This window comes from Chlorocebus sabaeus, chromosome 28, assembly GCF_047675955.1.
Source record: "Chlorocebus sabaeus isolate Y175 chromosome 28, mChlSab1.0.hap1, whole genome shotgun sequence".
Lineage (NCBI taxonomy): Eukaryota > Metazoa > Chordata > Mammalia > Primates > Cercopithecidae > Chlorocebus > Chlorocebus sabaeus.
The window spans coordinates 11,668,646-11,728,682 of record NC_132931.1 but is presented as its reverse complement, the minus strand read 5'-3'; the positions used below and the strand labels follow the sequence as shown (position 1 = coordinate 11,728,682).

At 51.2% G+C, this 60,037-nt stretch overlaps 2 protein-coding genes across 2 annotated transcripts; both read left to right on the top strand.

Annotated features, from left to right (window-relative positions):
- Positions 1 to 6,253: 6,253 nt before the first annotated feature.
- MUC12 (mucin 12, cell surface associated) lies at positions 6,254 to 40,912 on the top strand. Its single transcript, XM_073012618.1, has 2 exons — positions 6,254 to 6,292; positions 21,386 to 40,912. Exons 1-2 carry the CDS (start codon positions 6,254 to 6,256, stop codon positions 40,853 to 40,855), a joined length of 19,509 nt encoding a protein of 6,502 aa, XP_072868719.1. The 3' UTR covers positions 40,856 to 40,912.
- Positions 40,913 to 43,747: 2,835 nt separating this feature from the next.
- Positions 43,748 to 53,093, top strand: LOC140710608 (mucin-12-like). The gene is made up of 9 exons (XM_073012728.1): positions 43,748 to 43,884; positions 44,014 to 44,078; positions 47,238 to 47,386; positions 47,758 to 47,832; positions 47,922 to 48,084; positions 48,821 to 48,982; positions 50,516 to 50,592; positions 52,447 to 52,535; positions 52,742 to 53,093. The coding sequence occupies exons 1-9, from the start codon at positions 43,852 to 43,854 to the stop codon at positions 52,781 to 52,783; spliced, it is 855 nt and encodes a 284-aa protein (XP_072868829.1). The 5' UTR covers positions 43,748 to 43,851; the 3' UTR covers positions 52,784 to 53,093.
- Positions 53,094 to 60,037: the final 6,944 nt, after the last annotated feature.

Below are 60,037 nucleotides of genomic sequence, written 5' to 3'. Positions count from 1 at the left end.
GTGCGGGCTTGGGAGAGGTCCCTGTGATGTTTGCCCTGGGCAGGGACAGGCCATGGCCTTTCGTCACCTCTGTGTCTGGCCAGGGGTGGAGACCAGGACCATAAAGTCTCAGGTGTGAGTGGGCACCCCGCCCAGGAGAAGGGCTGCAAGCTGGGGACCCCAGGGAAAGCCCTGGACATTTGGAAGGGACCATGTCGAGGCGGGGAATGGGGAGGGATGGCTGGAAGAGAGAGGGGCTTCTCGGGGGTGGGAGTCGAGGGTCCTTCACTTGCTCTGGCCTGTTGCAGGCTGCCCCTTCCACGGTTCTGAACTTCTCCCTCCACAGTCACCCACCCTCTGGCGCTTCTTGGCCCCCACCTCTTGGCACCCGTGGTGTGCTCACACCTCTAGCTTCTGTCCCTCCCTCCTTCGCTGCCCCACCCACAATGGCTCCCGTCTCAGGGCGTTCACTGCTCCAGGACTTATAAGGGAGGAGGGTGGACAGGCTGCCTTTTGTCCAACTCCCTGTGATCACCACGCGCCACCCACCCAACAGCATCACCTCACCTCTACCCTGGGACAGGCACTGCTCTTCTTCAAGGCAAAGGTCTCTGAGGTCCTTTTTATAGCTGATCCCTTCCTGGGAGGCTTTCATTTCTCGGTCCCTCTTGACGGGGGAAGGCGGGCAGCCAGAGGCCCGTTCCCCGGGAAATGCTGGTGATCTGGATTCCGACACTGGCTCTCTGGCTCTCCGCGTCCTTTCCTGCTACATTGACACAGGGTGAGTGCCCCTGGGCTGATGCTCCGGGTCCAGTGCTCCTGGGTGGTCATAGTACACGCCCCTGCCTCAGGCAGCAGGGTTGCAGGTGGCCTCCTCCCCTTTGCATGGCAAGGGGCTGCCACAGGGCTGGAGACCCCTGCTGTGACCTCATCTTGCCTTGGGGCTGCTGAAGGGGTCACTGTGGAGACGTGTGGGTGCCTGTGGTGTGCAGGGGATGGTCTGCACACAGCCCCTGGCAGTGGGGTGGCTGAAATCCACAGCCTCTGCCCTCCAGGCTCCCCCCAGGAGGATGAGGGGTCTTTTGTCACAGACAGTGGGTTCTGCCTGCCCTTCTCCTGGGGGCTTTATCTGTTGGAGGGATGGGTCTTTCCAAGCCTCACAGGGGCACTGCACATGCTGCCAGCCCTGATCGGGAGAGAGGGAATCCAGAGGGGTGTCTGACAGTGTCCTCTCTTGACTTGGAGCAGCCTCAGGTGCACCCGGGGAATCTCCTCCAGTTAGAAATGGCTGATGGGGCCAGGTGTGGTGGCTCATGCCTGTAATCCCAGCACTTTGGGAGGCCCAGGTGGGTGGATCACCTGAAGTTGGGAGTTTGAGTCCAGCATGGCTAACATGGTGAAACCCCGTCTCCATTAAAAATATAAAAATTAACCAGGCATGGTGGCTTGCACCTGTAATTCCAGCTACTTGGGAGGCTGAAGCAGGAGAATCACTGGAACCTGGGAGGTGGAGTTTGCAGTGAGGCAAGATTGTGCCACTGCACTCCAGTGTTTAAGAGTGAAACACTGTCAAAAAAAAAAAAAAAAAAAAAAAAGAAAGAAAGAAAGAAAGAAAGAAAGAAAGAAAGAAAAGAAAAATGGTTGCCAGTTGCGGTGGCTCACGCCTGCAATGCCAGCACTTTGGGATGCTGAGACAGGCGCATCACGAGGTCAGGAAATTGAGACTGTCCTAGCCAACATGGTGAAACCCCAACTCTACCAAAAATATAAAAATCAGCTGGGTGTGGTGGCATGCGCCTGTAGTCCCAGCTACTCGGGAAGCTGAGGCAGGAGAATCACTTGAACCCTAGAGGCAGAGGTCGCAGTGAGCCGAGATCGCACCACTGCACTCCAGCCTGGCGACAGAGCGAGACTGTCTCAAACAAACAAACAAACAACAACAACAACAACAAAGTGGCTGAGTGGCCGCAGGAGGAGACAGAGGCTCGGGGATCCTTGCTCAGCCTGGTGGTGGCTGTGTCTGAGAGATGACTGGTTACCCGATAATTTCTCTCATACAGAACAGACTTTCTGATTCCTTCCTGGCAGGGGTGGACAGGGATGAGGAGAGGCGGCAGAGGGAGACCTTGAGTTGAAGACTGTGGGGTGGGCAGAAGGGGTGGTGAGGGGGCAGGGGAGCTGGGGTGGGAGTCTCTGGAGCCCTGCAGGACACCTTCGAAGTAACTTACCAGGGAAGTCCCACCATCCTCCTAGCCGGGGACTCAGGCCCTCCGAGGCTACCTCTGTCCTCCAAGCCTTGATAGATGATTCCTCCTTTACCCTCCCAGGACATGTTGGGAGAGAGGTACAGAAGAGGAGGAGCTGATGGGAGAGTTTCAAGGGCTGGAGTGATGAACTCTGTGGATTTGGGGACATTATAAGAGTTTGTTAATAACACATAGATTCCCTTTAAGGTAATATACAGGTGTGGGAAGCTGTGGGCTGGGATGGATCTTAGGAGGGGTCCTTTCCATCTCTGCTTCCCAGGCCTGGCCTGACCGATCCTGCGATCTCTCTCTGGTCAGATTATCAAGGAGAGGGTGATGGAGGTGATGACAGCGATGATGAAGGCCCCAGGAGTCAGCAGGTGGCATTGCCTCGGTGTACCCAGCCGAGTGTTAGAGACAACCCCCAAGGAACCAAAAGCCCCTGTCCCTCAGGTGCTTATAATTGTGTGGCAAAGATAACACAGGTGAATCCCTTCGTGTACAAAAGAGTCAGAAAAACATCTATGGCCAGTGCAGAAAGCAGGAGGGAGTGAGGTCAGGCAAGTAGGACCACTCTGGACCACTCTGGAGGGCTCCGGAAGGTCTGATTAGATACAGAGATGGAGGCAGAGACCCCTGTCCTCCTCTTGCAGAGGCTTTTGCTGTTCACAAAGCCATTTCCCAGCAGGTAGCTCATATGATTCTCATGAGGAGATCTGTGTAAGGAAGTCAGGGTAGATGAGGATATGGAGGCCCAGAGAGAGGATGAGTGATTTGCCTGGGGCCACACAGCAAATAATGAACACGGTGACCACTTTACAGTGGATTTGTGCCCTGCGCCTCTCCTCCCCTAGAGGACCCCAGTTCTCTCCACTAGCGCCCCTCCTCCCCTCTAGAGGAACCCAGTTCTCTGCAAACCATCCCGTGCTCTAGGAATGGATTCTGGGTCCTTGGCAAGCAGTTCAGATGTCAGATCAGAGACTACCAGTGGCATCTGTAGTTTTTTTTTTTTTTTTTTTTTGACAGTCTCCTCTGTCACCCAGGCTGGAGTGTAGTGACACAATCTCGGCTAACTGCAGCCTCTGTCTCAAGGGTTCAAGAGATTCTCCTGCCTCAGCCTCTGGAGTAGCTGGGACTACAGGTGTGTGCCAAGAAGCCCAGCTAATTTTTTTGTGTGTGTTTGGTAGAGACAGGGCTTCACCATGTTGGCCAGGCTGGTCTTGAGCTCCTGGCCTCCAGTGATCTGCCTGCCCCGAACTCCCAAAGTGCTGGGATGACAGGTGTGGGCTGCTGCACCTGGCCCAGCATCTGTAACTTTTCTTCCTATTCTCTGCACCCTCTTCTGGGTACTCCCGGGCACACTGTGGACTGGTGAGGTTTTGGAGGAGCAGTCGAGTGAGGGAAGAGCACTCTGAGAAAGTAGAAAAATCATTTCCACAGCTCTGCAGGGGCGCTACAGCGTAGGAATGCCCTGAAAGACAAGGGGGCATGTGCTGGATCAAGCATGATGTTTGCTGGGGAGAGTGTGGTGGTGCTGGTGCATTTGTGGATGACAGGAGCACTAAGACCAAGCTGAGATGTTTAGACATCACAGGAACCTCTGTGGACTAAGTAGGGCTGGGGATGCCTCTGTAGGGCAGACCAGTGTCAGAGAGGCCATCGAGAGGCACCCAAAGCCATCCTGGGAGGAGGATATGAAGGCCCAGCTGGGAACCCAACTCCCCTGGAAATGGGGGCTCCACTTGATGGTTGGCTGGAGGACACTGAGACAGATAGTCTAGGAGGCTGTGTGAACTGGGAGAGGAGCCTCTTTTTGCTGGATGACAAAGGTCTCCAGTTGGGGCTGTGGAGTTTGGGGTGATGGTGAAGTTTCTGGGTGGAGCTGTCCTGGAAGCCTGGGTCTTAGGGGAGGGCTTCTAGGATGGGTCCAGTGCCATTGCCCCAGCCCCTGCTACAGGCTGAGGTAGGAAAATGTGAGTGCTCACTATGAACTAAATCAGCTGGCACCTTGGTCTTGAACTTTACAGCATCCAGAACTGTGAGAAATAAATCAATCTTTCTTTCTTTCTTTCTCTTTCTTTCTTTTTCTTTCTTTCTTTCTTTCTTTCTTTCTTTCTTTCTTTCTTTCTTTCTTTCTTTCTTTCTTTCTTTCTTTTTCTTTCTTTCTTTTTCTTTCTTTTCTTTCTTTCTTTCTTTTTTAATTTTATTTTAAGAGATGGGGGTCTTGCTTTGTTGCCCAGGCTGGTCTTGAACTCCTGGGCTCAAACCATCCTCCCACCTCAACTTCCTAAAGTGCAGGAACTACAGGCATGAGCCACCACACCTGGCCAATTTCTATTGTTTAAGCCACCCAGTCAATGGTATTTGCTATGGCAGCCCAAGAAGACTAAGACAGGCTGCCTTCAGAATTTTCTCTTCATCAGCTGGGTGCAGTGGTTCATGCCTATAATCCCAGTGCTTTGGGAGGCCCCAGCCTGGGCAACATAGTAACACCCCATCTCTTAAAAAAAAAATTAGGCTGGGTGTGGTGGTTCATGCCTGTAATCACAGTGCTTTGGGAGGCCAAGGAAGGAGGATCCCTTAAGCCCAGGAGTTTGAGACTAGCTTGGGCAACACAGGGAGACCCAATCCCTTAAAAAAAAATGTAGCCAGTCATAGAGGTGCATGCCTATAGTCTTAGCTACTTGGGAGGCTGAGGGGAGAGGATCTCTTGAGTCCAGGAATTCGAGACTGTAGTGAGTCCAGGAATTCGAGACTGCAGTGAGCTGTGATTGCACCATTGCACTTCAGCCTGGTGACAGAGTGAGGCCCTGTCTCAGAAAAAGCTTTTCTCTCTTTATCTTTGGTTTTCAGGAATTTGACTCTGACTACAATGTCTGTGGTTTGTGGCCCTTCGTTTATTTTTGTAAAGTCTTAGTGATTATTGTCTTCAAATATTTCTCCTACCCTGTTCTCTCTCTCTTCTCTTTCTGAGACTACAATGAGACGTATGTTAGGCCATTCCATATTGGACTACAGCTCTTGGATACTGTTCTGCACACATCCCCACCACCGCTTTCTGTGTTTCAGTTTGGGTATTTACTGACTTATCAATTGAGTGAAGATAAAAACTGACTTATTTTCAGTTTTTATTGATTTATCTTCTCTAATTCTTTCCTCTACTGTGTCTTATCTGCTGATCATCCTGTTGAAAAGAAGTCTTTGGCCAGGTTCAGTGGGTCACACCTGTAATCTCAGCACTTTAGGAGGCTGAGGTGGGAGGATTGCTTGAGCTCAGGAGTTTGAGGCCAGCCTGGGCAACATAGCAAGACCCTGTCTCTACAAAAAATACCAGAAAAAAATTAGCTGGGTGTGGTGATGTGTGCCTGTAGTCCTAGCTACTTGGGAGGCTGAGATAGGAATGCTTGAGCCCAGGAGGTCAAGGCTGCAGTGAGCTGTGATTGTGCCACTGCATTCCAGCCTGGGCAACATAGAGAGACTTTGTCTCAAATAATAATAATAATAAAAAATTTAAAAATCAGAAAAGAACTCTTTATCTCTGATATTATGGTTTGTATTTCTACCATCTTCATTTGAAAGAGGCCTCTCGAGAGGCACCAAGAGCCACCCTGGAATAGGAGATGGACGGTCCAGGAGGCTGTATTGACCAGGAGGAAGGAGCCTCTCTTTGGTGGAAGACAAGGGTCTCCAGTTGGGCCTGTTGAGTGTGGGGTGACTGTGGGGTTTCTGGGAGGAGCTGTCCTGGTGGCCTGGGGCTCCTGGAATAGGGACACAGTCTAGAACTCTACCTTCTCCAACTGCTGCAGAGGACACAAAAGCCAGAAAATGCCAGAAAAATGCCAGGGATCCACATGATGACTGGAACCAGTATCCTGTTTTCTGTACATGAAGTTCCAAAGTGTTCCTAGTAAGGGTTGGGGCGGGGATGGGCCAGGGGAGAGGGACCAAGTGTCTGCCCTGGAGGGGCAGGATCGGGATCTGAAGGGGTCAGCACTCTTTAGCTGAGAAAGGTGAAGCTGGGAGTAGAAATGGTTAACATCTATAAAATTGGGAAGAGAGTGGTGGAGGTGAGAACAAATTTGTTCACAATAGACAAAGGGGCAACCTTTGAAACTCAAGTGATGTAAAATATTACAAGGAGTGCTGTTTTATACAGAGAGTAATAAACTTACTCATTCAGCAAACAGCAAAGGCTGGCTCTGTCTGGGCAGGTGCTCTGGAGGAGGCAGGGTGAATAAACAGTTTATAGTAGAGTTAATGAGATGGGATTGGGGCAGAAACGGCCACAGCCCAATCTGCTGCTGGAGCTACGAGAGGGGGCCCAGGGCTGGAGGGGAACAGAGGGGACCTCTGGAGCCCTTCCATCTGGGCTGATGAGGGTACGGGGAGAGGGAGAGGCAGCGTTTGAGTTTGGTGGCGGTTGAGAAGTAGTACAGGAAGGGAGGATTATATTAACAGATGCTCAAAGGCCTTAGACAAATTCAGAACCGCATTGTCTGAACTTACACGGAGCTAGGGAGAGAATTGGGATATTGGTAATCAGATTCCCTGGAGAAGATCAAATCTTGGGTGGCACTGGGACGAGCTGGGGTCACCCACAGCTCATTGGGGTGTGGGAAGGCCCAGAGACCCCCACACCCCAGTTGGAGAAGTCAATAGAGACCTGATAGTCTGAGTATCATAGTAATATTAAAAATGGCCCAGGCATGGTGGCTCAATCATGCCTGTAATCCCAGCACTTTGGGAGACTGAGGTGGGAGGATTGCTTGAGGGCAGGAGTTCAAGACTAGCCTGGGCAAAAATATTTTTAAATAAAAAGATTAGCTGGGTGTGGTGGTGTGTCTCTGTAGTCCCAGATGCTCAGGAGGCTGAGGGGAGAGGATCTCATGAATCTAGCAATTCCAGGCTGCAGTGAGCTAGGATGGCACCACTGCACCCCAGCCTGGGCGACAGAGCAAGACATTACCTCTTAAAAATAAAAATAAAAAAAATATGTATTAAAAATTGCAAATATTCATTGAGGGTTGGCTATGTGCTGGACACTTTTCTAAATATTATCTCATTTGACTTTCACAACATTCCTAAGAAGAAGGCTGTGTTACTGATTTTGGGTTTTTATACGTGGGGAAACAGGTGCAGAGATGATAAATAATTTGCTCAGTGGGGCGCGGTGGCTCACACCTGTAATCCCAACACTTTAGGAGGCCAAGGCAGGCAGATCATGTGTGGTCAGGAGTTCGAGACCAGCCTGGCCAACATGGTGAAACCCCGTCTCTACGAAAAATACAAAAATTAACTGGGCATGGTGGCAGGTTCCTGTAATCCTGGTTACTTAGGAGGCTGAGGCAGGAGAATCACTTGAACTCTGGAGGCAGAGGTTACAGTGAGCCGAGATCGTGACACTGTACTCCAGCCTGGGCGACAGACCAAGACTCCATCTCAAAAAAAAAAAAAAAGAAAGAAAGAAAGAAAGAAAAGAAAAGAAATTGCTCAATGCCACCCACTCATCAGTTGCAGGAGCCAGGATTTGAACCTAAGCCTTCCAGCTCCAGGTCCCCATTCTTTGCCACTTGCTGTCATTGGGGATGCCTGTGTGTATGCCTTCCCTAGGTCTGCCACAATAAATTAACAAACACTACTTGGTGGCTTCAAGCAACATAAATTTATTCTCTTACAGTTGTGGAGGCCAGAAGCTTGAAGTCAAGCTTATCATGAGTGCCACATTCCCTTCAAACGCTCTAGGGGAAGACCTCTCCTTGCCTTTTCTAGCTCTTTTTTTGTTTGTTTGTTTTTTGAGACGGGGTGTCTTTCTGTTGCCCAGGCTGGAGTGCAGTGGTGCGATCTTGCCTCACTGCAACCTCCGCCACCCGGTTCAAGCAATTCTCCTGCCTCGGCCTCCCAAGTAGCTGGGATTACAGGCACACGCCAACACGCCTGGCTAAGTTTTGTATTTTTAGTAGAGACGGGGTTTCACCATGTAGGTCAGACTGGTCTCAAACTCCTGACCTTGTGATCCACCCACCTTGGCCTCCCGAAGTGCTGGGATTACAGGTGTGAGCCACCACGTCTGGCCAGCTTCTTCCCTTTTAAAAAATGTTTATCTCGTTATTTAGAGGCTGGATTATGAGACTGGTTAATTTTTGTATTTTTTTTCTTGTAGAGACGGGGTCTTGCTATGTTGCCCAGGCTGGTCTCAAACTCCTGGGCTCAAGCGATCCACCGGCCTCGGCCTCTCAAAGTGCTGGGATTACAAGCATAAGCCACCGTGGACGGCCAGCCTTTTCTAGCTCCTGGTGACTCCTGGTGTTCCTTGGCTTGTGATAGCATCACTCCAATCTCTGCCTCATCATCTCTGGGCATCTTCCCTGTATGTCACACCTCTCTCTCTTTTCTCTGACAAGTATTTGAATTTAGGGCCCATCTTAAATCTGATCTTGAGATCCTTGACTTAATGACATCAGGAAAGCCTCTATTTCCAAAGAAGTTTGCATTCCCAGGTACCAGGAGTTAGGACTTGAGGATATATTTTGGGGTGATCCTATTCAATGCACCATACCATGCTTTAGCCTCAACTGGTGACTCTTGCTTTCAAGAAACAGTGACAGTGTCTGCTGGCACTAGAAAGCCAGGAAGTCCATCCACCGCCATTGGTGTGTGCAGGGGTTGGAGTGGCCCCAGCTCTACCTCAACCTTCACAACTCTGCCAGGAGCCAAGGACCTTATGGAAAAGGAATAGACCCAGGCTACCTAGCTCTTGTGTGGCAGAGCAGAATGTGCACCCAGGACTGGGGGACCGCAGCTCATTCCAGTGCCTCCCATAACATTGTAGAATATTCTAGAGTGATCTGGGTGGCCAGAACAGGCATCATTTACTCTCATTTTCCAGGGGGAAATGGAAATTCAGAGAGGTTCTCTGGATTACACAAGGTCACACAGTGGTGTACAGGTTGGTCTTGGAGATGCAGGAAGGACCCTCCCTCCATGCCCCATGGGGGCTCCCCACACTGCCACTGCCTCTTCAGGGGAGCTGCCACTGGGGACTTCACTGACTGATTTTGTCACAAGCAGAAATATGTCCTGGAGGTGGCAGGAGGAGACAGTTTCAAAGTTTGGTGATCGTCCTCAGACTTGTCCTTGAAGAACCTTCTAATGTGTGTCCCCAAGAATGCCACGATGTGAAAGATTTGCCTGAAAAACCAGCTGCCTTAATTAAGTAATAATCTATTTTATTTTATTTTATTATTATTTTTTTAAATTTATTTTATTTTAGAGACAGGGTCTTTCTCTGTTGCCCAGGCTGGAATGCAGTGGCACAATCATAGCTCACTGCAACCTCGACCTCCTGAGCTCAAGTGAGCCTTCTGCTTCAGCCTCTCAAGTAGCCGGGACTACAGATGTGCACCACCATGCCCAACTAATTTTTAAAAGTTTTGTACAGATGGCGGTCTCGCTATGTTTTCCAGGCTGGTCTTGAACTCTTGGCCTCAAGCAAACCTCCTGCCTCAGCCTCCCAAAGTGCTGGGATTACAGGTGTGAGCCATTGCCCTCAGCCTTAATCTTTTTAAAGAAAAATCCAAATACATGTGGAATGTAGAAGCAATAAACACTGTAAATGAGCAAGAAAGGACTCAACTCATTTAATGAGACACCATGCCATTACTTTCGCACGGAAAAAAGCTACCAAACTTTACCTGCTTAGCAGGAGAGGGCCCTGGCATCTTTAATGAACAGTGGCTTCAGTGTAGGCAAATAGGCAATTTTTGTTAAGCATTTTGACTACAAAGGTCTGGGGAATCCCAGCTTGGAAATTGTTACCAGTGAATGATTTTCCATAGGTTCTCCAAGGGATGACATAAGGCATACCTATAATAAAATAAAATAAAACAGAATAAAATAAAGTAAAAAAAAAAATGTATATAGTCAGGGCACAGTGGCTCACGCCTGTAATCCCAGCACTTTGGGAGGCCGAGGCAGGCAAATCACGAGGTCAAGAGATTGAGACCATCCTGGCCAACATGGTGAAACCCCATCTTTACTAAAAATACAAAAATTTAGCTGAGCATGCTGGCATGGGCCTGTAGTCCTAGCTACTCGGTAGGCTGAGGCAGGAGAATCGCTTGAACCAGGGAGGCGGAGGTTGCAATGAGCCAAGATTGCACCACTGCACTCCAGCCTGGATGACAGAGCAAGACTCTGTCTCAAAAAAATAAAAATAAAATAAAATGTGTATATATATAAAACATATATACATATACATGCATATTTATATATTCACACACATTTATTGTGTTTTAAAAATTATATAATGAAGTGTGGTACATCCGTAACCCCAGCTACTCAGGAGGGAGGGAAGATCACTTGAGCCCAGGAGTTTGAGGCTGCAGTGAGCTAGGATCGCACCACTGCGTTCCAGTCTGAGGGACACATTGAGAACTTGCCTCTCTCTTTTGTTGTTGTTGTTGTTGTTGTTGTTTTGTTTTGCTTTTGAGACGAGTCTTGCTCTCTCGCCCAGACCGGAGTGCAGTGGTGCGATCTCTGCTCACTGCAACCTCCGCCTCCCAGGTTCAAGAGATTCTCTTGCCTCAGCCTCCCGAGTAGCTGGGACTATAGGTGCGCACCACCACGCTCAGCTAAATTTTTGTATTTTTAGTAGGAATAGGGTTTCACCATGTTGGCCAGGATGGTCTTGATCTCTTGACCCCATGATCCCACCCACCTTGGCCTCCCAAAGTGCTGGGATTACAGGCATGAGCCACCGGGCCCAGCCAGAGACCTTGTCTCTCAAAAGAAAAATTATAAGATGAAAACATATCCATCGTGGAACATTTAGAAAATATAGACAAACACAAAGAGGAAAATCTTCCTTTTTTTTTTTTTTTTTTTTTTTTTTTCTGAGACAGAGTCTCAGTCAGAGTGTCACCTAGACTGGAGTGCAATGGTGTGATCTCGGCTCACGGCAACCTCCGCCTCCCAGGTTCAAGCGATTCTCCTGCCTCAGCCTCCCGAGTAGCTGGGATTACAGGCATGTGCCACTGTGCCCGGCTAATTTTTGTATTTTGTTAGAGACAGGGTTTCACCATGTCGGCCAGGCTGGTCTTGAATTCCTGACCTCAGGTGATCCAGGTGCCTCGGCCTCCCAAAGTGCTGGGATTATAGGCGTGAGCCGCCATGCCCAACCTGAAAAAATACCCCCTTAACCTTAACATTCAGATAAACATTGTTAACATTTTATTTCTATGTATTTAGATTTAGTCTATGGACGGTTTGTATTTTAATGGCTGATTACTATTTTATTCTATGGAATATGACAGTCATATAACCAGTCCCCTATTTGTCTATTCTTGGACATGTGTACCTCTGCTTTTTACTGTAATCAGTAACAAGGCAATAAACATTCTTGTATGAATTTTATTTTATGTCTGCATCAGATTAATTGAAGATGAATAGCTAGAAATGGCATCGTTAAAATGATATCAGCAGCTGGGTGTGGTGACTCATGCCTGTAATTCCAGTGCCTTGGGAGGCTGAGGTGGGACAATCACTGGAGGTTGGGAGTTGAGACTAGCCTGGGCAACATAGTGAGACCCCATCTCTACGAAATGTAAAAAATTAGCTGGGTATGGTGGGGCCTGTGGTCTCAGGTACTCTGGAGGCTGAGGTGGGAGGATCATTTGAGCCCAGGAGTTCGAGGCTGCAGTGATCTAAGGTTGTGCCACTGCACTCCAGCCTGGGTTACAGAGTGAGACGCCAACTCCTAAAAAAAAAATGGTATGACTCTTCCAATGGTCCCTGATGAATATTTTCAAATTATCCTTTAGAACTATGATGCCAAGTCAACACCACATGAAAACACCCGTACACCACCAGCTATTATAGTCATCTCTCATCATGATGGGTGCAATTTGATAGACAAAGACGAAGAAGAAATCGTATCTTGCTATGTTTTAGATTTATTTGCTTCCTGGTGAAATTTATATGCTTTTTCCTTCTCCTGGGCTTGTTGGCTATTTGAGTTTCTTTGGAGAAGAAGCTGCGTTCTTTGCCCAGCTTCCTTGTGGAGCACCCTGACCCTGGAGGTTGACCTGGGGGAGGAATGCCCCACCTGCTCCGTTACATCCTTTGGGGACACCGTTGCCACCAGCATCCCAGGCTGGGAGGGGTCTGAATCTCTTCACCCAGAGCACGGTTCCCTTGTCCCTCCTGCAGTGAGTGAAGAGCCTTGGCTTGGTGGCGTTTGCCAGCCCGGGGGACGATGGAGATGGCAGAGCCGAAACCTTTAGCCTGGTGCTCCCACTTAGTGAGCAGGCAAGGGCTGTAGGAGCCGGGGAGAAGGAGTGTCAGGAGGTGAGGGTGTCCTAAGAACTGATTGTGAGATTTCAGAAAGAGGAAGGGCAGCTGGATGAGATGGATGGGGATTTGGTCACTTACAACTCAAGCTTGGTGTGACCTGTGAGGGCAACTGTTGTGGAGATGTGAGCGGTTAAGGACAAATTGAATGGTAGCAAATCAGAGAAAATGGTATGAATCCAGGAACAAAGGCAAAAGAGAGCAGGTATGTTCAGAACGGTATCCTGCATTCCACAGAGTGTCCCTGCCTTCTTTGGGTCCCTGTCCCTCCAAGCCCCTTCTTGCAGTCTCCAGGGCACAGCTGTTTTTCCCTTTTCTTTTCTTTTCTTTTTGAGACAGAGTCTCACTATATTGTCCAGACTGGAGTGCAATGGCATGATCTCAGCTCACTACAACCTCTGCCTCCCGGGTTCAAGTGATTCTCCTGCCTCAGTCTCCCGAGTAGCTGGGACTACAGGTGCCCGCCACCACACCCGGCTAATTTTCGTATTTTTAGTAGAGACGAGGTTTCACCATGTTGGCCAGGCTGGTGTCGAACTCCTGACTTCAGGTGATCCGCCCACCTCCCAGAGTGTTGGGATCACAGGTGTGAGCCTCCGCACCCGGCCTCCAGGGCCCTGCTTCTAAGGCACAGTTGGGATCATGGCTTTTTACTGAACTAAGTCAAGTCCAAACCCCATTCTAGGCTGGTTCACGTCCATTTTCCTAGCTTCCCTCTGTCTTAGTGTCTTCCCTTACCCCAAACACACAGTGAGGACTTTTACTCACCTCTGGGCCCCCACACATGCTGTTCTCCTGCCCTGAAACCTTCCCCTTCCTCCTCTTTATTCCTCTAGCCCTTTTTTGGGGATAAAGGTAAAAGTCACTTTTATTTCTTTTATTTTTTTTTAAGAAATAAGGTCTTTCTCTGTTGCCCAAGCTGGAGCGCAGTGACCCAATTATAGCTCAGTACGACTCAGAATTCCTGGACTCCAGTGATCCTCCCACCTCAGCCTCCCAAGTAGCTGAGACTACAGGGACACAGCACCATGTCTGGCTAATTTTTTGTTGAGACAGGGTCTCCTTATTTTGCCCAGGCTGATCTCAAACTCCTGGGTTCAAGCAATCCTCTGCCTTGGCCTCCTAAAGTGCTGGGATTACAGGCATGAGCTGCCACATCTGGCCTTTTTGTTTTGTTTTGTTTGAGATAAGGTCTTTCTGTGTTGCCCAAGCTGGAGTGCAGTGGTGCAGTCATAGCTCATTGCAGCCTTGAGCTCCTGGGCTCAAGCAGTTGTCCTGCCTCAACCTCCTGAGTACCTGGAACCGACTACAGGTGCATGTACCACACTGGGCTAATATTTAAATTTATTTTTTGTAAAGACAGGATCTTGCTATGTTGCCCAGGTTGGTCTTGAACTCCTGGCGTCAACTAATCTTCCCACCTTGGCCTCCCAAAATGCTGGGATTACAGGTATGACCCACCGTATCTGGCCAAAAGCCATCTTTAGAATGTGCTTGAATTCTATGTTATTAACTGAGTGACCTTGGAAATTATTTATCTTTAGAACCTTGATTCCTATGTAAAATAGAAATAGCGGCCAGGTGCGGTGGCTCATACCTGTAATTCCAGCAGTTTTGGAGGCCAAGGCGGGTGAATCACATGAGGTCAGGAGTTCAAGACCAGCCTGCCAACATGGCAAAACCACGTCTCTACTAAAAATAGAAAAATTAGCCAGGTATGGTGGCGGGCACCTGTAATCCTAGCAACTTGGGAGGGTGAGGCAGGATAATTGCTTGAACGTGGGAGGTGGAGGTCTCAGTGAGCCAAGATCCTGCCACTGCACTCCAGCCTGGGTGACACAGCGAGACTCTGTCAAAAAAAAAAAAAAAAAAAAAAAAAAGGAAATAGCCGTGTCCACCTTGCGGGGTTGTTGTGATGTTTATATTTGGTAACTAAGAGAAATCTTTGGACCTTCCAGCATTCACTGACTCATTCACTGAGAAAGTCTCTGTGAGCCTCTACAGGGTTAACTGAACAGGACAGAAATGTTCTTTATCCTCACGGAGTTCACAGCCTACAACGGCAAAGACGTTCCTAGGAAGTTACAGAATCACTGAGTTCCAGTTAATATGTCTTGTGATAGGGCGAGTACAGGAGTCTGATCCGTACCCAATAAACGCCAGCTCTCCCCACCCCTGTTCATACCTCGTGAGTCAGTTATGGAGATGACCATAAACTACCTTTACATGCTTTTTCATTGTTTGACTTGTGACAACAGACACATTCTACTTTTATAACTTAAAAATTCCGGTAAAATTTATGAGTAAACCCAACAGACTCCCATTTTTAAACGAAGAAGGAAAAAATGACAGGTCAAGTGTCACCTCCTCCTGGAAGCCTCCCTTGATGAGAGGCAGGAGAGTCCGCCCTGCTGCATTGAGTCCTGTGTTGCCCTCATATGGGCCCCTGCTGTCTCCTCGTTGTACTGAGGGTCTAGGAGCCCCCGTGAAGGGCAGGGGGTACATCTGCCTTTGATCTCAATGTTACCAGATGGCACCAGGCTCTTGGTGTCCCAAACAAAGAATTGGATGTGACACATACAAATAGCAAAGCAAGCAGCAGAAGTTCGTTACACACAGTGTTACACTCTCAAAGAGGAGAGAGCGGACTGATCTCTGTGAGGTGAGATCAGCATCAGTTTGATGTATTTTGCATCTTTTTTTTTCTTTCTTTTTTTTTTTTTTTTGATAGAGTCTTGCTCTGTCACCCAGGCTAGAGTGCAGTGGCATGATCTTGGATCACTGCAATCTCTGCCTCCCGGGTTCAAGCGATTCTCCTGCCTCAGCCTCCCAAGGAGCTGGGATTACAGGCGCCCACCACCATACTCGGCTAATTTTTATATTTTTAGTAGAAACAAGGTTTCACCATGTTGGCCAGGCTGGCCTCTAACTCCTGACCTCAGGTGATCCTCCTGCCTTGGCCTCCCAAAGTGCTGGGATTACAGGTGTGAGCCACCATGCCTGACCACTTTGCATCTTTTTATTTATTTATCTATTTATTTATTTATTTTTTCCTTCTCTTCCCAAGGCCACCTAGTCTTTAGCCAGCATCTGTCTTTTGATTGATAGGTGTGTCACTTAGTTACTTTGGCCTTTGTGTGCTTGCATATCGCTTCCATCTCATAATCTTAAGTACAGGCATGATATGCAGTCCATGTAGGTGAGCTGTAATGAGCTGATTATCATACAGGGTTATGTTAAAGATACTTTTTCTCTCTGACGGACATGCCTAGCCCTGAGCAGCTACCCCTTACTGGTTTGGTCTGCATTTTGCCGGCCATGAGATCTCTCTTTTTTTTTTTTTTGAGATGGAGTCTCACTCTGTTGCCCAGGCTGGAGTACAGTGGCTCATGATCTCGGCTCACTGCAACCTTTGCCTCTCGGGTTCAAGTGATTCTCCTGCCTCAGCCTCCTGAGTAGCTGGGATTACAGGCACCCACCACTACGCCCGGCTAATTTTTGTATTTTTAGTAGAGATGAGGTTTCACCACGTTTGCCAGGCTGGTCTCAAACTCCTGACCTCAGGTGATTAAGGGCCTCCCAAAGTGCTGGGATTACAAGCAGGAGCCACTGTGCCCGGCCAAGGGGAGCAGTTTTAAAGGATAACTTGGTGGGTGGGGGGAGTCAGTGAGTCAGGAGTGTTGATTGGTCAGAGATGAAATCACAGGGAGTCGAAGCTTTCTTCCTGTGCTGAGTCAGTTCCTGGGTGACAGCCACAAGATCAGATGGGCCAGTTTATTGATCTGGGTGGTGCCAGCTGGTGTATCAAGTGCAGAGTCTGCAAAATATCTCAAGCACTGGTCCTGGGAGCAGTTTACAGAGGGTCAAAATCTAGTAACCTCCAGCTGCATGACGCCTAAACCATCGTTTCTAATCTTGCGGCTAATGTTAGTCCTACAAAGGCAATCTAGCCCCCAGGCAAGAAGAAAGTCTGCTTTGGGAAAGGGCCCTTACCATCTTTGTTGCTCCCCAAGTTAGTTCAGCCTACTCCCTGGAATGAACAAGGACAGCTTGGAGGTTAGAAGCAAGATGGAGTCAGCTAAGTGAGATCTCTTTCACTGTCTCAGTCATAATCTTGCAAAGGCGGTTTCAGCTGGAGGGCTGAGTTTTCCTGTGGGTGCAGAAAGGTCGGGTGGCTGAGGATTGTGGCGGTCTCTGGGTGAGACACAGAGGAGGTTTCTAAGAGGTGAGTGGGGGAGGTGACCTCAGAGACCAGAAGGGAAGAGGGGTCCCTTGCTCAAGTGAGGGAGGAAGTCTATGGGAAGGAACACCTCGTGAGCCTGTTTTGAACCCTGCCACCCTCCACTTTGATGCCTGCCTATGCCCCGCTTTCCTCTCTGACCATTGTATTCAGGGTTCAGGGATGCTCCACCTCCACCTTGGCAGTCCCTGGAGCTCAGCCCTTCCACTACTATCAGGTTGAACTAGACAAAACCTAGCTCATAAATGAGAGGATCGGGCAAAACCTCAAATGTCCACTGACTTCAAAACAAACACGTGGCCGGTGTGTGCCTCAAGCCTGTAATCCCAGCACTTTAGGAGGCCGAGGTGGGAGAATCACTTGAGGTCAGAAGTTTGAGACTGGCCTGGGCAACATAGCAAAACCCCATCTCTAAAAAACCAAAATTTTAAAATTAGCGGCACATGGTGGCGTGCCCCTGTAGCACCAACCATTTGGGAGGCCGAGGCAGGAGGATCACTCCAGCCTGGGAATTTGGGGCTGCAGTGACTCCAGCCTAGAAGTAGGATGGTGATATAGTTTGAATATTTATCCCTTCCCAGATCTGATGTTGAACTGTAATCCCCAGCCTAGGTAACAGAGTGAGACCCTGTCGAAGAAAAAAAAAAAAAAAAAAGCCAACAAAACCCAAAAATCTCCCCCAAACACCAAGCCATCTTTTCAATCTTTTCCATGAAGTTAGAATTCCGAAAAATCTTAGGCATTATTGCCTTTGACCTGAACTGCATTGATCAATGATTTGATAGTGCTCTGTCTACCCCTCCACCCCGGCCTTCCGTCTTGGTCCAGCTCCTAGCCTCTCCCTGTGACTATGTGTCTCTTTCGTGACTCTGTAAAACTGGGGCCATCTGGGATGGTGGAGGGTGCCTCTGCTCTGGTGGACTGAACTGTCTCCTCTGCCGGGGGCCAAGGTTGGCCTTCCTAAGACAAGTGAGAAGAATGCAGCTCCCGGCATCTTGGAGATTGACAGATGGGACAAAAGGCCACACACCCTGTCCTCTCAAGGAAGTCCCTTATACATCATCCTGTAGAATTCCTAATAACTCCTGGGCTGATGGCACTGCTGTCACAGATTCTGTGCATATACAATCTGATTCATTTCATAGGCAGGATGAAGAAAGCCAGGAATTATATGTCTGTTTTACATAAGAAAATGGAATCCTACATGTACTGTCACATGTTCTAAGTAGCACAGAGAAGTTACAGTAGCTCCTCCAGCCCAGGGCCAAGATAATGCTTTGTTTTTGAGATGGAGTCTCACTCTGTCACCCAGGCTGGAGTGCAATGGTGCGATCTTGGCTCACTGCAACCTCTGCCTCCCTGGTTCAAGAGACCCTCCTGTCTCAGCCTCCCAAGTAGCTGGGATTGCAGGCACAAGCCATCATGACTGGCTAATTTTTGTATTTTTAGTAGAGATGGGGTTTTGCTGTGTTGGCCAGGCTGGTCTTGGACTCCCGACCTCAAGTGATTTGCCTGCCTCAGCCTCCCAAAGTGCTGGGATTACGGGTGTGAGTCACTGCACCCAGACTAGCTAATGATTTTTTTTTTTTTTTTTTTACAGTTGTAGCCCTTCGAGTGGGCCTGAACCAGGGTGGAGGAGGTGCTCCCTGGGCAGGCTATGAGGGCTGCAGGATGACCAGGTAGATGTGGCAGTGTTCCAAGAAAAGTGATGATAGCCCTTGAATGTTTGTCCTCATCCAAATCTCATGTTGAGTTGTAATCCCCAGTGTTGCAGGTGGGGCCTGGTGGGAGGTGTTCGGATTATTGGGGGCAGATCCCTGTTGAATGGCTTGGACCATCCCCTTGGTTATGAGTGAGCTCTCATTCTGAGTTCACACAAGATCTGGTCTTTTAGAAGTGTGTGGGCCGGGCACAGTGGCTCACGCCTGTAATCCCAGCACTTTGGGAGGCCAAGGCAAGCAGATCACCTGAGGTCGGGAGTTTGAGACCAGCCTGACCAACACGGAGAAAACCCGTCTTTACTAAAAATACAAAATTAGCTGGGCATGGTGGTGCATGCCTGTAATCCCAGCTACTTGGGAGGCTGAGGCAGGAGAATCACTTGAACCCAGGAGGCAGAGGTTGCGGTGAGCCAAGATCGTGCCATTGCACTCCAGCCTGGGCAACAAGAGCGGAACTACATCTGAAAAAAAAAAAAAAAAAAAAAGGAAAGCAGCATGTGGCATTGGCTGGGTGTGGTGGCTCACACCTGCAATCCCAGCACTTTGGGAGGCCAAGGTGGGCAGATCATTTGAGGTCAGGAGTTCAATATCTGCCTGGCCGTCATGGTGAAGAGGAAGAGGAGAAGGAAGAAGAGTAGGAGGAGGAGGAGGAAGAGGAAGACATACCAGAGACTGGGTAATTTATACAGAACAAATGGTTTAATGAACTCACAGTTCCACATGGCTGGGGAGGCCTCACAATCATGGTGGGAAGCGAAAGGCACATCTTACACGGCAGCAGGCAAGAGAGAGGATGAGAGTCAAGTGAAAGGGGTTTCCCCTGATAAAACCATCAGATCTCGCGAGACTGACTTATTCATTACCACAAGAACAGTATAGGGGAACCTGCCCCCATGATTCAATTATCTCCCACTGGGTCCTTCCCACAACACATGGGAATTATGGAAGCTAAAATTCAAGATGAGATTTGGGTAGGGACACAGCCAAACCATATCACACATGGTCTGACAAGTCTCTCTTCCTCATCCTTGACATCTGAGAGACCCCTTTGACCTCTAACTCTGTAGCTGCCAACCCAGGAAAAACAGAAGAGCTAAGGCAGTCACCCATTCCATGGACAATTCTCTCTGTCCTTTCTCTCCAGATGCATTACATACACAAGAGCTAGCCACCTCTATTAGGCCTTTCTTGCATTGCTATAAAGAAATACCTGAGCCTGGGTCATTTATAAAGAAAAGAGGCCTAATTGGCTCACAGTTCTGCAGGCCATACAAGAAGGATGGTGCTGATGTTTGCTTCTAGGGAGGTTTCAGGAAGCTTCCAATCATGGAGGAAGGTGAAGGGAGAGCAGGCTGGTCACATGGCAAAAGCAGAAGCAAGAGAGAGGCAAAGGGGGTAGGGGAGGGACTACATACATTTCCTTTTTTTTTTTTTTTTCGAGACAGCCTGTCATCCATTCTGGAGTGCATTGGCACAATCTTGGCTCATTGCAATCTCCGGCTCCTGGGTTCAAGTGATTCTCCTGACTCAGCCTCCCAAGTAGCTGGGATTACAGGTGCCCACCACTGCACCTGGCTAATTTTTGTATTTTTAGTAGAGACTGGGTTTCACAATGATGCCTAGGCTTGTTTAGAACTCCTGACCTCAAGTAATCTGCCACCTCGGCCTCCCAAAGTGCTAGGATTACAGGCATGAAACACCACACCTGGCCTTCGGTATGTTTTTATCAGCAGTGTGAAAATGGACAAGTACAATGTGTAAGCCAGACAATATAAGGTCTGCAAAACGCAGAATGTGAGGTACAGAAGGAATGCGTGTGGGGGCATTTGTGGGAGTATAACCTTCTGCTGGAGTTGATGCCTGAGCACCTTGATAGATGAACATGTCCCAGTGTGGCTAGGGTGGAAACAGCAGGTGATACTGGACAGAGGCATATAAGTACAGTTCTCCACCACTATACAGATGTCAAAACCCAAAGCCACACTACTAACAATTCAAGTTCCTTCTTCTTCTTTTTTTATGAGACGATGTCTCACTCTGTCACCAGGCTGGAGTGCAGTGTCATGATCTCAGCTCACTGCAACCTCCACCTCCTGGGTTCAAGTGATTCTCGTGCCCTAGCCTCCCAAGTAGCTGGGATAACAGGTGTGCACCACCACACCTGGCAAGTTTTTTTGTATTTTTAGTAGAGATGGGATTTCACTCTGTTGGCCAAACTGGTCTCAAACTCCTGACCGCAAGTGATCCACCCGTCTTGGCCTCCCAAAGTGTTGGGATTACAGGCATAAGCCACTGCACCCAGCCCTAAAAATTCAAGTTACAAATTACAGTCAAGACTCAGAAAATTATCTAGTGACATCTTGCCCACTAGCCACGGTTATATTCCACAGAAGACACAAGGGTCTACACGAGGGGTCCCCAACCCCCTGGCCCCAGACCAGAACAGGTCCGTGGCCTGTTAGGAACTAGGACTCACAGCAAGAAGTGAGCAACGGGCCAGCAAAGCTGAGCTCTAACCCTATTGTGAACTGTGCATGCACCCTCCTTATGAGAATCTAATGGTAAATGTAATGTGCTTGAATCATCCTGGAACCATCCCCCAACAGCCCCTAGCTCCAGTCCTTGGAAAAATTGTCTTCCATGAAATCGGTCCCTGGTGCCAGAAAGGTTGGGGACTGCTAGTCTACACCACCAGTGAGATTTCTTCAAATCTACAGGTTTACTCGACCCTTCCTATGCCCCTGAAAGAGGGACTTGAGCTTCAATATCACGAGGTGACCAGGTATCTTCCAGCCTGGATGTGTCAGAGTTGACTAGCACCACATCTGTCTGGTGATCTGGGGCTACTGTAGGAGACAGTCATAAATCATAGCACTTTCTCTGGTTTCTCTCAACTCACAGGCTCAACAGAAAGCACTAGTATTGAAGATAATGCAAGTTCTGCATCCACACCCAGTTCAAGTGACTCTTTTACCACTTTTAGTGGCTATGGGGTATCAACCAAATTTACTACTATAAAACCAATTGTCTCTGCCACCATCTCAGAGGGCTCGAAATATACAACCTTCCACAGCAGCCAAGGCTCCAGTCACACAACACTCTTCCCTCACAGCACCACAAGCTCAGCCATCACTGAAACATCTAAACACGTCTACAACAGCACTGGCTCAACACACACAACACTGTCCCCTGCCAGTTCCACAAGTGCTGGCCTTCAGGAAGAATCTGGAACTTTCCAGAGCTGGCCAAGCTCAAATGACACAACACCTTCACATCCTAGCACCACATCAGCCCCTGTTGAAGTACCTACAACCTACCACAGCAGACAGACCTCAATTACAACAACACAATTTTCTGCCAGCTCAAAAACCTTGGACCATGGTGAGGAATCAACAAAAGTCCACAGCAGCCCGGATGGAACTGGAACAACACTCTTACCTACCCGCTCTACAACCTCAGTTCTTGGAGAATATACAGTATCACCCATCAGTTCAGGCTCAACGGAAACAGCAATGTTAAGTGGCAGTACCACAACACCAGGCCTCAGTAAGAAACCTACCACCATCTACGGTAGCCCCAGAGCAGCAGACACAACACTTTCCCCTGCCAGCAAGACAAGCTCAGGCATCAGGGAAGAACTCACCACATCCCACAGCCGACCAGGCTCAATGCACACAACACTGTTACCTGCCAGCGCTACAACTTCAGGGCTCAGTGAGAAGCCTACAACCATCCCCAGCATGCCAGACTCAGTGCACACAACGCTGTTACTGGCCAGCACAACGTCAGACCTCAGTGAAAAATCAACAACTTCCCACAGCAGCCCAGGCTCAACGGAGACAACACTCTTCCCTGACAGCACCACAACCTCAGGACGCAGTGAAGAATCAACAACTTCCTACAGCAGCACAACTCACACAACACCGTCACCTCCTAGAACCACATCTGCCCTTGTTAAAAAATCTTCAACTTACCACAGCAACCTGGGCTCTCCTGCAACAACACACTTCCCTGACAGCTCCACAACCTCAGGCCATAGTGAGGAATCAACAGCATCCCACAGCAGCCCAGACGCAATGGAAACCACATTCTTACCCACCCGCTCCACGATCTCAGCTCTTGTTGGAGAATCTACAACCTCATCCATCAGTTCAGGCTCAGTGGAAACAACAATGTTACCTGGCAGTACCACAACACCAGGCCTCAGGGACATATCGACCACTTTCCACAGTAGCCCCAGATCACCAGATACAACACTCTCACCTACCAGCACGAGAAGCTCAGGTGTCAGTGAAGAATCCACCACCTCTCTCAGCCGACCAGGGTCAAGGCACACAATGGCGTTCCCTGACAGCACCACCATACCAGGCCTCAGTCAGGAATCCACAACTTCCCACAGAAGCCCAGGCTCAACAGACACAACACTGTTCCCTGGCAGGACCATAGCATCATCCCTTGGTCAAGAATCCACAACCTTCCACAGCAGCCCAGGTTCCACTCACACCACACTCTTCCCTGACAACTCCACAACCTCAGGCCTCCTTGAAGCATCTACACCCGTCCACAGCAGCACTGGCTCACCATACACAACACTGTCCTCTGTCCAATCTACAAGCCGTCAGGGGGAACCTACCACCCTCGCGAGCTGGTCAAGCTCAAATGACACTACACCTACACCTCCTACTACCACATCAGCCTTTGTTGATGTATCTACATCCTACCAGAACAGCCCGAGCTCAACTCCAACAACCCACTTTTCTGTAAGCTCCACAAGCTTGGGCAGTAGTGAGGTATCAACAATAGTCCACAGCAGCCCAGATGCAACTGGAACAACACCCTCAACCACCCATTCCACAACTTCAGGTCATGGAGAATCTACAACCTCACCCATCAGTCCAGGCGCAACTGAAATAACAACATTACCTGGCAGTACCACAACAACAGGCCTCAGTGAGACATCTACCACCTTACACAGTAGCCCCAGATCAGCGACCACAACACTCTCACCTACCAGCATGACAAGCCTAGGCGTCAGTGAAGAATCCACTACCTCTCATAGCCAACCGGGCTCAACTCACTCAACAGTGTCACCGGCCAGCACCATCACGCCAGGCCTCAGTGAGGAATCTACCACCATCTACAGCAGCCCAGGCTCAACTGAAACCACAGTGTCCCCTCGCAGCAGCACAACCGCAATTCATGGGGAAGAATCCACAACCTTCCACAGCCGGCCAGCCTCAACCCACACAACACTGTTCACTGAGGTCACCACCAACTTGAGACTCACTGAGAAATCTACAGCCCTCCCTGGCAGCCTTGTCTCCACCCAAACAGTGTTACCTGCCACCCTCACAACCACAAACCTCAGTGAGGAACCAACAACCTTCCCCAACAACTCAGGCTCAAGTGGAACAACACTCTCATCTGCCCGCTCCACAACCTCAGGCCTTGTTGGACAATCTACAACCTCACCCATGAGTCCAAGCTCAACTGATACAACAACAACTTTACCTGGCTTTACAACATCACCAAGCCTCAGTGAGAACTCTACCACCTTCTACACTAGCCCCACATCACCAGATGCAACACTCTCACCTGCAACCACAACAAGCTCAGGCATCAGCGAAGACTCCAGCACATCCCTTAGTCAACCAGGCTCAAAGCACACACCAGCGTTCCCTGACAGCACCACCATGTCAGGCTTCAGTCAGGAACCTACAACTTCCCACAGCAGCCCAAGTTCAACAGACACAGCACTGTCCCCTGGCAGTACCACAGCCTCATCCCTTGATCAAGACTTTACAACCTTCCCCAGCAGCCCAGGCTCCACTGAAACCACAGTCTCACCTGAAAACACCACAACCTCAGGCCTCGATGTAGCATCTACACCCATCCACAGCAGCACTGGCTCACGACACACAACACTGTCCCCTGCCAGATCCACAAGCCCAGGCCTTCACGGAGAATTTACCACATTCCAAACCCACCTAGGTTCAACTCACACAGCACCTTCACCTCCCAGCACCGCAACTACCCTTGTTGAAGAATATACTACCGACGACAGCAGCCCAGACTCAACTGCAACAACATACTTCCCTGACAGCTCCACAACCTCAGACCATAGTAAGGAACCTACAGTATCCCACATCAGCCCAGACGCAATGGAAACCACATTCTTACCCACCCGCTCCACGGTCTCAGTTCTTGTTGGAGAATCTACCACCTCACCCATCAGTTCAGGCTCAGTGGAAACAACAATATTACCTGACAGTACCACAACACCAGGCCTCAGTGAAAAATCGACCACTTTCCACAGTAGCCCCAGATCACCAGACACAACACTCTTACCTGGCAGCATGAGAAGCTCAGGTGTCAGTGAAGAATCCACCACCTCCCTCACCCGACCAGGGTCAATGCACACAACGGTGTTCCCTGAAAGCACGACCATACCAGACCTCAGTCAGGAATCCACAACTTCCCACAGCAGCCCAGGTTCAAGAAACACATTGTTCCCTGGCAGGACCACAGCGTCATCCCTTGGTCAAGGATCCACAATCTTCCACAGCAGCCCAGGCTCCACTCACACCACACTCTTACCAGACAACACCACAACCTCAGGCCTCGTTGAAGCATCTACGCTTGTCCACAACAGGACTGGCTCACCACACACAACACTGTCCTCTGTCGACTCTACAACCCATCATGGGGAAGCTACCACCCTTGCGAGTTGGTCAAGCTCAAATGACACTACGCCTGCACCTCCTTCTACCACATCAACCTTTGTTGATGCATCTACATCCTACCAAAGCAGCCCGAGCTCAACTCCAACAACTCATTTTTCTGTCAGCTCCACAAGCTTGGGCCATAGTGAGGAATCAACAATATTCCACAACAGCCCAGATGCAACTGGAACAACACCCTCACCGGCCCACTCCACAACTTCAGGTCGTGAAGAATTTACAATCTCACCGATCAGTTCAGGCACAACTGAAATAACAATCTTACCTGGCAGTATCACAACAACAGGCCTCAGTGAGACATCTACCACCTTCCACAGTAGCCCCAGATCACTGACCACAACACTCTCACCTGCCAGTGTGACAAGCCTAGGCCATAGTGAAGAATCCACCACCTCTCATAGCCAACCGGGCTCAACTCACTCAACAGTGTCACCGGCCAGCACCACCACGCCAGGCCTCAGTGAGGAATCTACCACCATCTACAGCAGCCCAGGCTCAACTGAAACCACAGTGTCCCCTCGCAGCAGCACAACCGCAATTCATGGGGAAGAGCCCACAACCTTCCACAACCGGCCAGCCTCAACTCACACAACACTGTTCACTGAGGACACCACCACCTTGGGACCCACTGAGGAATCTACAGCCTTCCTCGGCAGCCTTGTCTCCACCCAAACGGTGTTACCTGCCACCCTCACAACCACAGACCTCAGTGAGGAACCAACAACCTTCCCCAGCAGCTCAAGCTCAAGTGGAACAACACTGTCACCTGCCCGATCCACAACCTCAAGCCTTGTTGGACAATCTACAATCTCACCCATGAGTCCAAGCTCAACTGATATAACAACAACTTTACCTGGCATTGCCACATCACCAAGCCTCAGTGAGAAATCTACCACCTTCTACACTAGCCCCATATCATCAGATACAACACTCTCACCTGCAACCACAACAAGCTCAGGCGTCAGTGAAGACTCCAGCACATCCCTTAGTCAACCAGGCTCAAAGCCCACAACAGCGTTCCCCGACAGCACCACTATGTCAGGCCTCAATCAGGAACCTACAACTTCCCACAGTAGCCAAAGTTCAACAGACACAGCACTGTCCCCTGGCAGTACCACAGCCTCATCCCTTGATCAAGATTTAACAACCTTCCCCAGCAGCCCTGGCTCCACTGAAACCACAGTCTCACATGAAAACACCACAACCTCAGGCCTCGATGAAGCATCTACACCCATCCACAGCAGCACTGGCTCACGACATACAACACTGTCCCCTGCCAGCCCCACAAGCCCTCAGGGAGGCATGCAGGGAGAATCTACGACCTTCCAGACCCACCCAGGCTCAACTCATACAGCACCGTCACCTCCTAGCACCACAACTACCCTTGTTGAAGAATCTACTACCAACGACAGCAGCCCGGGCTCAACTGCAACAACACACTTCCCTGACAGCTCCACAACCTCAGGCCATAGTGAGGAATCTACAGCATCCCACAGCAGCCCAGACACAATGGAAACCACATTCTTACCCACGCGCACCACAGTCTCAGTTCTTGTTGGAGAATCTACAACCTCACCCATCAGTTCAGGCTCAGTGGAAACAACAATGTTACCCGGCAGTACCACAACACTAGGCCTCAGTGAGAAATCCACCACTTTCCAGAGTAGCCCCAGATCACCAGACACAACACTCTTACCTGCTAGCACAACAAGCTCAGGTGTCAGTGAAGAATCCACCACCTCCCTCAGCCGACCAGGGTCAATGCACACAACGCCGTTTCCTGACAGCACCACCTTGCCAGGCCTCAGTCAGGAATCCACAACTTCCCACAGCAGGCCAAGCTCAACAAACACAACACTGTTCCCTGGCAGTACCACAGCATCATCCTTTGGTCTAGAATCCACAACCTTCCACAGCAGCCCACACTCTAGTGAAACCACAGTCTCACCTAAAAACACCACAACCTCAGGCCTTGATGAAGCATCTACACCCATCCACAGCAGCACTGGCTCAGGCAACACAACACTGTCCCCTGCCAGCTCCACAAGTCCAGGCCTTCAGGGAGAATTTACCACCTTCCAAACCCACCCAGGCTCAACCCACACAGCACCTTCACCTCCCAGCACCACAATTACCCTTGTTGAAGAATCTACTACCAACGACAGCAGCCCGGGCTCAACTGCAACAACACACTTCCCTGACAGCTCCAAAACCTCAGGCCATAGTAAGGAATCAACAACATCCCACAGCAGCCCAGACACAATGGAAACCACATTCTTACCCACCCGCTCCATGGTCTCAGCTCTTGTTGGAGAATCTACAACCTCACCCATCAGTTCAGGGTCAGTGGAAACAACAATATTACCTGACAGTACCACAACATCAGGCCTCAGTGAGAAATCGACCACTTTCGACAGTCCCAGGTCACCACACACAACACTCTCACCTGCCAGCACGACAAGGTCAGGTGTCAGTGAAGAACCCGCCACCTCCCTCAGCCGACCAGGGTCAAGGTACACAATGGCGTTCCCTGACAGCACCACTCTACCAGGCTTCAGTCAAGAATCTACAACTTCCCACAGCAGCCCAGGCTCAACCGACACAACACTGTCCCCTGGCAGTACCACAGCATCATCTCTTGGTCAAGAATCCAAAACCTTCCATAGCAGCCCAGGCTTCACTCACACCACACTCTTCCCTGACAACACCACAACCTCAGGCCTTGTTGAAGCATCTATGCCTGTCCACAACAGGACTGGCTCACCACACACAATACTGTCCCCTATCAGCTCCACAACCCATCAGGGAGAAGCTACCACCTTCCCGAGCTGGACAAGCTCAACTGACACTACGACTGCACCTCCTGCTACCACATCAGCCTTTGTTGATGTATCTACATCCTACCATAGCAGCGGGAGCTCAACTCCAACAACCCACTTTTCTGTCAGCTCCACAAGCTTGGGCCGTAGTGAGGAATCAACAATAGTCCACAGCAGCCCAGATGCAACTGGAACAACAACCTCACCCACCCACTCCACAACCTCAGGTCGTGGAGAATCTACGATCTCACCCATCAGTCCAGGCGCAGCTGAAATAACAATTTTACCTGGCAGTACCACAACAACAGGCCTCAGTGAGACATCTACCACCTTCCACAGTAGCCCTAGATCACCGACCACAACACTGTCACCTGCCAACGTGACAAGCCTAGGTGTCAGTGAAGAATCCACCACCTCCCATAGCCAACCGGGCTCAACTCACTCAACAGTGTCACCGGCCAGCACCACCACGCCAGGCCTCAGTGAGGAATCTACCACCATCTACAGCAGCCCAGGCTCAACTGAAACCACAGTGTCACCTCGCAGCAGCACAACCTCAATTCGTGGGGAAATATCCACAACCTTCCACAGCCTGCCAGCATCAACTCACACAACACTGTTCACTGAGGTCACCACCACCTTGGGACTCACTGAGAAATCTACAGCCCTTCCCAGCAGCCTTGTCTCTACCCAAACAGTGTTACCTGCCACCCTCACAACCACAGACCAAGGTGAGGAAACAATCTTCCCGAGTAGCTCAGGCTCCAGTGGAACAACACTCTCACCTGCCCGCTCCACAACCTCAGGCCTTGTTGGACAATCTACAACCACACCCATGAGTCCAAGCTCAACTGATACAACAACTTTAACTGGCAGTACCACATCACCAAGCCTCAGCGAGAAATCTACCACCTTCTACACTAGCCCCACATCACCAGATACAACACTCTCACCTGCAACCACAACAAGCTCAGGCGTCAGTGAAGAATCCAGCACATCCCTTAGTCAACCAGGCTCAAAGCACACACCAGCGTTCTCTGACAGCACCACCATGTCAGGCCTCAGTCAAGAACCTACAACCTCCCACAGCAGCCTAAGCTCAACAGACACAACACTGTCCCCTGGCAGTACCACAGCCTCATCCCTTGACCAAGATTTTACAACCTTCCCCAGCAGTCCAGGCTCCACTGAAACCACAGTCTCAACTGAAAACACCACAACCTCAGGCCTCGGTGAAGCGTCTACACCCATCCACAGCAGCACTGGCTCACGACACACAACACTGTCCACTGCCAGCTCCACAAGCCCTCAGGGAGGCCTTCAGGGAGAATCTACCACCTTCCAGACCCACCCAGGCTCAACTCACATAGCACCTTCACGTCCTAGCACCGCAAGTACCCTTGTTGAAGAATCTACTACCGCCGACAGCAGACCGGACTCTACTGCAACAACACACTTCCCTGACAGCTCCACAACCTCAGGCCATAGTGAGGAATCAACAGCATCCTACAACAGCCCAGATGCAATGGAAACCACATTCTTACCCACCCACTCCACGGTCTCAGTTCTTGTTGGAGAATCTACAACCTCACCCATCAGTTCAGGCTCAGTGGAAACAACAATGTTACCCAGCAGTAACACAATAGCAGGCCTCAGTGAGACATCGACCACTTTGCACAGTAGCCCCAGATCATCAAACACAACACTCTCACCTGGCAGTATGAGAAGCTCAGGTGTCAGTGAAAAATCCACCACCTCCCTCAGCCGACCAGGGTCAATGCACACAACGGTGTTCCCTGAAAGCACGACCATACCAGACCTCAGTCAGGAATCTACAACTTCCCACAGCAGCCCAGGTTCAAGAAACACAACATTGTTCCCTGGCAGGACCACAGCATCATCCCTTGGTCAAGGATCCACAACCTTCCACAGCAGCCCAGGCTCCACTCACACCACACTCTTCCCTGACAACACCACAACCTCAGGCCTCGTTGAAGCATCTACGCCTGTCCACAACAGGACTGGCTCACCACACACAACACTGTCCTCTGTCGACTCTACAATTCTTCATGGGGAAGCTACCACCCTTGCGAGTTGGTCAAGCTCAAATGACACTATGCCTGCACCTCCTTCTACCACATCAACCTTTGTTGATGTATCTACATCCTACCAAAGCAGCCTGAGCTCAACTCCAACAACCCACTTTTCTGTCAGCTTCACAAGCTTGGGCCATAGTGAGGAATCAACAATAGTCCACAGCAGACCAGATGCAACTGGAACAACACCCTCACCGGCCCACTCCACAACCTCAGGTCGTGGAGAATCTACAATCTCACCCATCAGTTCAGGCACAACTGAAATAAAAATGTTACCTGGAAGTATCACAACAACAGGCCTCAGGGAGACATCTACCACCTTCCACAGTAGCCCCAGATCACCGACCACAACACTCTCACCTGCCAGCTTGACAAGCCTACACATCAGTGAAGAATCCACCACCTCCCATAGCCAACCGGGCTCAACTCACTCAACAGTGTCACCGGCCAGCACCACCACGCCAGGACTCAGTGAGGAATCTACCACCATCTACAGCAGCCCAGGCTCAACTGAAACCACAGTGTCCCCTCGCAGCAGCACGACCTCAATTCGTGGGGAAGAATCCACAACCATCCACAACCAGCCAGCCTCAACTCATACAACACTGTTCACTGAGGACACCACCACCTTGAAACTCACTGAGCAATCTACAGCCCTCCCCGGCAGCCTTGTCTCCACGCAAACAATGTTACTTGCCACCCTCACAACCACAGACCTCGGTGAGGAACCAACAACCTTTCCCAACACCTCAGGCACAAGTGCAACAACACTGTCACCTGCCCGCTCCACAACCTCAGGTCTTGTTGGACAATCTACATCCTCACCCATGAGTCCAAGCTCAACTGACACAACCATAACCTTACCTGGCATTATCACATCACCAAGCCTCAGTGAGAAATCTACCACCTTCTACACTAGCCCCACATCACCAGATGCAACACTCTCACCTGCAACCACAACAAGCTCAGGCGTCAGTGAAGACTCCAGCACATCCCTTAGTCAACCAGGCTCAAAGCACACAACAGCGTTCCCCGACAGCACCACCATGTCAAGTCTCAGTCAGGAACCTACAACTTCCCACAGCAGCCAAAGTTCAACAGACATAGCACTGTCCCCTGGCAGTACCACAGCCTCATCCCTTGATCAAGATTTAACAACCTTCCCCAGCAGTCCAGGCTCCTCTGAAACCACAGAAGCCTCTACACCCATCCACAGCAGCACTGACTCACGACACACAACGCTGTCCCCTGCCAGTTCCACAAGCCCAGGCCTTCAGGGAGAATTTACCACCTTCCAAACCCAACCAGGCTCAACTCTCACAGCACCTTCACATCCCAGCACCACAACTACCCTTGTTGAAGAATCTACTACCGCCGACAGCAGCCTGGACTCAACTGCAACAACACACTTCCCTGACAGCTCCACAACCTCAGGCCATAGTGAGGAATCAACAGCATCCCACAGCAGCCCAGACGCAATGGAAACCACATTCTTACCCACCCGCTTTATGGTCTCAGCTCTTGTTGGAGAATCTACAACTTCACCCATCAGTTCAGGGTCAGTGGAAACAACAATATTACCCGACAGTACCACAACACCAGGCCTCAGTGAGAAATGGACCACTTTCCACAGTAACCCCAGATCACCAGACACAACATTCTCACCTGGCAGCACGAGAAGCTCAGGTGTCAGTGAAGAATCCACCACCTCTCTCAGTCGACCAGCGTCAACGCATACAATGGCGTTCTCTCACAGCACCACCATACCAGGCCTCAGTCAGGAATCCACAACTTCCCACAGAAGCCCAGGCTCAACAGACACAACACTGTTCCCTGGCAGGACCACAGCATCATCCCTTGGTCAAGAATCCACAACCTTCCACAGCAGCCCAGGCTCCACTCACACCACACTCTTCCCTGAAAAAAACACAACCTCAGGCCTCGTTGAAGAATCTACATCCGTCCACAGCAGCACAGGCTCACCACACACAACACTGTCCCCTGTTGGCTCTACAACCCATCAGGGGGAAGCTACGACCCTCGCGAGTTGGTCAAGCTCAAATGACACTACACCTGCACCTCCTACTACCACATCAACCTTTGTTGATGTATCTACATCCTACCATAGCAGCCCGAGCTCAACTCCAACCACCCACTTTTCTGGCAGCTCCACAAGCTTAGGCCATGGTGAGGAATCAACAATAGTCCACAGCAGCCCATTTGCAACTGGAACAACACTCTCACCCGCCCATTCCACAGCCTCAGGTCGTGGAGATTCTACAATCTCACCCATCAGTCCAGGCGCAGCTGAAATAACAATCTTACCTGGCAGTACCACAACGACAGGCCTCAGTGAGACATCTACCACCTTCCACAGTAGCCCCAGATCACCGACCACAACACTCGCAACTGCCAGTGTGACAAGCCTAGGCGTCAGTGAAGAATCCACCACCTCCCATAGCCAACCGGGCTCAACTCACTCAACAGTGTCACCGGCCAGCACCACCACGCCAGGCCTCAGTGAGGAATCTACCACCATCTACAGCAGCCCAGGCTCAACTGACACCACAGTGTCCCCTCGCAGTAGCACAACCGCAATTCGTGGGGAAGGATCCACAACCTTGCAGAACTGGCCAGCCTCAACTCACACAACACTGTTCACTGAGGTCACCACCACCTTGGGACTCACTCAAGAATCTACAGCCTTCCCCGGCAGCCTTGTCTCCACCCAAACAGTGTTACCTGCCACCCTCACAACCACAGACCTCGGTGAGGAACCAATAACCTTCCCCAGCAGCTCAGGCTCAGGTGGAACAACACTCTCACCTGCCCGCTCTACAGCCTCAGGCCTTGTTGGACAATCTACAACCTCACCCATGAGTCCAAGCTCAACTGATACAACCACAACTTTACCTGGCATTACCACATCACCAAGCCTCAGTGAGAAATCTACCACCTTCTACACTAGCCCCACATCACCAGATGCAACACTCTCACCTGCAACCACAACAAGCTCAGGCGTCAGTGAAGACTCCAGCACATCCCTTAGTCAACCAGGCTCAAAGCCCACAACAGCGTTCCCCGACAGCACCACCATGTCAGGCTTCAGTCAGCAACCTACAACTTCCCACAGCAGCCCAAGCTCAACAGACACAGCACTGTCCCCTGGCAGTACCACAGCCTCATCCCTTGATCAAGATTTAACAACCTTCCCCAGCAGCCCAGGCTCCACTGAAACCACAGTCTCACGTGAACACCCCACAACCTCAGGCCTCGATGAAGCATCTACACCCATTCACAGCAGCACTGGCTCACGACACACAACACTGTCCCCTGCCAGCTCCACAAGCCCTCCGGGAGGCCTTCAGGGAGAATCTACCACCTTCCAGACCCAGCCAGGCTCAATTCACACAGCACCTTCACCTCCCAGCACCACAACTACACTTGTTGAAGAATCTACTACCGCCGACAGCAGCCCGGGCTCAACTGCAACAACAGAATTCCCTGAGAGCTCCACAACCTCAGACCATAGTGCTGAATCAACAGGATCCCACAGCAGCCCAGACGCAATGGAAACCACATTCTTACCCACCCGCTCCACGATCTCAGTTCTTGTTGGAGAATCTACAACCTCACCCATCAGTTCAGGCTCAGTGGAAACAACAATGTTACCCGGCAGTACAACAACACCAGGCCTCACTGAGACATCCACCACTTTCCACAGTAGTCGAAGATCAGCAGAAACAACACTTTCACCCGGCAGCACGAGAAGCTCAGGTGTCAGTGAAGAACTCACCACCTCCCATAGCCAACTGGGCTCAACTCACTCAAAAGCATCACCAGCCAGCACCACCATGCCAGGTCTCAGTGAGGAATCTACTACCACCTATAGCAGCCCAGGCTCAACTGAAACTACAGTGTCCCCTCGCAGCAGCACGAACTCAATTCGTGGGGAAGAATCCACAGCCTTCCATAGCCTGCCAGCCTCAACTCACACAACACTGTTCACTGAGGACACCACCACCTTGGGACTCACTCAGGAATCTACACCCTCCCCCGGCAGCCTTGTCTTGACCCAAACAACGTTACCTGCCACCCTCATAACCACAGACCTCGGTGAGGAACCAACAACCTTCCCCAGCAACTCAGGCTCAAGTGGAACAACACTCTCACCTGTCCGCTCCACAACCTCAGGCCTTGTTGGACAATCTACAACCTCACCCATGAGTCCAAGCTCAACTGATACAACCACAACTTTACCTGGCATTACCACATCACCAAGCCTCAGTGAGAAATCTACCACCTTCTACACTAGCCCCAGATCACCAGACGCAACACTCTCACCTGCAACCACAACAAGCTCAGGCATCAGTGAAGATTCCAGCACATCCCTTAGTCAACCAAGCTCAAAGCCCACAACAGCGTTCCCCGACAGCACCGCCATGTCAGGCCTCAGTCAGGAACCTACAACTTCCCACAGCAGCCCAAGCTCAACAGACACAACACTGTCCCCTGGCAGTACCACAGCGTCATTCCTGGATCTAGATTTTACAACCTTCCCCAGCAGCCCAGGCTCCACTGAAACCACAGTCTCACGTGAACACCCCACAAACTCAGGCCTCGGTGAAGCGTCTACACCCATCCACAGCAGCACTGGCTCACGACACACAACACTGTCCACTGCCAGCTCCACAAGCCCTCAGGGAGGCCTTCAGGGAGAATCTACCACCTTCCAGACCCACCCAGGCTCAACTTACACAGCACCTTCACGTCCTAGCACCGCAAGTACCCTTGTTGAAGAATCTACTACCGCCGACAGCAGCCCGGACTCTACTGCAACAACACACTTCCCTGACAGCTTCACAACCTCAGGCCATAGTGAGGAGTCAACAGCATCCCACAGCAGCCCAGATGCAATGGAAACCACATTCTTACCCACCCACTCCACGGTCTCAGCTCTTGCTGGAGAATTTACAACCTCACCCATCAGTTCAGGCTCAGTGGAAACAACAATATTACCTGACAGTACCACAACACAAGGCCTCAGTGAGAAATCGACCACTTTCCACAGTAGCCCCAGACCACCAGACACAACATTCTCACCTGGCAGCACGAGAAGCTCAGGTGTCAGTGAAGAATCCACCACCTCTCTCAGCCGACCAGGGTCAACGCATACAACGGCGTTCTCTCACAGCACCACCATACCAGGCCTCAGTCAGGAATCCACAACTTCCCACAGAAGCCCAGGCTCAACAGACACAACACTGTTCCCTGGCAGGACCACAGCATCATCCCTTGGTCAAGAATCCACAACCTTCCACAGCAGCCCAGGCTCCACTCACACCACACTCTTCCCTGAAAAAAACACAACCTCAGGCCTCACTGAAGAATCTACACCCGTCCACAGCAGCACAGGCTCACCACACACAACACTGTCCCCTGTTGGCTCTACAACCCGTCAGGGGGAAGCTACCACCCTCGTGAGTTGGTCAAGCTCAAATGGCACTACACCTGCACCTCCTACTACCACATCAACCTTTGTTGATGTATCTACATCCTACCATAGCAGCCCGAGCTCAACTCCAACCACCCACTTTTCTGGCAGCTCCACAAGCTTAGGCCGTGGTGAGGAATCAACAATAGTCCACAGCAGCCCATTTGCAACTGGAACAACACTCTCACCCACCCATTCCACAGCCTCAGGTCATGGAGATTCTACAATCTCACCCATCAGTCCAGGCGCAGCTGAAATAACAATCTTACCTGGCAGTACCACAACAACAGGCCTCAGTGAGACACCTACCACCTTCCACAGTAGCCCCAGATCACCGACCACAACACTCTCACCTGCCAGCGTGACAAGCCTAGGTGTCAGTGAAGAATCCACCACCTCCCATAGCCAACCAGGCTCAACTCACTCAACAGTGTCACCGGCCAGCACCACCACGCCAGGCCTCAGTGAGGAATCTACCACCATCTACAGCAGCCCAGACTCAACTGAAACCACAGTGTCCCCTCGCAGCAGCACAACCTCAATTCGTGGGGAAGGATCCACAACCTTCCAGAGCTGGCCAGCCTCAACTCACACAACACTGTTCACTGAGGTCACCACCACCTTGGGACTCACTCAAGAATCTACAGCCTTCCCCAGCAGCCTTGTCTCCACCCAAACAGTGTTACCTGCCACCCTCACAACCACAGACCTCGGTGAGGAAACAACAACCTTCCCCAGCAGCTCAGGCTCAAGTGGAACAACACTCTCACCAGCCCGCTCTACAACCTCAGGCCTTGTTGGACAATCTACAACCTCACCCATGAGTCCAAGCTCAACTGATACAACAACAACTTTTCCTGGCTTTACCACATCACCAAGCTTCAGTGAGAAATCTACCACCTTCTACACTAGCCCCACATCACCAGATGCAACACTCTCACCTGCAACCACAACAAGCTCAGGTGTCAGTGAAGACTCCAGCACATCCCTTAGTCAACCAGGCTCAAAGCACACAACAGCGTTCCCCGACAGCACCACCATGTCAGGCCTCAGTCAGGAACCTACAACTTCCCACAGCAGCCAAAGTTCAACAGACACAGCACTGTCCCCTGGCAGTACCACAGCCTCATTCCTTGATCAAGATTTTACAACCTTCCCCAGCAGTCCAGGCTCCACTGAAACCACAGTCTCACCTGAAAACACCACAACCTCAGGCCTCAGTGAAGCGTCTACACCCATCCACAGCGGCACTGACTCACGCCACACAGCACTGTCCCCTGCCAGCTCCACAAGCCCAGGCCTTCAGGGAGAATTTACCACCTTCCAAACCCACCCAGGCTCAACTTACACAGCACCTTCACCTCCCAGCACCAGAACTATCCCTGTTGATGAATCTACTACCGCCGACAGCAGCCCAGGCTTAAGTGCAACAACATACTTCCCTGACAGCTCCACAACCTCAGGCCATAGTGAGGAATCAACAGCATCCCACAGCAGCCCAGACGCAATGGAAACCACATTCTTACCCACCCGCTTTACGGTCTCAGCTCTTGTTGGAGAATCTACAACTTCACTCATCAGTTCAGGCTCAGTGGAAACAACAATATTATCCGACAGTACCACAACACCAGGCCTCAGTGAGAAATCAACCACTTTCCACAGTAGCCCCAGATCACCAGACACAACACTCTCACCTGCCAGCACGTCAAGCTCAGGTGTCAGTGAAAAATCGACCACCTCCCTCAGCCGACCAGGGTCAATGTACACAACAGCATTCCCTGACAGCACCACCATACCAGTCTTCAGTCAGGAATCTACAACTTCCCACAGCAGCCCAAGCTCAACCGACACAACACTGTCCCCTGGCAGTACCACAGCATCATCTCTTGGTCAAGAATCCAAAACCTTCCACAGCAGCCCAGGCTTCACTCACACCACACTCTTCCCTGACAACACCACAACCTCAGGCCTCATTGAAGCATCTACGTCCGTCCACAGCAGGACTGGCTCACCACACACAATACTGTCCCCTGTCGGCTCTACAACCCGTCAGGGAGAAGCTACCACCTTGCCGAGCTGGTCAAGCTCAAATGACACTACGCCTACACCTCCTACTACCACATCAGCCTTTGTTGATGTATCTACATCCTACCATAGAAGCCTGAGCTCAACTCCAACAACCCACTTTTCTGTCAGCTCCACAAGCTTGGGCCGTAGTGAGGAATCAACAATAGTCCACAGCAGCCCAGATGCAACTGGAACAACACCCTCACCCTCCCACTCCACAACCTCAGGTCGTGGAGAATCTACAATCTCACCCATCAGTCCAGGCGCAGCTGAAATAACAATTTTACCTGGCAGTACCACAACAACAGGCCTCAGTGAGACATCTACCACCTTACACAGTATACCCAGATCACTGACCACAACACTCTCACCTGCCAGCGTGACAAGCCTTGGCGTCAGTGAAGGATCCACTACCTACCATAGCCAACCGGGCTCAACTCACTCAACAGTGTCACCGGCCAGCACCACCACGCCAGGCCTCAGTGAGGAATCTACCACCATCTACAGCAGCCCAGGCTCAACTGAAACCACAGTGTTCCCTCGCAGCAGCACGACCTCAATTCGTGGGGAAGAATCCACAACCTTCCATAGCCTGCCAGCCTCAACTCACACAACACTGTTCACTGAGGTCACCACCACCTTGGGACTCACTCAGGAATCTACAGCCTTCCCCGGCAGCCTTGTCTCCACCCAAACAGTGTTACCTGCCACCCTCACAACCACAGACCTCGGTGAGGAAACAACAACCTTCCCCAGCAGCTCAGGCTCAAGTGGAACAACACTCTCACCTGCCCGCTCCACAACCTCAGGCCTTGTTGGACAATCTGCAACCTCACCCACGAGGCCAAGCTCAACTGATACAACAACAACTTTACTTGGCATTACCACATCACCAAGCCTCAGTGAGAAATCTACCACCTTCTACACGAGCCCCAGATCACTAGATGCAACACTCTCACCTGCAACCACAACAAGCTCAGGTGTCAGTGAAGAATCCAGCACATCCCTTAGTCAACCAGGCTCAAAGCACACAACAGCGTTCCCCGACAGCACCACCATGTCAGGCTTCAGTCAGCAACCTACAACTTCCCACAGCAGCCCAAGCTCAACAGACACAGCACTGTCCCCTGGCAGTACCACAGCCTCATTCCTTGATCAAGATTTTACAACCTTCCCCAGCAGCCCAGGCTCCACTGAAACCACAGTCTCACCTGAAAACACCACAACCTCAGGTCTCGAAGAAGCCTCTACACCCATTCACAGCAGCACTGGCTCACGACGCACAACACTGTCCCCTGCCAGCTCCACAAGCCCAGGCCTTCAGGGAGAATTTACCACCTCTCAAACCCACCCAGGCTCAATTCACACAGCACCTTCACCTCCCAGCACCACAACTACCCTTGCTGAAGAATCTACTATCGACGACAGCAGCACGGGCTCAAGTGCAACAACACACTTCCCTGACATCTCCACAACCTCAGGCTATAGTGAGGAATCAACAGCATCCCACAGCAGCCCAGACGCAATGGAAACCACATTCTTACCCACCCGCTCCACGGTCTCAGCTCTTGTTGGAGAATCTACAACCTCACCCATCAGTTCAGGCTCAGTGGAAACAACAATGTTACTCGACAGTACCACAACACCAGGCCTCAGTGAGAAATCGACCACTTTCCACAGTAGCCCCAGATCATCAGAAACAACACTCTCACCTGGCAGCACGAGAAGCTCAGGTGTCAGTGAAGAATCCACCACCTCCCTCAGCCGACCAGGGTCAACGCACACAATGGCATTCCCTGACAGCACCACCATACCAGGCCTCAGTCAGGAATCCACAACTTCCCACAGCAGCCCAGGCTCAACAGACACAACACTGTCCCCTGGCAGGACCACAGCATCATCCCTTGGTCAAGAATCCGCAACCTTCCACAGCAGCCCAGGCTCCACTCACACCACACTCTTCCCTGGCAACACCACAACCTCAGGCCTCGTTGAAGCATCTACGCCTGTCCACAGCAGCACTGGCTCATCACACACAACACTGTCCTCTGTCAACTCTACAACCCATCAGGGAAAAGCTACCACCCTCGCGAGTTGGTCAAGCTCAAATGACACTATGCCTGCACCTCCTACTACCACATCAGCCTTTGTTGATGTATCTACATCCTACCAGAACAGCCCGAGCTCAACTCCAACAACCCACTTTTCTGTCAGCTCCACAAGCTTGGGCCATAGTGAGGAATCAACAATAGTCCACAGCACCCCAGATGCAACTGGAACAACACCCTCACCCACCCACTCCACAACCTCAGGTCGTGGAGAATCTACAATCTCACCCATCAGTCCAGGCACAACTGAAATAACAATGTTACCTGGCAATACCACAACAACAGGCCTCAGTGAGACATCTACCACCTTCCACAGTAGCCCCAGATCACCAACCACAACACTCTCACCTGCCAGCATGACAAGCCTAGGCGTCAGTGAAGAATCCACCACCTCCCATAGCCAACCGGGCTCAACTCACTCTACAGCGTCACCGGCCAGTACCACCATGCCAGGCCTCAGTGAGGAATCTACCACCATCTACAGCAGCCCAGGCTCAACTGAAACCACAGCATTTTCTCACAGCACCACAACCTCCATTCATGGTGAAAAATCTACAGCTTTCCTTGGCAGCCCACGCTCCACTGAAATAGTGTTACCTGCCACCCTCACAACCACAGACCTCGGTGAGGAATCAACAGCCTTCCACAGCAGCTCAGACGCAACTGGAACAACACCCTTACCTCCCCACTCCACAACCTCAGCTCTCGTTGAAGAATCTACAACTTTCTACATGAGCCCATCCACTACTTACACAACCCTCTTTCCTGCCAGTTCCAGCACATCAGGCCTCACTATGGAGTCTACCACCTTCCACACCAGTCCAAGCTTCCCTTTTACAATTGCGTCTACTGAAAGCCTGCAAACCTTAGTGCCAGGTACTGCTCTTTCAATTTCATCCACATTTAGCTTCTTCTCCAGGCCTGTCCGTGAGTCTTCTTCATCCATTACAAACTCTTGGTTCTTTTCCTCTATCTTCCACTTTACTTTGGTCTACTGACTATCCAGTTTCTGGGTTTGATACCACTTCCAGTGTTCATGTGCCGTTCACTGGTCCCCACACATCTATGATGACAATCTCTCCTTCCTCTATGACTCCAGGGTGGGGTTGTTGTTTTGTTGTTTGTTTGTTTGTTTTTGCATCTTTCTATGAACCCCTTCTCTGTGTTTCTTTTTTTCTTTTTTCTTTTTTTTTAGAGACAGAGTCTTGCTCTGTTGCCCAGGGTGGAGTGCAATGGCATGATCTTGGCTCACTGCAACCTCTGCCTCCTGGGTTCAAGCGATTCTCCCGCCTCATCCTCCCGAGTGGCTTAGATTACAGGTGCCCACCACCACACCCAGCCAATTTTTATATTTTTAGTAGAGACAAGTTTTTACCATGTTGACCAGGCTAGCTGCAAACTCCTGACCTCATGTGATCCACCCACCTCAGCCTCCCAAAGTGCTGGGATTACAGGCGTGAGCCACAGCGCCCGCCCGCCTTCTCTCTGTCGTCATGAGAATCTGCATCTGCTTTGGCCTCCTGTGGTTTTGTTTCACATTTCCTACTCTTGCTCCTTGCTGTTCCAGGTGATCCCAGGGGTAGAGTTGTCCTCTTTTGATACATGAGTGCTTTTTTCAGAGCTGGACCTCTTGTATCTTTTGTTTCCTTACTGTCTGCTGTTCCTCCTCCCTTTCTTACTATCTCCCAGGGATGGGGGTGGCAGCAGAGGCGTCTTCGTCGCTGCATGGTCATCTGGCACCATCTTCCTCTCCAGTGTGATGCTGAATGACTGGACCTGGAATGGGAGTGCGTGTTTTTGCCCTTTGGGCTCCCATGGTGACTGCTGTGGATTCTCTCTCTACACAGGGTCATGCCAGGAAGGACAAATCTGGAATGGAAAACAATGCGTCTGTCCCCAAGGCTACGTTGGTTACCAGTGCTTGTCCCCTCTGGAATCCTTCCCTGTAGGTAATGACCTTTTCTGAGACCTGCAGCTCTTTGCAGGGCCTTTGACCCCTGAAAACAGCATGGCAGTGTTGGATCAACCACTGCCTCACTTGCCGGTGGAGGAGGTGTGGCTCTTCCCAGCAACACTGTAGGGAGAGCATGAACCTTCTACCTCTGCCTTCAGGGACAAAAATAGAAGGTAGAAAAATGGGGTGGTCGATTTTTTTTTAATTTTTAATTTTTGGGGATACATAGTAGATGTATATATTTATGGAGCATACATGAGATGTCTTGTTACAGGAATGCAACGTGTAATAATCACAGCATGGAAAATGGGGTGCCCATTCCCTCAAGCATTTAATCTTTATGTCACAAACAATCCAATTGTGCTATTTTTGTTATTTTATTTTATTTTATTTTTTGAGAGGGAGTCTCGCTCTGTCTCCCAGGCTAGAGTGTGGTGGCACGATCTTGGCTCACTGCAACCTTCACCTCCTGGATTCAGGCGATTCTCCTGCCTCAGCATCCTGAGTAGTTGAGATTATAGGCATGGGCCACCATGCCCAGCTAATTTTTGTATTTTTAATAGAGACGGAGTTTCACCATATTGGCCAGGCTGGTCTGTAACTCCCGATCTTAGGTGATCTGCCTGCCTCGGCCTCCCCAAGTGCTGGGATTACAGGCATGAGCCGTCGTGCCCAGCTATTTTAGTTATTTTAAAATGTACAATTAAATTCTTATTGACTATAGTCATGCTGTTGTGTTAAATACCAGGTCATACTCATTCTTTCTAACTATGCATTTTTTGTACCCATTAACCATGCCCACCTCCGTCTCACCGCCACCCCACTACCCTTCCCAGCCTCTGGTAACCATCCTTCTACTCTGCCTCCATGAGTTCAATTGTTTGGACTTTTAGATTCCACCAGTAAGTGAGAACATGCAATGTTTGTCTTTCTGTGCCTGGCTTATTTCACTTAACAATGACCTCCAGCTTCATCCATGTTGTTGCAATTGACGGGATCTCATTCTTTTTGATGGCTGAATAGTACTCCATTGTGTATATGTACCAGGTCTTCTCTATACGTTCATCTGTTGATGGACACTCAGGTTGCTTCCAAGTCTTGGCTATTGTGAACAGCAACAAACATGGGAGTGCAGAGATCTCTTCGATGTACTGATTTCCTTTCTTTTGGATATATACCCAGTAGTGGGATTGCTGGATTGTATGGTAGCTCTATTTTTAGTTTTAGGAATCTCCCTTTCTTTTGAGATAGGGTCTCACTCTGTGGCCCAGGCTGGAGTGCAGAGGTGCAGATCATAGTTCACTGCAGCCTTGCACTCCTGGGCTCAAGTTATCCTCCAGCCTCAGCCTCCCGAGTAGCTGGGACTACAGGTGTGCACCACCACGCCTGGCTAATATTTTTACTTTTGCGGAGACAGGGTCTCACTTTGTTGCCCAGGCAGGTCTTCCCATCTCCCCAGTGCACTGGGATTACAGGTGTGAGCCACAGCACTTGGCCCAGGGCCCTTTCCATTAGCTCACCTGTCCCTCTCATCAGAGGGCTTCTGTACTTAGTACTGTCCCTTTCCCTCCTGGCCACTGACTCCTAAGGGTTTTGGGAGACAGGCAACAGAAGTCTCAGTGACCCCCACCTTCCTCTTAAGTTTCCTTCACCTGCAAGACACCCACAGGCAGAGAATGTATCAATACTTGAGGACATTATTGGGAGGTCGCTGTCTCACGCATACCATGGCCTTTTCCCACAGAAACCCCGGAAAAACTCAACGCCACTTTAGGTATGACAGTGAAAGTGACTTACAGAAATTTCACAGAACAGATGAATGACTCATCCTCCCAGGAATACCAGAACTTCACTAACCTCTTCAAGAATCGGGTAAGACCAGAGCACACCCAGACACGCCAGGGTTATGTCCCACGTGAGAGGAAATTGGGGGGTGCACTCTGACTTAGTGATCTGAGTTCTGCTCATGAGCCGCCTCCTCACCAGTCCCCCTAAGTCTTGAAAGGAGGTCCTCTGAGAGTTTCCAGCCTTCAGCCCCACATGACCCACATTATGGCAGAGGGAGCTTCCTGGGTTGGTGGTTCTTCCTATGGGATCTTACGTGGGCTCCACAGAAGGGTGCCTAGGGCTGCCTCGAGACGGGGAACAGGAGAGTCTTCATGCTCTAGCTCTGTGTGACCTTCACTGCCTTGTTTCTTTCAGATGGATGTCGTTTTGATGGGCGATGATCTTCCGCAGTATAGAGGGGTGAACATTCGGAGATTGCTGTGAGTATATTGGGGGGCAGGTTTATAGATGTGGGGAAATCCTCCTTGTCCCTGCTTTCCTGCCTCCTCCTATCATGAATGGCTAGAATGTCAATACCTGGTTGGGTAAGAGAGGACTGCAGCCGCTAGGTAAGAGCGGGGGGCTGTGAGACCATTCATCCTTCATTCATTCATCCAGTCAACACACATTTGTTGAAAGCCAGCCCCTGGCTGGGTGCTGGGAACACAGTAGTCCCAGTTTTCCTGCAGCTCAGAGTGGCAGAACACAGATGGAAAAGTGGTTGTGCAGTCTGCTTAGAGTTACAGTGAGGGGCACACAGGGTGCCCTGGGAGAGGTCCCAAAAGCAAAGCTTGGTGAGGCAGAGGGAATTCTTCCTGGGAAAACTGGCAACAGGCTGGGCATGGGGGCTCATGCATGTAATCTCAATGCTTTGCGAGGCCAAGGCGGGAGGATCACTTCAGGCCAGGAATTAGAGACTATCCTGGGCAACATAGCGAGACCCCATCTCTACAAAAAAAAAAAAAAAAAAAGTAACAGCAAAACTGAGGCTTGAAGGATGAGGAGGAATGATCCAGAGAGGGGGAAGGGAAGGAGAGGCAGTTGCAGCAGCGGGAATCAATGAGAAGGAGCCCAGAGGGGAGAAAGAGGAGGACAGATTCCAGGAATCTAAAGACGCTCAGAACAGCAGGGTGCTTAAGAGCAAAGGAGCAGTAACTGGGGAGGAGGTTGGAAAGATGGCTCATGCCAAGTTAGTCAGACTTTCGGCATCAGTAGTGTAGGCCCATGGGGGATAGTGTCTGGTCTGCAGAGTAGACAGCTCAGTCTGGCTGTAGGGTGGAGACTGCATAAGCAGAAGTCTGTACTGGAGATGATGGTGGCCTACACCAGATAGGTGACAGTATAGGAGCAAACGGGTCCAGTGTGAAAGGTCTTTGGGAGGCAGGATCAGCAGACCATGGGATTTGCTGCGGGAGAGGAGGGAGAGAAGAATGAGGAATGAGGGCAGATTTCTGGGCTGCTGGAGGTGTGGGGTGCCCTGTGCTGGGTCAAGGAATGTCATGAGAGGTAGAATGGGGGAAGGAAGTGATGAGTTTGGTGTGCACCACGTCAACTTTCAAGTGCCCAGGGCCCAGCCACATGGAGTAGTTGCGTGATACAGCAGTGGAATATGCCCTAAAGGGTCTTATTTTGGGGGGATCAGGGGGACAGGGTCTTGCTCTCTTGCCCAGGCTGGAATGCAGTGGCATAATCACGGCTCATTGTAGGCTAAACCTCTCAGGTTCAAGCAATCCTCCCATCTCAGCCTCTTGAGTAGCTGGGACTACAGGCCTGTGCCATCATGCTTGGCTAATTTTTGTAATTTTTTTGTTTTGCTTTTTCTGAGACAGAGTCTTGTTCTGTCTCCCGGGCTGGAGTGCAGTGGTGCAATCTTGGCTCACGGCAGCCTCCACCTCGCAGGTTCAAGTGATTATCCTGCCTTAGCTTCCCGAGTAGCTGGGACTACAGGCACATGTCACCACACCTGGCTAAATTTTGTATTTTTAGTAGAGACACGGTTTCACCATGTTGGCCAGGCTGGTCTCTAACTCCTGACGTCAAGTGATCCACCCGCCTTGGCCTCCCAAAGTGCTGGGATGACAGGTGTAAGCCACGCCCCTGGCCTAATGTTTGTAATTTTTGCAGAGATGGGGTCTTGCTATGTTGCCCAGGCTGGTCTCAAACTCCTGGGTTCAAGTGATCCTCCCGCCTCGGCCCCCCAAAGTGCTGAAATACAAGCGTGAGCCACCATGCCCAGTCTCCAAAGGGTCTTATGAGGGACACGGGCATTGGTATCCCCAGATGGATGTCGCTGGATGTCCTGGGAGTGGGATAAGATGGCCCAGGTCAGGGGTGAGGGAGGGTCATAGCACAAAATGAGGGTCTCCCAGGAATGAAGCTGGAAAGCAGCAACATTTAAGATCTAGCCAGAGCCCCCAGTGGAGAGTAGAAAGAGGCAGACAGAGGAGTGGGAAGGGTGCCTCAAGAGTGCCGTGTCCTTGCAGCAGGGAAGAGAGGGTCCTGGTGCCCCAACCTTGCCCCTGGCTCAGCATCGGCACCCTGGTCTTTCTCTCCATTTTGGCTCAGGATTTTTTTTGTTCAAGTCCTCCTGAGTCCCACTACTGACGTATCTTTCCAAATGACAGTGGCAGGTGACTCGCTTTGTCTCAAGACTTCTCCCCTCAGCTGCATCATTGGCTATCGAAGAAGTAGCTTCTAGGTTAGAAACTTACCTTTCTTTTTCTTTCTTTATTTTAAAAATTTTAAAATATGGGGTCTTGCTCTGTTGCCAGAAGTGCAGTGGTGCAATCATAGCTCACCGCAGCCTCAAACTCCTGGGCTCAAGCGATCCTCCTGCCGCAGCCTCCTGAGTAGCCAGGACTACAAGTGTGCACCACCTTGGCTGGCTAATTTCTGTATCTTTTGTAGAGATGGTGTCTCACCATGTTGCTCAGGCTGGTCTTGAACTCCTGGCCTCAAGCAATCCTCCTACCTTGGCCTGCCAAAGTGCTGGGATGATAGGCATGACCCACCTCACTACCTGCCCTGTACTTCCTTTTTAAGGCTAAATAATATTCCATAATAGACCACATTTTGTTTCTCCATTTGTCTGTTGATGGACCCTTCGTTTGCTTCCACCTTTCGGCTATGGTAAATAATGCTACTGAAAACACGAGGGTACAAATATAAATTCAAGATCGGCTTTCAGTTATTTTGTGTATATACCCAGAAGTAGAATTGCTGGATCATGCATTAATTCTATTTTACATTTTTTGAGGAACTCCATACTGTTTTCCATAGCAGCTGCACTATTTTACTTTCACATCAACAGGACACAGGGATTCAAATTTCTCCACCTGTTCATTCAAGAGCCTCTATTTTGCGAGAGATGAATTTCACTCGTTGGCATTTATCGTGATCACTGATATGTTTGAGATCTTGAATCGTTTTGCTCTCATCCCTCTGTCTGGGTGGTCAGCTGCTGGGGGGAAGACTCGGTATTCTTTCTCACCTGTGGGGCACATGGCTGCTTCATCTCCCATTACCCCTCTGGGTGCTTGGTCTCCACTTGCTGGCTGGGTGGTGACATGGGTAACTGATGAAACAATTCCCACTTCCAGCAACGGTAGCATCGTGGTCAAGAATGATGTCATCCTGGAGGCAGACTACACTTTAGAGTATGAAGAACTGTTTGAAGACCTGGTAGAGATTGTAAAGGCCAAGATTATGAATGAAACCAAAACAGTTCATGACCCTGATTTCTGCAGAGGTAGGCTCACCTAAAACCCCTTGACACTTGTGGGTGTCTTGGAGATCGTGACCTTGATCTCTTCCTCCCCTATCTCTTCTTTCTTCTGGGACTCCCAAGACTCCTGCCACAGGAACCCAGAAGCCAGGCTCAGGATGCCTTCCCCAGATCCCAAAGCGGCTCCCAACAGCCTCCTGTCGGTCCCAGGCTGAGGCTGTCATATCCCCCATTTGAGCCTCCTCATAAGCCCAGCTGCATGTCTAGGGTGGGCAAAGACCCCACAGGTACTGGCCCAGGGGAGGGCATAGTATAGAAGAAGAGAGAGGCCTGGCTACCCCCAGGGAGGCAGAGGGAACTGTCTCTGTTCCATGGTCCTTCCCATCCACTCTCAGCAGAGGCCATACTGTGCTATAGTGAAGAGGACACTTTCGTGGATTCATCGGTGACACTGGGCTTTGACTTCCAGGGTAAGCAGCTATGTGGAGTGTGGGCACTAAGAGTGGGGGCTGGGGTGCTTTGGCCAGGCTCATGCGTGCTGCCCACCCCCCTCCCCCAGAGCAATGCAGCCAGAAGGCTGCCAAAGAATATGCCCAGTTCTACTATGCGGATGTCTTGGATGGGAAGCTGGCCTGTGTGAACAAGTGCACCAAAGGAACGAAGTCCCAAATGAACTGTAACTCGGGTGTGTGTCAGCTGCAACGCAGTGGCCCCCGCTGCCTGTGAGTGTCCCCACAAGCCCAGCGCCTACTCTGTCCTGGTGGTAGGGCCCTCCCCCTCCCCAGCAGTCACCCACAGGGTGGGGGGATTGAGTAGAACTTGGCAGGTGCCTCCTCCCCACTCCTGGACATCCCTCTCCCCTGTATCCTCATTCCCACCCCCCACCCCCACAAGAGTGAGGAGTAGGAGTAGGTTATAGACACAGAGGTCCCAGAGCTGGGCAATCCCTTCCTGAGAAAGTTCAAGCTATCAAGTTCCAAATCTATCTCTATCTCTATCTGTGTTTGTATCTCTACCTCTACCTATCTATAGTGTTAATTTCCCTTACACCACCCCACCCATGCTGTCACGGTTACCTCTAGCTGCAGCCAGAGCACTAAGTCCACAGACCATAAATTAAAGTGCAAAATAAAAAACACGATAACAGGCCCATTTAGGTGGCAGATGATTAGAGATTACATGGGTGAATGGCACGTGTCTGGGACGAGACACCCAACACTCTCGGGTGCCCCTTAGCCCTAGTCATTTCAATTCCTGATCTGCAGTCTCCAAGTCCCCCCAACTCCTTCAGTGCCCATCAGCCTGAGGAAGTCAGGGACCCAGGCTTTCTGGGGGCTGAGCTCCAGCCCTTGGAGTGAGGGAGATCTGGTTTCCTGTGTTTAGGAGAGTGGGTTTGCCCTTGGGATATTGGATGTGAGGGATCCCGGGGGGTCAGTCTGAGTTTGTCTGTGTCCCCAGGTGCCCAAATACAGACACACACTGGTATTGGGGAGAGACCTGTGAATGGAACGTCGCCAAGAGCCTCGTGTATGGCATCGTGGGGGCTGTGGTGGCGGTGCTGCTGCTCTCATTGATCATCCTGGTCATCTTATTCAGCCTATCCCAGAGAAAACTGCACAGGTGAGCTTGTGGGGCCAGCACCACAGGCCCAGAGACAGGGGACAGACCCTGGGGCAGCCACTGTCTGAATGTCCTCAGGCTCTGCTCCTTCCAGGCCAACAGTCAGAGAGGTCAGCTGAGGCCAGACGGGGTGCCCAGACCCTCCCAGCCCTGGGTACAGCAAAGGGCGGCCTTCCTATAGGATATATCAGTTTGGCAGACTGTTTTAGTTCATTTTCTGCTATTAGAATACCTCCACTGGGTAATTGTAAACAATAGAAGTTTATTTGGCTCAGTTTTGGAGGCTGGGAAGTCCAAGATCAAGGGGCTGAATCTGGTGATGACTTTCTTGCTGCATCACAGCATGGCAAGAGGGCAGTCTGCATCCCATGGACAGAGAGAAAGAGAGGGCTGAACTCACTTTTTTTTTTTTTTTTTTCCCTTAAGAGACAGGGTCTTGCTCTCACCCTGGAGTGCACTGGCATGATCTCGGCTCACTGCAACCTCTGCCTCCCAGGTTGAAGCGATTCTCGTGCCTCAGCCTCCTGAGTAGCTGGGATTACAAGTGCATTCCACCATGTCTGGCTAATTTTTGTATTTTTAGTAGAGATGGGGTTTCACCATGTTGGCCAGGCTGGTCTTGAACTCCTGACCTCAAGTGATCCACCCACCCTGGCTTCCCAAAGTGCTGGGATTACAGGTGTGAGCCACTGCATCTGGCCCTAAATTAAATTAAATTAAATTAAATTAAATTAAATTAAATGTTTTGTAGAGATAGGGTCTCACTATATTGCCCAGGCTGGTCTGAAACTCCTGGCCTCAAGCAGTCCTCTCACCTCAGCCTCCAAAGTTGTTGGGATTACAGGCGTGAGCTGCCGACCCCCGGCTGTCTGAACTCGCTTTTATTACACACCTACTTTCGAGATAATGACATTAATCCATTCATGAGGACAGCACCTTCATGACCTAATCACATCTTCAAGGTCCTACCTCTCAGCTTTGCTGCGTTGGGGGTTAAATTTCCAATGCATGAACTTTAAGGGACACGTTCAAACCATAACACAGAGACTGGAAACAGAAGCTTATGTGTGGAAATTAGACTATGCAATGACATTCTCCGTGGTTAGTTATCACTCACCTGGCCACCACAGAGCATGGCACCACATGGGGAAGCTGAGATGGAGCGTCTGGGTCTCGCTTTTCCCAGCTGTAAAATGGGATAAGATGCACCTGTGAAGGTTGCTGGGCAACCCTGGCACAGTACTTGGCCCGAAGTTGGCAATTGAAGGGAGCTACCCTATGCCCCCATCTCACGGATATGGAAACTGAGGCCCACTAAAGGGAGTGAGGGGCAGCCGGGAGGCCTGGCCAGTGCCTGCCTTGGAAGAGGGGAAGCCATGGTGATGCTACCTTTTGTTCTCTGCCATCATCGCTGCTGTCTCTGACTTGGGGTGTGGCTGTGACTGTCCCCTCAAGGGAAGTTGAAGGTCTGGGTCCACCAAGTCCCTCCTCAGCCTCCTTGACTACAGCTGCTTACGGCATTTCTGTCTGCAGGCAACAGTATGATATGCCTCAAGAGTGGCAAAACGAAGGCACCCCTGGCACCTTCCAGAAGACGGCCATCTGGGAAGGTACCTCTAGTTAAGGGCAAGGGGATGAGCAGAGCTGGAGGGTGAAGAAAGACAGGGCGGTGCCTGTGCCTGTTGGGGTGATGTGGGGTCCTGCCCCCCTTCACGGTGGCTGTGGCTGACAGCCCGTTCCCCCCGCTGCAGTCCCGGACCCAAACACCACCCCTGCTGTGTGTAAGGGTGCAGGAGTGGTTGAGAACCAGATCCTGCCCCTAGAGACCAACTCAGTGAGGGCATCCAATGCACACTCAGCTAAGCAGGGTGATAGGGCCATTCACAGGGCAGAGGGAGCAGAGGGGAGAACCTGACCCAGCCTGGGTGGGGATGGGGGATCAGATAAGCCCCGAGGTGAGACTAATTCTTGAGCAGGTGGGTAAGCAGGTACGCTTCCTCCTTCAACAGAGGGGGAGCCCAGTAAGCAGGGAGGCCTTATCCCAGTGATGATAAGGGAAAAGGCACCCCAGGCAGGGGGACTGCATGAGAAACCCTGCAGTTGGGAAAGAGCTTGCTTTTGGTGGGGAAGGGAGGGCAGGTCAACCTCACAAAGAGTGAGGGACATAAGGTTGGCAGGGCTTCAGGAATGGGGTAGGGGGTTGAGGGGCTTTGGTGCCCCCCCCTTTTTTTTGAGATGGAGTCTCGCTCTCCGGCCCAGGCTGGAGTACAGTGGTGCGATCTTGGCTCACTGCAACCTCTGTCTCCCAGGTTCAAGCGATTCTCCTGCCCTCAGCCTCCCTAGTAGCTGGGATTACAGGCACGCCACCACGCCCGGCTAATTTTTGTATTTTTAGTAGAGATGGTAGAAACAGGGTTTCATCATGTTGGCCAGGCTGGTCTTGAACTCCGGACCTTAGGTGATCCACCCACCTTGGCTTCCAAAGTGCTAGGATTACAGGCGTGAACTACCATGCCCGGCCACATTTTGAATTTTTTTTACTCAAAAGGCCATTCTGGGAGCACTAAAGCAGGGAGACCAGGTGGAGGAAGTAAGGCTGAGGGGTGGGGGAGGAAGAGGAGACACAGCCTGGTGGATGTGAGGCTGAGGGGGTGGTGGAGGTGAGGTTGAGAGGGTGGGGGAGGGAGAGGGAGTGAGGGAGGATTTCCAGGATTGTCTGAGCTGACCCTTGGGCCCCGATGGATGGGGGAGAAGCAGCCGGTGGGGCACACTGAGTTAGGGGACTGGTAGGTGCTGGGGGTAAGGCTGCAAGGCTGGTGCCTGTCTGAAGCTCCGGGAGGGGTCTGCAGCCTGAACCACGGACTGGAATAGAGATTTGTCCATTCATTGGGGAGAATGCAGAGTGAGAAGTGAGGAGGGTGAAAGTGGAACCCCCTCCCCGGGAGCCACCATAGAGGGACAGGTAGGGCATGAGGACCCCGACCTCGAAGGAGGTAGGAAAAGAGGGGTGAGAGGTGCAGGGGGAGTCCGGGAGTCAAGAGAGTGAGTGGTTCTGCGAGACCAGGAAGTAAGTGATCGCTGTGCTCCGGGAGGATGCTGGAAGCAGATTCCAAGCGCAGCTCTTTTGCTTGCTATGGCTACCGTTGCTATGAGGGAGTGCGGCCCTGCTGACCCAGAGCCAGCCCTGCCTCCCGCTCCACTCTGACCTCATCCCTCAGTTCAGGGCTGCAGGCACGCTCCTCTGTGGCCCAGGCTACCACAACGTGCGTGTGAGGGAGTTCCGCTCCGCTGCCTCCTGTTCCAGGGTCCAGCGGGCGGCGGAGGGGTGGTCGGCAGTGGGAAAGGGTGTAGGGTAGATGCGGGGCTGACTCTTTTGCTGGAAGAAATCACCACTGCCCCGGAGTCCTCCCCCCACCCCACCCCCCACCAAGGCTCCCATCACTCAGCACCGCCTCTCCCCACAGACCAGAATCTGAGGGAGAGCGGATTCGGCCTCGAGAACGCCTACAACAACTTCCGGCCCACCCTGGAGACTGTTGACTCAGGCACAGAGGTGACTCAGCTGCGAGCTGCCCCCACCCTCTGAGGCTGCTCCACTTCCTCTGGGGTTCCCTCTTCCCCCTGGGACTCCCTCCCTCCCCCTGGGACTCCCTCCTCCTCCTGGGGATCCCTCCTACCCCCAGGGCTTCCTCCTCCTCCTGGGGCTCCCCGTTTCCCGGGTCTGCCCCTTGGCCTCACCTCTTCTCTCCCGCCCCCCAGCTCCGCATCCAGAGGCCGGAGATGGTAGCATCTGCTGTGTGAGCCAGTGGGGTCCTCCCACCCTCATCTATCTCTGGACAGGAAAGCGGCACACACGGAGCCCACCGCAGACCGTAGTCCCCCCGAGTTGGTCAAGAGGAGACTGAAGTCGGGCCCTGAAGCTGGTCCTGATCTGAGCTGACAGACTTGGCCAGTCCCGGGCCTGTGCTCCTGCTGGGGGCTATGAGGCCTTCCATCCAGGAGCCCCCAGACTCCCAGAAGCCTCAGCACCCCTGTCTCCTCCTGGGTCTCCACTCTGGAATTTCTCTACCAATAAAAGCAAATCTTAAAGCTCAGAATGTGAAGTGAGAGGTTTCCTTCCCCTCTTTCTGCAGTGGGGGTCAGGTGGGGAGTCAGAGTCCTCCCAGGACTGGCTGCTGAATCGGTCATGGAACAAACGCTCTGGGCCCTTTCCTGTGTCCTGGCAGGGAGCCCTCTCCTCTGCTCCAGTCAGGACAGGGCTAGGCCTGCCTCTGCTGAGGTCCCTGTGGCAGAAAAGCCTAAGGTCAGGTTCTGGGGACAGGAGAAGACCTCAGGTTCAACCCCAGTTGGCCAGGGAGTGAGCGCTTGGCTCTATTGGGCTTGCACAGGGCAGGGTCACTCCAGATGGCCCTGGGAGCCGTGCTTACCTCGGAACCCACAGACCAGACCCAACAGTTCCCTGGCCCAGGCATGGCCATGTCTTCAGGGCATCCTTATAGGACAATAAGAAGGGTTATTTTATTTATTTATTTTTTCTGAGACAGAGACTTGCTCTGTCACCCAGGCTGGAGTACGGTGGCATGATCTTGGCTCACTGCAACCTCTGTCTCCCAGGTTCAAGGGATTCTCCTGCCTCAGCCTTCTGAGTAGCTGGGATCGCAGGTGCCTGCCACCAAGTCTGGCTGATTTTTGTATTTTTAGTAGAGACAGGGTTTCATCATGTTGGCGAGGCTGATCTGAAACTCCTGATCTCAAGTGATCTGCCCTCGTCAGCCTCCCAAACTGCTGGGACTACAGGTGTGAGCCACCATACCCGGCCAATAAGAAGGGTTAGAAAAGAGACAAAGGGGGTGTCCCTGCTAGGGGTTAGGGTCAAATGCAGGCGGTTCCCTCCTCTTTTCCCAGCTCAGGCCCGGCCCCTCTCGCCCATCTCCCACCACCCATGGTGGGGGGGTCTCATCAGTTCCCCCCTGGCTCCTGCAGGCCCCCTGGGCTGCCCCTCTATTGGGGTGATAAAGCTGATAACCCTCATGCCTATGAGCTGCTGGGCCAGGGAGAGGCACCCCCTCCCTCTGCCCTTTGGCCTGAAGCAGGCCCTGCGCCCCAAGTCATGAGGGAAGCTTACAGACTGACTCAGGCTCAGGCTGGCCCCTGGTCCCCAGTGTCTCAGGGACCAAAGGTCTCTGGCACCCATTTATTTATGAGTTTCTTTCTCTGAGTCTCATTTTGCCAGCTCCTCCCGGGGTAACAGGTAAGTGAGACGTGCTCGGAGCTCCGATGCCAAGGCCAGGGACCATGGAGCTGTGTCTGCTGACCTTGGTCCTCCCGCTCCTGTCCCCACAAGCTGCTGCAGAGCATGGTGAGTGACCCCCACGTCCTGCTGCCCACGAGGCCCCCATCCCAGGGGCCAGCCTGCTCTGTCTGCCCATCCCCGAGAGAGGGCTGCCTCCAAGGCACCAATGGGGGGGGCCCTCTGCCTGGAGCTCAGCCCTGTGCCCACCCCCTGGACTTCTCTCCCCAGCGAGCTTTGGCGGGAAGAGCCAGGGCATTGGAGCCTTGTCCAGTTGAGGGTCTCTGAGCCTTAGTTTCCCCTTCTGAGCCTCAGACTCCCCTCCAGAAAATAAGAATAATAACACCTGCTTTTCAGGGCTGCTGCTAGGACTGACAACAGCCACCCCCAGGCATGATCCCTGGCACAAGACTGATGCTCAACCCATATTAGGGTCTGTCCTTATCCAGTGAATGTTTCCGCTAACTCCCTGTCACCTCCCACACCAGCACACCCTGCTGTGTGCCCCGGGGAATGTTTCTGGGATATAGCCACACGGGCACAAAATGGGGTTTCAGGAGCCCCAGATTCTAATCCTGCCATGAACCAGCTGTGCACCCTGGGGCCACTCAGTTCATCTCCTGTCTCAGTCTCCCCAAAAGACAAGGCATTAGGACCTCTGAGGATCGTTCCAGCTCAGCTACTTTGGGCTTCTTGGTCATGGGGACCTGGGGACTCAGGGCAGGAGGGATAACTGTGGCTCCAGTTGGACCCTCCCGAAGCGTCCTCTGCTCCTCACCAGCCCCCAGAGAAGGGTGCAGGGGAACCAAGACAGAAACTGGACCCATAGACCTCAGGGTCCCTGCCCCTTGAGATGTCACCCTGTGGCGATGTCACCCAGACCTGCCAGCCCATTCGTCATAATGAAAACACTCCCTTCCTTGCACTTTCTGTGCCTCCCAGACCCTTGGTGATGTGTCTCTAACAACAGCATTTTAGCCATGATCTTTTGTTTCCCTCCCAACCCTCCTCCCCGCTCGGTTTCCTTTTCTTTCTTTCTTTGTTTTTTTTTTTTTTTTTTTTTTTTTTTTTTGAGACGGGGCCTCACTCTGTCACGCGGGCTGGAGTGCTGTAGCGCGATGCTGGCTCACTGCAGCCTCCACCTCCCAGGTTCAAGCGATTCTCCTGCTTCAGGCTCTTGAGTAGCTGGGATTACAGCCATGGGCCACCACGCCCAGCTAATTTTTGTATATTTTTAGTAGAGACAGGGTTTCACCATGTTAACCAGGCTGGTCTCAAACTCCTGACCTCTGGTGGTCCTCCCACCTTGGGCTCCCAAAGTGCTGGGATTACAGGGGCGGGCCACCGCTCCCGGCCCCCTCCTTTCTTTCTCTCTGCTCCTCCCTTCCCTCTTCCTGGGTTCTTCTAGCCCCTTCCTTCCCCCTGTCTTCTCTTTCTTCTTCTCCCCACCTCTCCTTGGCCCCCTCCTGGCCTCTCCCAACTTTCTGCATGTTATCACTGGTTTCATCCCTAGCCTCAGTCTCCTCCTCTGTAGAATGTGACCTTTCAGACCCTGTTCCTGCTTTCCAGGATTCTGTGGTTCCTCCGTCTCTGCGACTGGCATCGGCTGTCCTCTGGGGCCCTGGCCAGCTTTGAGCAGCCTCTGACCCTTTCCATGTCCCCTCTCCAGGGACTCATAGCCCCACCCCCACTCAAGTCATGGAGCTGGGGATGCCAGGGCAGGGCGTGGGTCTAGAGAGAGAGCTGCAGTGACCTCAGCCTGGTCCTTCGCAGCAGACACACCCTCTCACCCTGCAGATCACCTGGTTATATTGCATGTCAACAAAACACAACGTCCTGTCTGTTGGCCCAGCCCTGCCCTGCTGTCACAGATGCCCTCTCACCCCCACACCCAGCATGAGGGCCATCAAGGCCTGAGTGCTCAGTCACCTGTCCATGGCAGGTATCCCTCTGTCCTCCCCGCATCCCTGTCTAGGGCTCTTTCCCCATCTAACACTTCCATCACCATCCCATTCTTGTCCCCGAGAGATTCTTTTCTTTCTTTCTTTCTTTCTTTCTTTCTTTCTTTCTTTCTTTCTTTCTTTCTTTCTTTCTTTCTTTCTTTCTTTCTTTCTTTCTTTCTTTGTTTTGAGACAGAGTCTCAGTCTCTGTCTCAAAAACTCAGTCTGAGTCTCAGTCTCTGTCTCAGTCTCAGTCTCAGTCTCAGTCTCAGTCAAATACTCAGTCTGAGTCTCAGTCTCTGTCTCAGCCACCCAGGCTGGAGTGCAGTGGCATGAGCTCAGCTCACTGCAACCTCCACCTCCCGGGTTCAAGCAATTCTCCTGCCTCAGCCTCCCAAGTAGCTGGGATTACGGGTACACGCTACCACACCCAGCTAATTTTTGTATTTTTAGTGGAGACAGGGTTTCACCATGTTGGCCAGGGTGGTCTTGAACTCGGAATCTCAGGTGATCCACCTGCCTCGGCTTCCCAAAGTGCTGGGATTACAGGCATGAGCCACTGCACCCGGTACCCTCCTGAGAGATTCTAAGGAAACTTCAAATGTCTACCTCAATTCCCTACTCCCATCAACAAGGCTCCCCTCCCAGGCCTGGTGCGGTGGCTCATGCCTATAATCCCAGGCCTATTGGGAGACCAAGGTGGAAGGATCACTTGAGCCTAGGAGTTTGAGACCGTCCTGGGCAACATAGCAAGACCCCATCTCCACAAAAAAGTAGCTGGGCATGGTGGTGCATGCCTGTGTCCCACCTACCTGGAAGGCTGAGGTGGGAGGACTTCTTGAGCCTAGGAGGTCAAGGCTGCCGTGAGCTGTGATTGCACTACTGCACTCCAGCCTGGATGACAGAGTGAGACTCTGTCTCCAAAAAAAACAAAAACACCCACCTCCTCCAGGGAGCCTTCCAGGAATCTGCACTAACTCTCCTTGCCTCAAACCCACCCCTGCAACCACAGGGAACCAGAAAAAAACTGTAGTTGTTGCTCCCTGGGGCTGTCATTATAAAGTACTGCAATCTTGGTGCCTTAGGACAACAGAAATGGATTGCCTCACTGTCCTGGAGGCCGGAAATCTAAAACCGAGGCATCACAGGGCCATGCTCCCTCTGAAGTCGCCAGGGGAGGATCTGTCCCAGGCCTCTCTCCTGGCTGCAGGTGGCTGGTGGCAATCTCTGGCGTTCCTGGGCTGGTAGATGCATCGCCTCCCTCTTTTTTTTTTTTTTTTTTTTGAGATGGAGTCTTGCTCTGTTGCCCAGGCTGGAGTGCAGTGGCCAGATCTCAGCTCACTGCAAGCTCCGCTTCCCGGGTTTACACCATTCTCCTGCCTCAGCCTCCTGAGTAGCTGGGACTACAGGCACCTGCCACGTTGCCTGGCTAGTTTTTTGTATTTTTTAGTAGAGACGGGGTTTCACTGTGTTAACCAGGATGGTCTCGATCTCCTGACCTCATGATCCGCCCATCTCGGCCTCCCAAAGTACTGGGATTACAGGCTTGAGCCACCGCGCCCGGCCTGCCTCCATCTTTACCTCATCTCGCTGTAGGTGTATCTGTCTCTGTGTTGGGTTGGGACCCATGCTAGTGACCTCAGTTTAACTCGATCCCCTGCAAAGACCCTATCTCCAAATAAGGCCACCTTCTGGGGCACTGGGGTTTAGGGTTTCAATTCAGCTGACAGCAGAAAGGAATGAGGGGAGACCCTGCCAGGGTGGGGCATGGGTAGCAGACCTTTCAAAATTAAATATATATATATTTTTGGTTTTTATTTTTTTTTAAGACAGGTCTCACTCTGACCCAGGGTGGAGTGCAGTGACACTATCTCAGCTCATTGCAACCTCTGCCTCCCAGGTTCAAGTGATTCTCCTGCCTCAGCTTCCCGAGTAGCTGGGATTACAGGTGCCCACTGCCACGCCTGGCTAATTTTTGTATTTTTAGTAGAGATGGGGGTTTCGCTATGTTGGCCAGGCTGGTCTCAAACTGCTGATCTCAAGTGATTTGTCTGCCTCGGCTTCCCAAAGTGCGGGGATTACAGGCATGAGCCACTGCGCCCGGCTGATACAGTGACTTGTTTTCTTTTGGTTAGGTACCCAGTAGTGGGATTGCGGGATCAGATGGCAGATGTACTTTGAGTTCTTTGAGAAATCTCCATACTGTTTTCTATAGAGGTTGTACTGATTTACTTCCTGCCAGCAATGTATCAACGTTCCCGTTTCACCACATCCATGCCAACATCTATTTATTTGTTTGTTTGTTTGTTTGTTTGGCTTTTTAATAATGGTCATTGTGACTGGGATATATTCTGTATCTCATTGTGGTTTCCATTTGCATTTCCTTGGTGATTAGTGATGTTGAGCATTTTTTCATGTTTGGTGGTCATTTGTAAATCTTCTTTTGAGAAGTGTCTGTTCATGTCCTTTGCCCACTTTTTGATGGGAGGGAGCAGGTCTTTTTTTTAAAAAAAAAGAAATTGCTGACCAGGAACAGTGATTCACGCCTGCAATCCCAGCACTTTGGAAGGCCAAGGCGGGTGGATCACTTGAGGTCAGGAGTTCAAGATCAGCCTGGCCAACTTGGCAAAACCCCGTCTCTACTAAAAATGGAAAAATTAGCTGGGCATGGTGTGACAAGCCTGTAATATCAACCCCTCAGGAGGCTGAGACATGACAATCGCTTGAACCTGGGAGGCAGAGGTTGTAGTGAGCAGAGATGGTCACTGCATTCCAGCCTGGGCAACAGAGTGAGACTCCGTCTCTATCTCAAAAAAAAAAAAAAAAAAAAAAGAAAAAGAAAAAGAAGAAGAAAAAAGAAATTGCTATTAGCTGGAAAAAACAGCAAGGGAGGAAACCAGTGAGGAGAAGGCAGGGGTGTGTGACCCCAGCTGCTTCTACCTCCTTCTCTTCCACCCGATCCTCCCACCTCCCATGGCCCTCCAGTGGGGAGGCCACCAGCACCCCACTTGAGCACTGCACTCCAGTCTGGGTGACAGACGGAGACCACGTCTCTAAAATAAGAGAAAAAATTAATGGGGTTGGGGAGAACAGAGCCAACATGAAAACAAATTAGAGGACCAGGCGTGGGTGGCTCATGCCTGGAATCCCAGCACTTTGGGAGGCTGAGGTGGGAGGATTGCTTGAGCCCAGAAGTTTGAGACCAGCCTGGGCAACACAAGGAGACTTCCATCTCTACAAAAAAATTTAAAAATTAGGCAATGTGGTGTGCGTCTGTGGTCCCAGCTACTTGGGAGGCTGAGGTAGGAGGATCACTTGAGGCCAGGAGGTGGAGGCTGCAATAAGCCAGTTTGCACCACTACACTCCAGCCTGGGCAACAGAGGGAGACCCCGTCTCAAGGAAAAAAAAAAAAAAAGAGGCTGGGCATGGTGGCTCACACCTGTAATCCCAGCACTTTGGGAGGCTGAGGCAGGCAGATCACTTGAGGCCAGGAGTTCAAGACCAGCCTGGCTAACATGGTGAAAGCCCGTCTCTACAAAAAATATAGGCAAGGTGCAGTGACTCATGCCAGTAATCCCAGCACTTTGGGAGGCCAAGGTGGGCGGATCATGTGAGGTCAGGAGACCAGCCTGGCCAACATGGTGAAACCCCGTCTCTCCTAAAAGTACAAAAAATTTAGCCAGGTGTGGTTGTGTGTGCCTGTAATCCCAGCTACTTGGGAGGCTGAGGCAGGAGAATCACTTGAACCTGGGAGGTGGAGGTTGCGGCGAGCCAAGATCATGCCACTGCGCTCCAGCCTGGGTGACAGAGCAAGACTCTCTGTC

Coding starts and splice junctions, on each gene's coding strand:
- MUC12 (XM_073012618.1), top strand. CDS start 6,254: ATGGTTAACATCTATAAAATTGGGAAGAGAGTGGTGGAG. Junction 6,293..21,385: donor TTGGGAAGAGAGTGGTGGAG/GTGAGAACAAAT, acceptor GGGCTACTGTAG/GAGACAGTCATAAATCATAG.
- LOC140710608 (XM_073012728.1), top strand. CDS start 43,852: ATGACCCACATTATGGCAGAGGGAGCTTCCTGG. Junction 44,079..47,237: donor GTGAACATTCGGAGATTGCT/GTGAGTATATTG, acceptor TCCCACTTCCAG/CAACGGTAGCATCGTGGTCA. Junction 47,833..47,921: donor ACTGGGCTTTGACTTCCAGG/GTAAGCAGCTAT, acceptor CCCCTCCCCCAG/AGCAATGCAGCCAGAAGGCT.